This window comes from Panthera onca, chromosome B1 (genome assembly GCF_046562875.1).
Source record: "Panthera onca isolate mPanOnc1 chromosome B1, mPanOnc1 haplotype 2, whole genome shotgun sequence".
NCBI classification, from domain to species: Eukaryota; Metazoa; Chordata; class Mammalia; order Carnivora; family Felidae; genus Panthera; species Panthera onca.
The window spans coordinates 132,682,573-132,754,661 of NC_138342.1; the positions used below are offsets into that span (position 1 = coordinate 132,682,573).

A 72,089-nucleotide genomic window follows, 5' to 3' on the forward strand; every position below is an offset into this window, starting at 1 on the left:
ACAGACTGAGCCACCCAGGCGCCCCTTTCATACTCTGTTTTTAACTTGCCCTTTAATCAGCCAAGAAATATTCATCCAGACACCGCTGAAAAAGTAGAAATACCAAGATGTGTAAAATATAGTTCCGTCCTCCTAAAGCTCTCATTTAAGTTGGGGAATTACATATACATATATAAGTACAAAGGTGAGACCTTCAATAAGAGTTATTTCAGGCAGGGAAACAGTGTAGAAAAGAAAGTAACTGAGTTACTCTGGGTGTGTGTAGGATCACAGTGGATTTTCCCTAAAGGGAATCCATGAGCACCATAGAGTTCATTAATTTTGAGAGTTAAATGGCTCACATACAAAAATGTGAGTGAACATTAATCAGTCTCAGAAAAGGATTGTTTTCATTCTGTTTTTTTTCAAACCAATAGATTTTCCTACTCGTGCATGCTTATCGCAATTCTACCAATAATAATTTTGTTTTAAAAGCTTAGAAAGAACCCTAAAGCTTATCTCAAAAATGAAGTGGGCAAGAAGAATATCCAAGACAACATATCTGAAAGGAGTTATTAGAAGGTGTGGTGGAAATGTTGCTTTTCTACTCAGTGGTCAATCTCGGTTTAAGCCTAGCAGCTAGGACAGTCCTCAACACTGCAATTGAATCAAGGATGAGTAGTGTGGGATGAGTAGTCGATCTGATCAGGCCAAAAGAAAAGACATATCTGTAATGAGAAGTTTTCTCTATATCTCTATAGAGATATATCTCTAATCTCTATACCTCTATATCTCTATATATCTCTATATAGCTATATCTCTCTATATATATCTCTATATATCTCTATAGAGATATATATATCTATATATATCTCTATAGATATATATCTATATCTCTCTATATATATCTCTATCTCTATCTCTATCTCTATATCTATCTCTCTATATATATCTCTCTATATCTCTATAGAGATATATCTCTATATCTCTCTATATCTATATTCATATAGATATTCATATTCATATATCTATATTCATATAGATGAATGAGTCACTGTTTTGTTTTGCTGTGCAGTGTTTTAAAAATTGTAGTAAAATGGACACAAGATTTACCATCTTAACCATTTTTAAATGCACAGTTCAGTAGCATTAAGCACACTCGAATTGTCATGAAGCCAATTTCCAGAAGTCCTTTCACCTTGCAAAACTGAATTTCCATACCCATTAAGTAACTTCGTTCCATGTCTTGTAGTTCTGGCAATATAAAAAGGTTTCTAGTTTTATTTATGAAATTTCCTTTATTTATTGGTAATTTGATGGGATCTAAGTGATCCGTGACATCCTGAGATGTCATATGGACATATGTCATATGGAAATATGTTCATATGTTCATTATATATTGTTGAGCGGTAAATTCTGGTAACCAAATACACAGTTTGATCTCTATTTTAAGGAATAAAAAAAAAGTTTGTATATATGCATGTTATGTGTATGTGTTCTATTTCTATATGTAGAGAGAGAGAAAATATAGAAATACAACACATATAGGTAGCATGGGAGAGACAGAGACAGAGATAGAGAGACACGGAGGAAAATAGAGATAGAGGGAACTATATCTCTGCCTTCTTCATTCTCAGCTTAATTTCAACTACAAGAAAAAATGCACTGGAAATTAAAAGCTGGGAGAGTACAGAGTATGTTAACTATGAATGTTTCGGGGAGATGGGAATGTGGGTTATTTTTGCTATTTGCACTTATTATTATTATTTTAAGAGGGAGAGAGAGAGAGCGTGCACAAGTCAGGGGGCAGAGGGAAAAAGAGAGAGAATCCCAAACAGGCTCCACTCCACGCTCAGGGCAGAGCCCGATGTGGGGCTCAATCCCACCACCCCAGGATGATAACCTGAGCTGAAATCAAGAGTTAGATGCTCAACCGACTAAGCCACCCAGGTGATGCTGCACTTTCTAATTATTTGATAATTTTATAATTACATTACCTTTGTAATTTGTGTAGTATTTCAAGTAAAAAAAAGTTTATATCCAAATTTTTTTTTTCAAAATTTCAGTCATTTCTAATAAAAGGTACATCATCATAATATAATTATTTCATCTTAAAAAAAAACTTTTGTGTGGTTAACATAGTGTTATATTAATTTTAGGTGTACAATATAGTGATTCAACCATTCTATACATTACTCAGTGCTCATCATAAGTGTACTCTTAATCCCCCTCACCAATTTCCCCCATCCTTGCCCCTGCCCCCCACCTCCCTTCTGGTAACCATCTGTTTGATCTCTATAGTTAAGAGTCTGGTTTTTTGGTTTGTCTTTTTTTTTTTTTTTTCTTTCTTTTCTTTGTTCAATTCATTCTCTTTCTTAAATTCCACATATGAGTGAAATCATATGCTGTTTGTCTGTCTCTGGCTTATTACGCTTAGTATTATACTCTCTAGATCCATCCATGTTGCTGCAAATGACAATGATCATTTCACCTTTAGCCCACAAATAAAACTCACACCACATTTTTCAACGTTATGAAATGAAATTTGGCACAATCAATAAATAACAGGACCCAATAAAATAAATCTTTAATGATTAACTTTAATTAAGCAGAACATGAAGTATGCTACTAAAAAGCAGACATTAAATACATCTCCTCAAGTAATTCTTAAACATCCTAAATTTAATACCAATAATTTAATTAACATTATACAATTACATGTAACATGTTCCAAAATAATCAAATCACAAGAAATTTTAAAATAAAAAGAATTCAGGGACGTCTCTAGTTAAGCATTTACATAGCATTCATTATTCTGTCAGCCAATGTACCTAGGAAGCAGGACAATTGGTAATATCTTTGCTTTGTGTAGAATGGAAGCATATGGGTTTAAATGCCTTTTAATATAGCACTACTGAAATTAGAGCCAAGATTACATCAGGAAAATTTGTTTTCTGTACTAGTTTATTCTCGGGACCTACTTTGGCTAACATGCAGTTTCTCCCATTTTGAGAAATTCCTTTTTTTCCATTTTACTGTAGCCTGTGACCCAGAGCTTCAGAAACTTCAGTACTCCCCCTACCCATGAAATAGTGGTGGAGGTGCCCAAAGAGCTTTGATCTGGTGGAGTTATGGAGAAGGCACTGGAAGAATAAGGGACCATTGGAGAGAATCAAAACGAACTAAGTTGATAATGACCATGGCTACAAAAGTTAGTGTGAAAGTTTTATCAGATCTCAAAATTGTGGAATGGTGGGCTGATTACAACCGGAAAACTGGACACCTGATTTCTAACTTTGGATTCTTATGGTTAGTGATCTGAGCTTGGGCAAGTCAAAGTAGTCATTCAACTTAGAAATAGTGTTTGGGCCAACTTTATTAAATTATTAAAACCCTTCCAGATACATAGTTTTATCACTCCAAGGTATATACAACTGGGAACACTTAACTATTTTCAGCTACCGCTTTGGCAACAGTGAGACATCAGTTTCAATACTATTTAGAACAATAAATGAACTACTAACATTTTCAAAACAGGATGCAATACAAACCACTGGAAAATTGTTATCCCTGAATGGTTCTTATTTTCTTTAAGAAAACTGCCACTTCCTACTGATCTAAAATGCCATATAGTTTTTCTCTATTTATAGAACGCACTACTGTTTTCTTGCTTGTTATGGGGAAAATACATTCTGTATACAATTTTATTTTTGTATTAATCTGCCAATTTCTAGGGAAATTGTTTTCAGTCATATTACAAAATATTCATTAAATTCTTATTTTCTGTACTTTGAAGTGTTAGCATTCAAGTGATCAATACAGTTTACAAAAGTAGAATTTTAGTCTGAAAATCTATACGCTTTTAGTGTCTTTAATTTGAATTCCCTATTATAAATTAATGAAAACTTGATGAGCAAATGTATTGATATTTGATACTTTAAAGGATATATGGGAAAATCATACCCCTTAAATAGATAAATGCATTCAAGAGAATATTACCAGGTTGGATTCTCTCCTTTGGATCTCAGAAAGTCAACAGTACTTTACTTTCATCCAGCTCTTAAAACTCAGCTTTATTTTTGCTACGGGAAGAAGAGAGGATTTCATTCAACTAGATAACTGATCAGCAGGTGTTACTGTAAACAGGAAGTAATTTATTATTTATCGTAGTTAAGACAAAATTCCCCACTGAGGGAAATGAATTGCTGGGTCTTCGCAAACACCTCAATTTCCCATTTCATTCTACTTCACAAGCAGTGCTAAGATTTAGATTTCTTTAGATTTCTTTTTAGGAGGTCTCTAATCCAACTCACCTCCATATTCTCTTTTGATGGCCAGACTGGCCAGGAAAGTGGAGATTTCTTCTTGCATGCTAAGAACGTGTAAGTCAAATAACCATTATCAATCCCATCCGTGTTGACCTTCTCCTCACATACATGAAGTGGGGAAATGCAGGGCTTATGGAAGTAAGTAAGTGAAAATGAACATTTATTAAGTCCTTATTATGTGCCACATGCTTTACATTAATTGCTAACTTCATTCAGTGCTCCTGCAACTAAGAAGCGATGATAGCAAGCCACTAAATGATAATGAAGAAGAAAATAATTGGGAAGTGTAAACATTTAATGTGAAATTTATGACATATGCATTTATGATCTCATATCCCTGACCTTTTTTAACTTTCCTGGAATTTGCAAATACCTTCTTAGCTCTGAATAGCTAATTAGATACCATAAACAACGATTCATCCTGGTAGGCACTATATATATCTATTTGGTGAAAAACAGAGGAGCTAAATCCCATATTGATAATACACATTGGTGATAATAGTTTCAATTTCATGAAGTATTCTCCTGGTTCCTGGCAGTATAAAAAGGCTTCTAGTTTTGTTTATAATTTAAAAAAAAACAAAAAACAAAAAAAACACAACTACCTGTAGCACTGATGTGATCTAGTGATCCGTGATGTCTCTTATCTTGAACGCACTGCAGCCAGCCTAATCCTCAGAGTGGGACCTTCTGAGTGACTATCTCAAAAGCCTATGTTCCACTACCTGCTGGGTTTCCTGACATTCTAATACTACATACAAGGCATTTGACTAATTCTTTACATATTATGAAATCTTCTTTCATTTTATAGATCTAATAAAGTTCACCACCTCTGATAACAAACAGATATTTCTTAAAAGGAAATACAAGCTCTAAGTAACAATGCACGATTTTAGGATCTGAGAGGTAAAATGTGTTTATAAAGTTGATATAATACAGAGCATAAAAATGAGCCTATTGATTCTGGGGGGAGGAAGACTTACTCAATTCTAATCTCAAATGTCACATGCTAAATGTATGGCAAGTTACTTCTCTGAGTCTCAGCATTTTTAATCTGAAAAATAATACCTGCGTTGAATACTTGTTGCAAAGAATTAACATTTGTAAAGACCCAGAAGAGACCATACAATAGGTGCTTAATAAAAAGTAATTATATTCTCACCCATCATTGCATCCCATCATTGGCTAAAGTAGTATCACAACTCTGAGAGCATACATTTGGTCTGTGATAAATTAGCTGACCAGTTCAAGTATGAGTCCAATTAATATAAAGATATGCACAGATCAAATAAATAAATAAAGATTCTTTGGGCATTTTCTACAAGTTACCTTCCTATACAGCTGTCTTCTAAATATAAGCTATAAGACTCTAGAATAGGTTAAGAGGTCAAATATTGCCTTTATCACCTATATGGCTTAAATCTGGGAAATAATAATAGTGATAATGACCTTGAACTCGTGTGGAATTTCCATCTCAATTGTGTGAGTATTTCACTGCCAAAAAACGGATATCTTTTGATATCACCGAAATAATAAAGTGAGATAGAATTTAGAGGACAAATTTGAGAGGTCTACTCAAATGCCTATGTCTATGATTGTCATGGAAATCTGGGACAGATACACTCATATTAAAACATAAGGCATACTCCTTAAATAGAATGCCTGGAGGATTAGAGTTCTACTGAACTTCTGCCTCACCCGACCAAAACTGTAACTTGTACAGTGCAAGTACAACCACTCAAGTTAAAGATAAGTTTTGGAAAAAATAATACATGCGTACTGCCAGCAATGATTCCTTTTAAAACCTGAATCTACGTGGACAATCATTCACAGAATGATTCAATTATTTCTATGATTGTCATACCTAAATGGTTTCCTTTATTCTGGGGAATACACACACTTCAATACCGGGCACGGCTGAAAGTGGTCATGGGTCACCTGATTGTAACAACTGCAAAGACATGATAAAGGGTTCTTTTAACGGTAAGAGCGATCTAATTATTAGCTTCTCATTTGAGGCAGCTTATCTACGGTCCAAGAAAAATGCCTTCAATTATTTCATTGATTAAACTCCAAAGCATCTTATCCACAGTCAGTGGAAATGGCTGGCGTTTAATAACATAGAACTCTTCTAACTATAACTAACTGAATAAATAGTTTCAAACTCACGGCTAAAATTAGTGAATTGATAAATAACTACATCTCACGTAAGAATGAGAATTATCAAAACACTTTTGAGAACACAGTTCGACTTGGAGGGCTCCAGGGAGGAAGTGCCTCATTTTCAAGAAAGGAATGACGTTTCTTCTGTTTTCGTTCAATTCTTTCCTGCCTTTCTTTCTTTTCCTAAAGAGAAAACAGAACACTGTAAATTTACATACATATATGAACATTATTTTCAAATCAAGTTGCTCACTGAAGAACAAAATAATCCATTACAGGAGATTTAAATGTCATTTCCGATTTAATTGTTTATAAAGGAACAGTAGCTAGAGAATATTGCTTATAAAGAATACTACCAACAGGAACTAATACACCACTTAATCACTTATTTTTTAATATTAAAAGTGATAATATTTAAATAAAATTGTGAAAAATGGGAAAAAACCCTAAAATTCCATAACTCAAAGAGAATAATTATTAGAGGTCGGTGGATGACTTTCTGAGAACAGATTCTCAGAACTAAATTTACTGGGTGCAAAAGTTGAATCTGCCATAGCAGCAGGGATACTTCAAAATTTTCATAAATAGTTGAAAGCTAAGTCTCATGTTTCTTTGCTTATTATTGAGTTTGAGCACATTTTGATTTCTTTAGCACTTTTAAGTGAATTTTTTTCTCAATTATTTGGCTCATCGATATGGATATCATAAACACCTTTTTCAGAATTTATTTATTTATTTATCTTGAGAGACATAGAGCATGAGTTGGGGAGGGGCAGAGAGAGAGGGAGACAGAGAATCAGGCTCCGTGCTGCCAGCACAGAGCCCAATGCGGGGCTCGAACCCGTGAATGATGAAATCATGACCTGAGCTGAAATCAAGAGTTAGACACTTAACCGACTGAGTCATTCAGGCGCCCCCTGCAGAGTTTCATACAGTAAATATTATCTTTGCAGCAAACATTTTATCTATGTTACTTTTAGTCCTTTTTACCAAAATAAATAAATAAATAAAATAAAAAATAAGAAATATTTCAGCCGTGACAACTGTTTAAAGAGTAATACGGTCAAAACCTGTGAACCCGCTATCTGCCTTCTAAAAGAAAACATGACCAATACTTTTGAAGCTCTCGGTGTTCATTCCCTTATCACAGTCCTTCCTCTCCACCCCACTGAGGTATCCATTGCTCTGAATTCGATGCTTATCATTCCAGTGTATCTCTTAATTTTATTGTAATATTTTATTATAATATGTAATACTTTTATCATGTATGTATTAATCCCCCAATAAGTAACTTTTTTGCATGTTTTTACAATTTATAATAAAAGGGAACACACTATATATTTTTTGCAACATCCTCTTTTATTCATCTTAATATTTCTAAGATCCAGCTATATGAGGTATAACTCTAGTTCCTTGATATTCCATAGAATACTCATAGAATTCCAGCATAGCAACTTATCACAACTAATCAATTTTTGTTGTTGTTGTTGTGAAAGAATGATGTTCCTTTTTTTTTTTTTTTTTCCACGCAATGACCATGTTATAAACATCCTTGTTTGATTCCTTGTACTTATAAGTCAAGATTTTCTCTCCATGTACATGCTTGGAGTAAAATTGGTTTGTAGGGTTTGACTATGTTCAACTTTACTGGGAAATAATTTATTTTTCAAAGCTGCTGTAGGAATTCACCAAGCAGCACCTACACTGACTTTTTATGTTAATGCATTAATGATTTTAAATTTCATATCTGTTCATGTTTTCCTTTGTTATTTCCATAGCACTTATAGGTTTAGAAAAGCATCTTATCTTGTGAGACTTGATACTGTTTTATTTTCTTTTGGTTCTTCTATTTTTGGCATTTTATATTCATTGCTTTAGTTCTTTTGGAGTTTCTATTGTTGTAGGGTAATTTTCTGAAGGGATTTTATGTCCAAATGACACACAAATAACCAAATTATAATTTCCCTGCATGTATTAATTTGCGTTACTTTATTATATAGCATATCCTTACTTGTAACAGGTTCTGAGGGGTCCTGGGGGGTCTAATATTTGGTACTATACTGCTTTGATTTATGTTTACTCATTCACCTTTTAAGCACTGAGATCCTACTCTGGGTCAAGTAGCATAGTGAGGGCCATGCATAAAGTGATTCTAAAATCCAAACACACCGATTTGGTCCCTGTCCTTCAGGGGATTTTCAAAATAGGCAGTTAATAAACAATCAAATAAACCACAGATCATTTCGAGTTGTGAGAATTTCTATGGAACATCATGAAAAAATCGTTGTGATTGTTAAAGAGCAAAAGGGAGTACTTACTTGCAAAGAAAAGTGGACTCAGGAATGTCACTGTGAGTGAGACAAGATGGGTAAGAGAAGCCACTTGTGATACGCGATGGGGAGAGAGCATTTCAAGCAGAGGGAACAGTATATGTCAGGGCTCTGACAAGTCAGAGAACCTTGGGATGTGAGGTGAAACGAGAGAGCCAGCGTGACTCAAACTGGGAAGATGGGAAGGGGGTGCCAGGTGAGAATAAAAAGACAGGGGAGAGAGGGGCGGTGGGGCCCGCAGGCCACAGTAACAACTGGAACATATGTAAGAGAAGAGAAGTCAACAAGTGACGCTGGGAAGGGAGGCCGGGAAGTGAGAGAAACCAGGGGAACAGGGCACCCAGGGGAGAAGATGGCTGCAAGAAGGAGGATGCGACTATCTAGAATGTTTGAGAGGTCCGGGGAATGTGGCAGAAAACAACACATTGGATGGCTACATGGTCTGCAAAACTAACTGTCAAAGCGTAGTTTCTGTAACACAATGGCAAAAGAGACAAGCTCGGAGTGTGTGGAGGGTGAAAAGGGTATGGAGAACTAAGAAGTGTAAATAAACCTTTAGAAGTTTAGCTGTAGAAAAAGCAGTGAAATGTGGGACCACCTCTGGAGGCAAATGAGGGATTAAGGGCTACATATCCTGAAAAGTGGTGGGAATAATCCAGGCGAGAACGCTGGCTTCTGGGTGAATGGAATGGTAAGTTTTTATTTTACTGCTTGATGGGAACAGTTCTGACCCTCATCTTATTTGAAAATATTATCTTCCAGAATCTCACATTTTCATGAAAGCAGATGGATTTTCGAACCATTCTGTTTCCCCGTACACATACCCGTCAAAGAGATGACTGAGTATGTGGGAAGTACCATGAAATCTAGATATTAATCTAGGACTACCTGAAATGTTAACAGTTCTTGCTCCTTTCACCCTGCAGCTCAGATTGTCTTTCCATTTCTCCAAGTCTCTGCTAACACCTGAAAGTTGGGTGGTTTCCTCACCTTGGTGATTTTCTCAAGGAGCAGCAGTACCCAGGAACCCTTAAACAACACTGCCTCTGCAGACTGGGCAGCTTGGGAGGGACAGCATTTTTGGTAAATTATTAGGTGTCTATGGTTCTTTTACCCGTACCTGTGTGGAACTGATAGATGTCACAAGGAGAATACGATAACGCAAGGTTTCCATCGACATACAATTATTCACATAAAACGAAAAGAATAGAGAGGTATGAAATTATTTTAACACCCTGCTCCAGATCATGAAAATGTTTGCATGCCTACTAGTCCTACTAAAGCAAAGAGGGAATCTCCTTTCAGAATCTTAATTGAGAAAACAACAAAAAAAAACTATAATTGAGTCACGGTCAATCATTTTAGTATCTCAGAGGGAGGCAGACCCTCTTGCTAGGTAGCAGAAAAGCAAAGACTAGGCTGTGTCCACAGAAACTGACCAAACCTCTTTTTGTCTGTTCCATTTAACATGGGGAGAGAGAGGGAAACATGAAACAAGTTTGTTCTTACTGGTAGATACTAAGAAGGTCAGAATAGGAAATAAGCAACTATCAACCTTAATATCAATTCAGATGATCTGTAATGTTATCTTCAGTAATAATTAATTATTGGTAATATTACTCAAGCAATAATTAAAAATTAAAAGAACCTTGTTATAAAGTCCTTCTGACTGTTGTCTGTTGGAGACTGAACTTTTTATTCATTTTCTTATTAAAGGCAACTATTAATTAATCTGGGAACCAGCGTAAAGAAGAGAGTCTTACTGATCTTTGGCTATAACTTTCCCCTAAAAGAATAACTCATCCAATGCTCACTACTCAAATTAGATTTTATAACAAAATTTTGACACGTAACTTTACATTAAAATGAAAGTCCTTAGACTTCTAAATAGGGGTATTTTTCCAAACTATCTGCAAACAAATTTTAATAAGAGATTGGTAAAATGGAGGAGTAGTTCTGTAACATATTGTATATGGATGTTTTTATAAGTAGCATTACATTTGTTGAGGTTATACTGACATCAAAACAAGTCATTTTCATCGTACATCTTTGATTGATGAGTTTTTGTTCTCTAGAGGACTGATCAGGATGAGAAAGTGACTAAGTACTGTAATAAAACACAATGTACCTAACTGTGGCTTAGTCATTAAGGAGATTCTATTCCATTTTCAAGAATAAGTGAAAATGAAACTGAAAACTTAAACACGTACATTTAGTTGCTACAAGTGATACTAGCACACAGTGTATGTCTCCTTGATCTATGAAGAGTTTTCATTTTTCTTAGAACCAAGCACTATTTAAGAGTTTAAGGAAGGGGCGCCTGGGTGGCTCAGTCAGTTAAACGTCCAACTTCGGCTCAGGTCGTGGTCTCACAGTTCGTAGGTTTGAGCCCTGCATAGGGCTCTGTGCTGACAGCTCAGAGCCTGGAGCCTGCTTCGGATTCTGTGTCTCCTTCTCTCTCTGCCCTACCCACCCCCCTCTCTCTCTCAAAAATAAACATTAAAAATTTTTTTTAAAAAGTTTAAGAAAGCCATCACGAAACACTACCTTCCTCATTCAAACCATTAAACCAATTTTGATCACCTTATTCCTTACTGTTTTTCTGCCTGAAATTGGCATAAAGCTGCACGAAAGTCAACACATAAACAATAATAAATTCTGTTGCTATTTTTATTAGGATTGCATTAAATTTGTAAATTACTGCAGGGAGAACTGACATCTACAACATCATTATAAGACTGAGTGTTTCTATCCAAGAGCAGTTTTGATCCATGTTCTCAAGTCTTCATTTGTGTCCTTTAGGAGTGTTCTAAAATTTTCTTCATAGTTGTCTTTGTCTTGCACGTTTCTTAAGTTTATTCCTAAATGCTTCATGTTTTTATCTTATCTTTACATAGTTTGCCTTGTGTCCTGAATGTTTCTCTAGCTACTGTTGATTCTAAAGTTTATGTGAAAAAGTAAATAATAATAGATACTTGAAAGTGGAGCTATGAAGGAAGATTAAACAAAACAGATATGAAAACATATAAAGTCCTGACAATGAAACAGTATATGGAATATGTACAGTGAGATCTGAGATTGACCCATGGAACAGAAAGTCAAGAAACAGATCCTGGGGCACCCGGGTGGCTCAGTCAGTTGGGCGTCCAACGTCAGCTCAGGTCATGATCTCATGGTTTGTGAGTCTGAGCCCCGTGTCAGGCTCTGTGCTGACAGCTCGTAGTCTGGAGCCTGCTTCGGATTCTGTGTCTCCCTCTCTCTCTGTCCCTCCCCCACTTACATTCTGTTTCTCTCTCTCTCTCTCTCTCTCTCTCTCCCCCCCTCAGAAATAAATAAACATTAAAAAAAAAAGAAGAGAAGAAACAGATCCTAAGTTCTGGGAATGTATCAGATAACAAAGGCAGTACCTCAAATCATTGGGTAAAAGGCTTTTTTATAGGAGATGTGTTTGGAAAAAATAAAGTTGGAATCATATATCCCATCACGAGCAAGATAAATTATAAGCTGGTCAAATGTTAAAATGTCAAGATATTAAAATCATAAAGTTACTAGAAGAAAAATGAGAGTACTTTATTTAACTTCAAGTCATGAAGAAAGTCTTTTCAACTATGTCTGAAAATAGAACTCAAAAGACTGATAAATTTGACACCAGAAGATAAAACAAAATTGTTCATCGCATAAAATACTATATGCAAAGTTGAGAGATCAACAAAACCATGGGAAAAAGTGGTTGTAACTCCTACCAGAAATAGGCTTATTTCCCTAGTGTATAAAAAAGCTTCTGAAAATTAATATGAAAAAGACCAACAGAAAAATGTGCAAAGTCTATGGATTAACAGTTTACAAAAAAAAATGACAAGTGACCTTTCCACAAATGAAAAGATGCTAAAAGTCAGTCCTAACCAGAGAAATACAACCACAAAATACCCTGAACAGTATTTTTAACTAGCACATTGACATGAATTCAAAAAGTTTATAAGAAATCTTACTGGAGAGAGCCCGACCGGATGCTATGCCCCTGTAGAGCAACTTTTACACTTTGTGATTGCTGCAGCAGGCGGAGTGCTAACTACCCACATGAATGTGCCACCTATGGGGGTGCTAACTACCCGCGTGAATGTGCCACCTACCGATGTAAAGTGCTTTTCATATGAACACGTTACCTAGTCAAAAATTGATAAACACGTATATATATGATGATATTTTAAAACGGAAAACAGTATTTTGCTTAACATCAATGAAAAGGAACTATAAACATAAGTAGACTAAAACAGAAGAAAAATATTTAAAAAACAGAAACGTTAAGTCCAGCTAGACATTTTCCTCCCGAACTTCTTATTTGCTTTCTTTCGTTAAAAAGCACCAAAATGAGACTTTCTCCTTGAGGTCATTGGAAAGAGCAAAAGAGAATTTAAAAAGTGGAATAACTTTCTCACCGTTCAATTCAGTATTACTATGTGTCATGACAAGTCCCACCTAAAAGCTGACAAGTCCTTCAGCAGTGCACTTGTCAGCTTTCCATGATTTGACACCTAAGAGTCATTGCAAAGGAAGACTAGGCACGACTGGTAAGTGACTAATCCTGGGAATGCGGGTAAGGAAGAGTATCATGCCTGAAGGCTTACGCCTGAGTGCTTGAAGGAATAGTAGAAGCGTTAACAGAAATGAGTAAATCAAAGACAATATGATAGACATAGGGAGAGAACAGATTCAACAAGGCAGCTTTGAGTAGAAATGGCCAGCAGGCAGGGGCAAAAAGAACTGGAATTAGGCACAGAACAGTCATGAATAAAGTACATGAATAAGACACAGGTGCATTAACAAACAATACCTACCAGCCATTTTTCATATTCATCAATAGCTTGCTTGTCTTTATCTTTCTTCTCTGCTTTTTTCAGTTCTTCTCTTCTTTTCTCATTTATTCTCTCTTTCTCCTTTTCTTTGAAAAAGGCGTCCTTCTTTTCATTCCTATGTAGGACAGTACAAAACACTGGGTGGTTAAAGGAGAGGCTATAATAAAGATTTCCTAATACATCTTTGTGGTAATGAGATGCCGATACATTAGTAAATTTCAAGCAAACAATGTTTTAAAAGCCTAGAGCGTTATTCATTTGAAATGGAGCAAAACAGTTCTCATTTGGGATTACCATTTCTCTACAGCTGTTAAGTTATCTTTCCTTTTCTCAGCAATAGTTTCCTCCTCTTTCTGCTTCTTCGCTCTTTCATATTCTTTCTCCTTTTTATTTTTCTCTCTAAGATACTCCATCTTTTTCTCTTTCCATCGTTCAAATGCCTGAAAGAGTTCACAACGAGTTTCTTACTGACCGTGGATGTGACCAGGTAAGGAGAAGCCCAGTCAATCAGTCCCACAGGTGCTGAGCGAGGGAGGATAAGGAAGGCAGATGTCCGAAGCCCCTGCATACCTGTAGCGCCTCTCCTTTTCTCACAGCATTTTCTTCCTCGGTTTTTTTCTTGTTTTTTTCCTCAAGTCTTTTTTTGGCGGCGATTTTCTTTGCTTCCTTTTCTTTCATAGCCTTCCAGGCCTCAAATGATGCTAATGCTTCTTCTCTCTTAGCAGCTCTTTTCTATTTCAGAAAAATAAGAGACAGTTAGATGTGTGCGGGTAAATAGATGGCCAAGTATCGGGAGATGCCGATACACACATACAGATTGCATTTCGTTCCCTACATAGTCATCGTTTCTAGAAATTGTTTTTCAAAGAAGATAATTTATTTAGGATAGGTTAGACAAGTTGATTTACAAAAAAAAAAAAAAAGTCATCTGATTTTTTCATTGCATTTTAATTTTATTTTTACTCATTGCATTTTAAAATGTCCTTTTCTTAAACCATTTATCTGATATTGATCTGCTATTCATGGGAAAGAACTGTTTTTTGGAAATGTACTGAACAAATGTTGTCAAAACTAATAGGCCAAGTACTACTGCGAAATACTAATAATAAAACATTCTATTAAGGGGCACCAGGGTGGCTCAGTCGGTTGAGCAACCTACTCTTGATTTCGGCTCAGGTCACGATCTCAGGGTCATGAGATACAGCCCCGCCGTTGGGCTCTGTGCTGACAGCCTGCTTGGGATTTTCTCCTTCCCTCTCTCTCTGCCCTTTCCCTCCTCTCTCTCTCTCAAAATAAATAAATAAACTTCAAAAAAACACACATTCCATTAAAAGAAAGATATCAGGAAAGTTACAGGCTTATAAAGTAAGTCAGAGTGAGGTAGATTGGCCAAGTCACACAGATTTTTGCTTTGAACCGGAGTTCTGACTGACATCAAAGCATAAAATTGTTACTAAACAACAGAGCCCACATGTTGAAACTATGTGCAGACGGGAAAATGTGTGGGTGAGTGTATGGTAAGTATGTTATGACTTTACTTACCTCCATCTAATCCCATATTCTTGGCTTGCTCTAAAATATTGCTTACCATTAAACGACAGAAAGCCTTAGAGAAAACATGATTCAGAAGGGAAGGCACGACGTACCTCCCCGAGTTGCGCAGATCACACGAGAAGGTGTCTGGCACTGAGCACAGCAGAGAAACGCTGCAAAAGTGGTGACGGGGATGTGGCACACCCCTGCAGGGCTGCTCCATGCTGTACCCTGCACTTGGGAAATAGGTTCCTCTCTGAATCCATTGAAGTATTGCACAGCACAGTAGAGGGCTTTTAGTTTAGAAGATGCGAAGGAACTAAGCATGTCGGAGACTACCAGGCAGGAGTTAGAGGCAGAGACTCAAGTACTGAAATAAGAGCCTACCTCTGGACAGCGGGAAGGATATGGCTCAAGAGTTCACGTAGGGGTTGGTCCTGAAGACACGTATAAAATTCAAGGTGGAAAAGAGGAAAACTAGAGGTCAATGTCTGATGACCCTTTACATTCTTGGCTAAGTCGTAAGATTGAAGTCAATTTTTCACAGGGAAAAGTGAAGTAAGAGTGAACAGGTGTCCACAAGCAACAATAAGTTCACAATGAGTACGGTCAAATGAGTACGAAAAACAGAAATCTCTGTGTATCTGTTTTCATGTAAAACGGTTATATTCATATCAAACTAAAAATGTATAAAGTACCAGAGAAATAAAATCAGAAATCAATTCTCTTATGCATGTTATTTTGCCATTTAAACAACAGTAGATTTAGCAATGTTAAATATTTAGAGATATTTTACTGACTTAAAAATCCACAGTATTTTCCACTTCTGTATTTCAGAATACCTGTTCGTTTTGGATCCTTAGGTTTTCACTTTCAATCCTTTTAATTCTGTGCATTTCATGTAAATACACATTTTTCTTTTCTAACCACTCCTGTGAGAATAAGAAAGAAACTATATGATATTCAAAGTTTCCCAAATGAATTAGAATTCTTACCCATTTCTGAAATATTTGATTAAAATTTTAAAAAGGCAAAACACAAAATTTAGAAATTCTATATACACTAGTATCATTTTTCTTTTTCTAATAATATTGTAATATATAAAGATAAGTATGAATAAAAAATATGTCTGTCATCTTTCTTAGATTTAACAACAGAATTCAAAGATTGAATATAATGGCTACATGAAAGTTCACATTTTTCTCCAAATTTCTCAAGTACAATTTTCTAAAGTGTACTATGTAGTGTAATAAACAAGACAAGAAAAAAAAAAAAGGACCTTTTTGGAAATGAGGAAAAATCAGGAAAGTCTTTTGCTATGCAAGCTTACTTCAAATACAAATTCTTAGGAAAGAAAAAAATTAAAACTTTTTGTTCATAAATTTGTTCATACATTTGTTCATTTGTTCATACATTTTAAGAAGAAAAAGCATAAAAACATATATAGACCTTAACCATATTTTTGCTTTGGCTGGAATTTTATAAATTTTCATGGCATATTCTCTTTCTTTAAAAACAGCTATGGGGGCGCCTGGGTGGCTCAATCGGTTGAGCGTCCGACTTAGGCTCGGGTCGTGATCTCACAGTTTGTGGGTTCGAGCCCCATATCAGGCTCTGTGCTGACCGCTTGCTTAGAGCCTGGAGGCTGCTTCGGATTCTGTGTCTCCTTCTCTCTCTGCCCCTCCCCTGCTCATGCTTTGTCTCACTCTGCTTCTCAAAAATAAATGAATGTAAAAAAAAAATGAAAAGAAACTTACAAAATAAAAAATAAAAAAACAAAACAAAACAGCTATGATTGGTTAAGCAAAGCTTAGAAAGAAATAATTTAGTAAAAAAAAAACAAAAAAAACTTTGGGTTGCTCAGGTATTACAAAGAAACATTCTTCCCAATAAATTAAGTATTAAACCACCATTTCTGACAGGGTCATTTTATTCCTTGATAAACGGGTAACCTTATTAGGTGACTCTTCATTTTTAAAAAATGTTTTCCTTTTTACCTGATAAACAGCTGCCCTTATGTTATCTGCTCGTTCAGGTTCTAGGTTCTGTTTCTGTGAGGGCTTTTGGTCCAAGACTTTCAAAGTCCCTAAATAGTGAGAAGAGGTAGATGCTGACGGTGGTCTCCTTATAGAACTAGATTTCTTTAAAAAGTCAGAGGTCATTAATCTGAAAAGATCCAAAGAAATCAACACAGTTACTACAATTGCACTTGGTAGAAGAAAAATACATTAGAATTTACAGCTACTATATTTGAAATTACATTATAAATTAATAAGTTATAAGTATTTTGAAAATGTAAAAAAAGACAACGATGATAGTCTTTTCTTACTTAGAGCTTCAAAGTGCTTGCTCTTTCTAGAAAATTGTAATTAGAACATTTTTAAGAAACATGGATTACATCTCAAGTTACATGGAGAAAATAATATAAATAAAGTAGATTTTAAGTCTCTTGTATCATTTTGTTACAAAAAAACAATTCTAAATAGTTAGAATAGCATTTTCTACTTCAGGGGTTGGCAGGAAAATATGGCCCACTACCCAGTTTTGTACAGTTTACTTATTTTGTAAGTTTACTGCACCACAGCTACGATCATTCATTTACATGTTGCCTAAGGCTGTTTTCCTGCTATAACAGCAGAACTGAGTAGTTACAAGAAAGAGAATATGGCCCATAAATCCTAATCCATGTACTAACTGGCATTTTACAGTTAAGGTTTGCTGACCCTTGCTTTATTTGATTAATGGTAATTTATTTTTTTTTTTAATGTTTATTTATTTTTGAGACAGTGAGAGACAGAGTGCAAGTGGGGGAGGGGCAGAGAGAGAGGGAGACACAGAATCTGAAACAGGCTCCAGGCCCTGAGCTGTCAGCACAGAGCCCGATGTGGGGCTCGAACCCACGAACCGTGAGATCATGACCTGAGCCGAAGTCGGACGCTTAACCGACTGAGCCACCCAGGCGCCCCTGATTAACGGTAATTTAAAAGACAGAAGCTTTTGATTAGCATTTATGAGTTAGACATTCATTATCATCGGCGTGAATGAAGCAATATAGAATCTTGTCATTTTAATAAACCACCTTAGTCCACAGATCCTCAAGGTTTTAAGTATAATTGTCATGTGTTAGACAAAGACACTTAATAGAGAAGTCTAATGCTGGACTTTAGCTTTATTACCATACAGCAAAGAAACTCTAACCCACGAATAATGTAGAGTATAGAGAATCCCTAATAAATTCCTCATCAAAAAAGAACATGATCAACTGAGGAGTCTTATCATGAAATAACTACTTCATTCATTTCATGAGATGGGAATTTAAAGAAAATCAAGTAATACCAAATGAAATTCACTTTACAGAAGTTAAGCTAAAATTAGGTCTGTTGGAAATAAACTCATAAATTTGGGATAATAATAACTTTATTACCTGCCAGATGCACTGGACGCTCTATTATTTGTTGATTTTTTATTCTTCATATTTCTGTCTTCAATTGTTTTCTATTAAATAGAAAATACCATAGATGGATTACTCCCCATAACTATCACAGTTAGATTTAGGGGCCAAGCTGCAAGGAAATCAATGTTTTTGAAACATCTACTATGTGTCAAGTACAGCAGTCCCTGGGAACTAATAAGGATACTACACTTTAGGGAGGGCTGATGGACATGAAACACAAAAACAAATGTGAGTCAAGAAGGGGTTAAGCTAGGGCCCTGTGACAATGACTAGAGTGAGGGATTATGTTAATGACAGTGATCAGGAAAGGCCTCCCTGAGGTCTTGACATCAGTGCTAAGATAAATGACGAGAAGAAAGGGGCCACATGAAGGAAGGTCTACGGAAAGAAAGAAGTAGTAAGGGCTAAGAACTCGAGAAGGGAAAGAACTTGATAATGTTGAGAAACAGAAAAAGGTGAATGATGCTGAAGCACAGTGAATGACAGGGAGAGTGGAGGAACAGATGGTCAGAGAAGAATGTGTGAGGTCCTGAGAAAGTGGTAAAATGTTTGCATTTTATTTTATTTTTTTTTTAAGTTGATTTATTTATTTTGAGGGAGGGAGGGAGGGAGGGATGGAGAGGGAGAGAGAGAGAGAGAGAGAGAGAGAGAGAGAGAGAGAGAGAATCCAAAGCAGGTTCTGCGCTGTTAGCACAGAGCCAGACCTGGGGCTCAAACTTATGAACGGTGAGATCATGACCTGAGCAGAAATCAAGAGTCAGACGCTTAACCAACTGAGCCACCCAGGTGCCCCTCTGCATTTTATTCTTATGATGACAATCCAACAAAGAGACCTTAGCAGGGGAATGATGTGATTCAGACTTAAGGAAGGTCCTTTAAGGGGAGTAAGGATAAAGCCAAGGATTCAGTCAAAAGAAATGTCATGGTCTTACTTATTATACATAAATTGCCTGTTGTAATTTAGAACTGCCTCTGTTTGACATTTCTAGGATCCCATCTATAAATTCCAAATACCCTTCTTCTTTTTAAGGAGTAACTTCTCTCCTTTACACAGAAGGCTGCTAGCATTCAAATGAGAACACAGATAGAAACCTACATGGCTTACTTGGCATGAGTGATTTTTCCTAAGGAAAGTGGTTACGAACAATATACCTGGAACATGGTTTAATGAACCTTCTCTGTAAATTTTAATACAAAGCATTAGTGTTCTGTATTATAAAAGTCCTATTCAACCACAAGTCTTCAACTAGCACTGTTACCTTCCCCAATAGTAAATACACATAGTCACCAGCTGACTATAGCTATAAGAAATAAAGACTAGCTTCAAGAGAAATAAAGACTAAAAATGCTATACCATAAATTTTAAAAGTATACTACTCTGGCATAGTTTCAAGTAATCCTACACACCATAAATCTGGTTCTCAAGGTTATAATAATAATAATGTTTCTAATAATGATACTGTCCATCCATTTAAACAAGAAAGATGTTGGTAAACATTTCTTAAAGATTTCCTTTAAAATGTATAAAATGTTTAAAAATGATATCCAAAATGTTTAAAAATTCACTAATTCAAAACCTTAGAAATTGTTCCAGATAGATGCATTTTTGTAACACGAAGACCTATAGAAACCTACCCACTTATGGGTTTATATTTCTAGATATTTAAAAGTATACTATGATCATATACCTTTGATAATTTTTAATGAAATATTGACTTTTATTATATTCACTGCAAATCTTCCCTGAAGTAAAACAGTATTGAATTAAATAAGAACCACTTGATAATATACCAGTATCAAAAGATGAGTTTTCTACAGATAATTCAAGAGTACATAATACGGCAGGTAAAATATTTAACAGATCTATTTTGAGTTTTGCTGTAGTATAAAAGGTATAATTTTATATAAATACCTTTGAAGATGCAGTTGTATCAGCGGATATTACGATACTCTGAGATTTCAATAGCGGTGGATCAGCTGTCAACTCATTCATGATCAGTTCAGCTTTCTCCTTTTCTTCTTCAAGGTCATCAGTAATCACTTGACTTTCCTTGGATTTCTCATGTGGAGTAGTAACAAAGTCTATCAAAAATGAATTCTCTTCATTTTCATTTGATTTCAAGGAATTGTGGTTTTCAGTAAGTTCTTCATTCTGATCTATTTTGAGACAGAGTCACAAAACTAAAACTCTCTTCTGAACTAATAAGGTAGATAACAGATTCATTTGCTTTCTACTAAATGAGGATTGCCATGCAAAATAAAATGTGAAGAGAGCTATTGTATTCAACTTGAATAAACTTTTCTCCAAAGTGATGTACAAAAGAGAAAGTGGCTACTTAATGTACTAAAGCATTTGACTTACCTAATACTTAGGAAAAAAAAAAAAATCATATTAGTAAGTAGAATGGAATAACTACCCTAAACCAAAGGCACACCAAAAGCTCCTGTTGATGATAAACCAAGTAAGTGAGAGGGCATTATCTATTCTATTTGAAAGCCTGTGTTTCTCAGCTGGAACAAGAAGCTGTGAGGGCAGGAGGTACACATCTCTATGCTACTATAGGTACAAGTGGTACGGGAGCAAAATTGCAGAGCTGCAGGAGAACCAAGAATTCATGAAATTTTAGAAGAGTCCACCACACAGAGAAGAAAGCTTTCTTCTAGACAGGTTGTTTTTTTTTTTTTTTAATTTTATTTTAATGTTTATTATTTATTTTTGAGAGAGAGAGAGACAGAGTGTGAGCAGGGGAGGGGCAGAGAGAGTAGGAGACACAGAATCTGAAGCAGGTTCCAGGTTCTGTCTGAGCTGTCAGCACAGAGCCCGATGCAGGGCTCGAACTCATGAACCGCGAGATCATGACCTGAGCTGAAGTCGGAAGCTTCACTGACTGAGCCACCCAGGTGCCCCCATCTAGACAGTTTTATTTCTGCCAAGATGCAGAAATGTTGTCTATGATACCAACAGGGCACTAAAAGCTGGCCTATTACTCATCTCCATGCTCTAAGGGACAGCCTCAAGCAGTGGCATGACAAGATTCTGTTTCATTATTACAGAACTTCTCCTATTATTCTGCCTGCCCCACTTTGGAATGTTCAACAGAAAGAAGTCCGTGATCACCAATTTTCAGTTCTACTAGGATCCACCTATTGGCCAACTTTGTATTTTTATTGTCAAAGTCTTAATTCTGCTGCTTTCATTATTACAGCCATTTTTTGGAACTGGTTTTGAACTAAGCCGGATTTAAAATAATTTTGTAATTATAGTTATACATTTTCATTTGGAGAGCACTCACGACTCCAAGTATCATTAATGAATTCTTTAGAACTGCTAATTAATGTATTCAGTAAAAAGAACAAGGACTTTGGAGCCAAAGATTCAAATTATGGTTTTATCACTGACTTTTGGGTATGTTTCCCAATATCTTTGCACTTCAGTTTTTCTCATTTGTAAAATGACAAAAATTATACTACATGGCAAGCACTTAATAAATGCACACATCCTGGTCCTAGAAATAGCTTTGCTTTTTAGCTCCCATCAAGCTATATGTCACAGGACTAAGGAAAGAAATGCATTAGTAAGTCACAGCTCACACTTACTTACGTGTTTACTGTGGCACTGTTCTAAGGGCTTTACAGGTATTATTAGTTCATTTAATTCTCACAGCCATGAGAGATGAGGTGGCTTGCTCTTAGATCCCCCTTTTCAAGATCAGTATACAGGGCCAGAGAGATTAGGTAACTTTGCTCTCGTAACCTTGTCTAGTTCTGCATCTAAAATCACATGGTTAGTAAATAGCACACGGGGGGTTAAAACTAAGGCAAATACAGACATGTATCATTCTGAAAAGTATGTCTTTTGCAAACAAGATTCTTAGCAATATGGAGTTCAAACATAAAATAAGATGTAACAATTTGACATAACTACCTTGTATGGATGCTTTTTCTCCAGATCCTGGTGATAAGGAATCTCCAAGACTTTCTTTAAGAGATGATGATGATAGACTTGTTAACCATGGATCCTGTTCGAAAAAAAAAAAAAAAGAAAAAGAGTATTTACTATGTAAGTTTAGTTCTTAAGATTTGTGGTGGGACAATAGCATTATTAAGACTATTTCATAACTCTGAAATCGGCCTTATGAGGAGTTTGCAGATGAAACACCAAAAGCATTAAGCCTGTGGAAGCTAATATGCCTTACTTTCAAACATTGATGTCTTGATCATTAACAGGGGTCACTAAAGAGTTTTTCTAGTTCTTTCATGGGCATCTCGATATTTGTTTTTAGCAATTTTCAAAACTCTTGCTCTCAAATCAGATCTCATAAATATTTGAGACAAAGATTTGATATCTTTTTCTCTAATTCTTATTTATAAGAAGGTATGAAGAGAGTAAAACAAAAATCCTTGGTCTCAAATGTCCAAATAAAAGCCATTTATAAAACCAAGTAGACAACTACTACCAAATATTTAGATAGAAAAAGTACATAGACTCCACGCACTTGAGTTTTCCTCACAATTCTGAAAATTATATCTGAAGTGAAATAATTAATATTTGTATGTCTGTGCCAAACATCTCTTTACAGAATAATAATCTAGCCTAAAGTTGATGGTATCATAATGTAAGAGTTTGACTTTACTGCATAAGTAACAAATTCTATTTTTCTTTCCCACAATATTTTATGGGAACAAAGACAACTATTTACCAAAAGCAAGAAGTAGAAACTATCTGAGAAAATGGCAGAAGGGCTGACACACAGCAATCTACTTTGAGAGGCAAAGCTCTGCCAGAGGAGACTGGCAAGTTAGTAGATTTTTGCCTGAGTTCATTCACCCATCCTTGCAGCCCAAGTGGTAGAAGGTTGCTGCCTCACCAGGCTGGCTTAAAGGGTCAGGGCATGGAGTTTGGGGCTATAAAGTCAGCCAGTAAATTTGAGGAAGAGCTGCAGTGGCACGAACCCCAACATTTGTTTATGAAATTCATCCCAAACCCTTGGTTCATCTATGCATGGCACAGGGAAGACATCAGAGAAGATCCTGTAAAATCAGAGCAGTTAGAAACCAAAAGAACTAAGCAGAGATTTCTGTTGATATCCACGGCAAGGGAGACAGACTTGGCAATTTGAGTCCAACCACAATATCTGTACACTAAAACACATGTTCAGAGGAACATAACAGACTCTAGAATCTCTATAACATATTGTTCATAATATACCGTATTCAATCAAAAAGTTTCTAGATAGGTGATGAAATGGAAAATGGTGACTCATATTTATGAAAACAAAAACAAAAATAATAAAAAACAGCCCTTGGGGGGCACCTGGGTATCTCATTCAGTTAAGCGTCCGACTTCAGCTTAGGTCATGATCTCATGGCTCATGAGTTAGAGCCACGCATGGGGTTCAGTGCTGACAGCTCAGAGCCTGGAACCTGCTTCAGATTCTGTGTCTCCCTCTCTCTGCCCCTCCCCTGCTCACACTCTGTCTCTCTCTGTCTTTAAAAAAAAAAAAAAAAAAACAAACATTAAAAACAAACAAACAAAACAGTACTTAGGAGCCAAGCTAGAGATGACCCAGATGTTGCAATGAACAAATGAGGACTTTAAATAGGTATTAAAAATATTTTCAAGCACTTAGAGGAAATACATGCATGGAAGTTGACTAGATGGGGATCTTATTAAATATATGAAAAATAAAAAAAATACCAATGGACACTATAGAGTTGGAAACTATAATACTAAAATAAAACATCTGCTGGGTAGACAACAGCAGATCAGGGATGGCAAAAATGGGCAGTGTACTCAACGACAGACCAATACATTGTTCAATCTGAATAACAAAGGGAAGAAAGACTGAAGAAACATGAACAGAATTTTAGAGACTGAATGAGACATATCAAAGATTTCAATACTAAAAGGAAGAAAAGAAAACTAGGGCAGGAAAAAAAATACATAAAAACTTTCCATTTTCAAAGAAAGTATCAGTTTATAGATCCTGAAAGCTCAGTGAAACCCAAACAGAATAAATATTAAAAAACAAAATACACATTGGGCACCTCAGTGGCTCAGTCGGTTAAGTGTCTGACTCTTGGTTTCAGCTCAAGTCATGATCTCACAGTTTCATGGGATTGAGCCCCACATCGGGCTTTGTGTTGGCAGTGCAGAGCCTGCTTGGAATTCTCTCTCTCCCTTTCTCTCTCTGCCCCTCCCTCACTTGTGCTGTCTCTCTCTCTCTTTCTCTCTCTCTGAAAGTAAATAAATGGATAAAAATTAAAAAAACAAACAAACACACATCTAGTTACCTTGCAGTCAAACTATTGTAATAAAGAACTTTTTAAAAAAAAATCTTGAAAACATTTTGCCAGAAAAAAGAAAACATACATGGGAAGACAACAAAATGAATTATTGCTGATTTCACACCGGAAATAATACCAGCCAGGAACAATGGAAACTAATAAAGAGCTGGGGGAATGGGATTGATGAGAAAGAAACTGTCATCAGCCTAGAAGTATATACTCAGCTAAGCTGACCCACAGTTCCCGGGTTTGAGCCCCACTTTGGGCTCTGTGCTGACAGCTAAACCTGGAGCCTGCTTTGGATTCTGTGGCTCCCTCTTTCTCTGCCCTCCCCTGCTCATGGTCTCTCTCTCTCAAAAATAAATATTAAATTTTTTTAAATGAAGATGAAATAAATATTTTTTAGATAAGTAGGATCGAGAGAACCCATCACTAGCAAACCTGCATTACAAGAAATATAAAAATAAGTTCTTAAAATTGAAGGGAAATAATACCAGAAAGTAATCTGGATCTATAGGAAGGAATAAAGATCCTTAGAAATGGTAGACATATTTAAGAAAACTATAAATATTTATTCTTTTTTTTTCTTTTAATTCCTTAAAAGTCAAAGACAAAAAAGTTTTTTTAAAGGAAAATTGTAACACTGTGTTGTGGGAATTATATGATATGTAAATGCAGTGTTCATGACAACAATAACAGGATGGATGAAGGAATACATGGAACTACACTATGACAAGATTTCTATATTAAATATGAAATAGTACATTATTGACACTAGGTAGATTGTAAGAATTTATATCTGCATCTTGTAATCCACAGAGCAACTACTAAAAATATAACACAAATAGGTACAGTTAAAAAGGCAATAGAGGAATCAAAATTGGAAACTATGTGATTAACTCTCAAGGAAAAAAAAAGAAAAAAAAGTCAGGGAAAATGTTACAGGGGAACGACAATGACAGCACTAACTTAAAAAACAAAACAAAACAGATAAATAGAAAACACACAGCAACAAATTGGTCCTAAATTAAAAGTAAACGGACTAAGCACTCCCAAATGGACAATAATTAAAAAGAAGACTGTCAGGTTTGATTAAAAAAAAAAAAAGTCACAGTTTTTTATAACCTAACAGTTATTATAAAAGAATTATTATAAAAATTATATAACAAAGAAAAAGTCACAAATAGTTTGCAGAGAATGATACAAGAAGATAAACCATGCAAACACCAGTAGTAAGAAAGCTGAAATATTAGACAAATCAAACTGCAAGATAAGGAGAAATACCAGAGGAAGAAACATTTCATAATGTAAATAGGGTCAAGACATAATATTGATAAATGTGTATGTGCCTAACAGAGTCATAAAATACTGATAGAACTAAAGGGAAGAACAGACAAATTCACAAACATAACTGGAGATTTTAACACTGTTGGTACTTGGTAAACCAGCCAGACAAAAAAATCAGTGAGGATGGAGAAGATCTCAGTGATACCACCAGCCACCTTGACCAAACAGAAATTATAGAACAGTATATCCAACAGCTGCAAAACTTACATCTTCTGTAAATGTAAATGGAATTTTCACAAGCCTAATTTTCACTTAGGCTGATCCATAAAAAAAAATCTAAAAAAATTTGTAAAACGTGAAATCATGTAAGATATAGTCCCTGGTCTTAACAAAACTAAATTACAAATCAATACAAAATTACGTATAGAGAAAATCCAGATATTTGAAACTAAAATCACTCACCACAAATTAACCAATCAGCCAAAAATGAAATCACAAAGGAAATTAGAAAATATATTTAAAAGAAATGATAATGAAAATAAAAGGCATTAAAAATTGGGTGCTGCTAAAGCAGTGCAGAGAGGGAAATTTATAGCATTCAAAGGTTTTAATAGAAAGGATGAAAGGCTTAAAATCAATGAATACATTTTCCAACTTACGGGTATGCAAATTAAACCAAAACAAAGTAAAAGAAAAAAAGGGAAGAAAAATAAATGAAGAGTGAAAATCAGTGAAATTGGAAACAAACAACAGAGAAAACTGACAAAGCCAAAGTTGGTTCTTAGAAAAGTTAATAAAACTGGATGATGCTTATCAAGATATTACACGAAAGACAGAAAACATAATCTATATATTAGAAATAAAAGATGGAATGTTATGATAATCTCACTGTCATCAAAAGAATAAAGGAATTATCACAACCTCATGTTTATAGATTCAACATCTCAGATGAAATGGACAAATTTCTTAATAGACCTAAATTACCAAATTGATGAAATAGAAAACCTGAATACCAAAATATCTATCAAAAAATACACTTTAGGGGCGCCTGGGTGGCTCAGTTGGTTAAGCGTCCGACTTCGGCTCAGGTCATGATCTCACGGTCCATGAGTTCGAGCCCCGCGTCGGGCTCTGTGCTGATAGCTCAGAGCCTGGAGCCCGTTTCAGAATCTGTGTCTCCCTCTCTCTCTGCCCCTCCCCTGTTCATGCTCTGTCTCTCTGTGTCTCAAAAATAAATAAACGTTAAAAAAAAAATTAAAAAAAAAATACACTTTACTATCAAATACCTCTCCACAAAGAAAATCCCAGACAATTTCACTAGTGAATTCTCTTAATTAAAAAAAAAAAAAGGGTACCAAACTTTTAGAAAATAAAAGAGGAAGAGATACTCCCCAACTCATAGGATACCCAAGCCTGATAATAACATTATAAGGAAAAAAATATAGACAAATAGCCTCTATAAGTACGAATGTGGAAATCTTAACAAAATATTAACAAATCAAATCCCACAATGAAATATTCTACTGTGATCAACCAGATCTTATCCCAGGAATGCTAAGTTTGACATATATACATACATACGTATCATCTCCACCTTTCTCTCTCTCTCTCTCTCTCTCTCTCTCTCTCTCTCTCACACACACACACACACACACACACACACACACACACACACACGAAAGGTAGGAGTTGAGGATGGTAAGAAAGTAAATGTCACCTTTCAAAATCTAGCTGAGACATTTGCAGGAAGGTAAGGTTGGGGGGGAAGAGGTGTGGTATCAGGCGAGAATGTATACACAATTAAAGAGACTTGAGCATAGTAGAATGCGGATAGACACAGACCCCTCCAGTCTTTGACTTCCAGTGAAGAGCCAAAGGTTATAGACATAGAAGAGAGAAGAGCTGAACAAAAAATAGATGAGAAATCCCTGAGGAGGTGGGCTTAAAGAAGATTCAGAGCATAGTCCGCAAGATCTTTATAATGAGAAATAGGGAACATTCGGATTATTAAAAATAGAAGTATCCAACGTACCCAGAAATAACATAAGAGTTTTATGTTATGGGCTATGTTATAATCAGTAAGGTGAATGTAGTCTTCTCAAGATCACCCAGCAATGTGGAAATACTTTATGACCCAATGCTAAGAGACAAAGAAAAAGTAGGATACAAATTATGTTATGACAAGTATGCTAAAACAGCCTAGAGGGGAATAAGAATGATGAACATAGTTGTTATTAAATGGTGCGATTATGGGTTGATATTTCATTTGATTAAATCTTGTCATAATATGATGTTAGTTTAAAAACTTTAGGAATACCTTCTTCTTCTTTTTTTTTTTTTTTTTAATCAAGGGATGCAGAAATGCTAGCAGGGAGCATCTAAAGTTAGGTGTCAGTACCACTTTGAAGAGTGTTCCCTCAAAATTTCATCCAGAACCTCAGAATGTGATCTTACTTGAAAACAAGGTGTTTGCAAAAGGAATTAGTGAAGATGAGAACATAGCGGATTAGGTGGGCCCTAAATCCAATGACTGGTGTCCTTTTAAGAGAAAAGAGAGGGAAACACTGAGACACAGGGAAGAAGAGAAGGCCACATGATGATGACGGCAGGGATGGAAGTGAGGCAGCTCTAAGCCAAGGAGCGCCAAAGACTGCTGGCAACCGACAGACGCTGGAAAAAACAAGGAAGAATTCTTCCCTGGAGCCTCCAGAGGGAACATGGCCCTGCCCATAACTTGATTTTGGACTTCTGACCTCCAGAACGGAGACAGTAAATTTCTGTTGTTTTAAGTCATCCAGTTCATGGCAATTTGTTACAGTAGCTACGGTAAACTGACACAAAACCCACGTGGGCAATTAGTTTTACCAAATATAAAAAAATAACAGTTCGATTACACCCTCTTTTCTTCTCCTGATTTCAGAACAAATTAGGAAATAGCACCTTGAGCTCAGATAGATTTATATCAAATTGTCGGCTTTACTGGTAAAGCTAAGCTACAAAGCCAGATTTGAGTCAGTAGCTTATTGTGCTCACACTTCCCCTCCGAATTGGAAGGATCCATCTGTTTAGTCCTAACATGAAGGAGGTCCTCCAGCTCCCTTTGTGCCACCTCGAAGGGACCGGATCCTTACACACACACCAGCACAGAGGAGTGAGGAGAAAAAGAAAGAAGCTCAACCAGGTACCATTTAGTTCTTTTCCCTGATCTGCTAAAGCAGATTATGGAGAGCAAACATTCTTCCCATACTTACTCCTTCTGAACTGTTATGTGTAAGTTCACTAACCATAGTGAAAGGTGAAGAGAGGGGCCCAAGTGTTCTCCCCTAATAACAATACCTAGTGTACTCTCTGATGAAATCCTGAAGGATCACATTTACTGTATCCCCTCCAGATGTGGGACATTGCCATGATCATTCAATACACACTTGCTGAGGGGTGCCTGGGTGGCTCAGTCGGTTAAGTACCTGACTCTTGATCTCGGCTCAGGTAGTATTCTCACAGTTTGTGAGATCAAGCTTTGCATTGGGGGCATTGTCAGTGCACAACCTGCTTCTGATTCTCTCTCTCTCCCTCTCTGCCTCTCCACCACATTCTCTCTCTCTCAAAATAAACAAATAAACATTTAAAAAATACACACACACACACACACACACACACACACATATTTGTTGAGTGAATAAAACCAAATGAGTAAAATGACACTGGCTATACTCTTCTTAGCCATATGTTGTATAATTCAAAGATATATGACTAAAACTATAAATTAAAAAAAAATTAATGTTTATTTATTTTTGCTAGAGAAAGACAGAGTGCAAGCAGGGGAGAAACAGAGACAGAGGGAGACAGAATCTGAAGCAGGCTCCAGGCTCTGAGCTGTCAGCATAAGCCCGACATGGGGCTCGAGCCCACAAACCATGAGAGCATGACCTGAGTTGAAGTCGGACACTTAACCGACTGAGCCACCCCAGGCACCCCTAAAACTATAAATTCTGAACAATTAAAGACAGACATTATTGCATAGACTCAAAAGGGCAACTTCTTTTTTTCACATTTACTTTCCCTGAAATTGGATGGTGCATCTTATAATTACTGGTGGATTACAGATTCATTGTCAGAGTTTTCTTCTTTCTTAGCAGTACATAAAATAATGTTATATACATCTTTGTTATATCTTACAGTTGGAGCTTTAGATTCAATGGGATCCTGTATATTAAAAACATCTTTAAATTATTTCCTTGTCAAAATAAATCAAAATAAGTAATTTCTCTATCAGTGCTGAAAAGAACATGTAACACACACACACACACACACACACACACACACATTCTCTTCTTCATAATCAGATGCAAAGACCTGAGTTCAAGAACAAATTCAGCAGTTGCACAGTAGCACTAACCTCAGGATCTAGGTTTTCCGAGAATGCTTTTTTCTCAGCTTCTAGTTGTCCGTCATTTAGCGCTGGGAGGGGGGAAGGTGCAGAATGTGGCTCTGATTCTTCACGGAGAGCAGTTGTTTTACCTTCTCCTGGCCCATCTTTCTCCTCCTTGTGGCTGTGTGTTTTCAACATGCTCCGTGGCCGAGGTGAAGGCCTGAAGTGGTTGTCTGCTTCAAGGCTGCTGTTGTTTTCTGCCAAAAAATAAAGTGTTTTAAGGTGAGCATACCAAAAAAATGACCATGACTTCAATTACACCCTAAGGTGCCGCCATACTTCCCTCCTGTGTCCATGCACCTTGGCTCTCTTCCCTGGACAGTCCAGAAGCCCACAACCCTTCTCTACACAGAGCTCCAGGAAGCACAAATGAGCCATAGTTCAAAGTCAATTTTTTTTTTTTTCAAAGTAGCTGCCATCCTGGAAGTAACTAGTTTAGTTTTGTGAGAAGTTGACTCTTCAAGTTTATGAACTCTCGTAGTCAAAAAAATAACAACTAAAAAACAAAACACCAACGGTGCCCCAGTTTCTGCCTCTATAACATGAGGGGGTTCATCCATAAACCTTGATTGAATGTCTGCTGTCAGGCCCTGAACACATTACTCACATTGCTGGACTTCATAATCAAGACAGTGACAAGGGCCCTGTCCAAGGATTTTACACGTTTGGAGGGGAGATGATTCTAAACAAAAGACATTGTAAGAGCCAGGTAAGTTGTGTTACAAGCATGAAGATGATGTGGGTACCGGGGACAGGAGTGTTACTCTCATTGGAGAGAGGAACGAAGAACTACATTTGTGAACTATGTTCTTTTGAGTCCATAAAACTTCTCCATGGTTATTAAAGTGTCTGAGTTACTATTTCCTTTACTTCCAAGTTTAAAACGACAATGTAATGCTGATATACTTCCAGCCCTCAAAGGTAAGAAAGCGTTTTACGTCAACTTCTTGCTTAAATGTTACCTGTTCTACATATTCGTTTCTCCATTGTTCTACCAGTGCTTTCTTCTGACAAACTTCAAAACTGAAGTAATCAACACCTTCCTCCTCGTTAGCTATAAATGGGCTTATGAATGCTGCTAGAAGATTCCGTCACCATACCAAGCTGGCACCACTATAAATGTTTTATTGCCAATTTTAGCTATGTTCTCAACTCGGGCCAAATGTTCAAGCCATCCTGGATTCCTCCTCATGTTCCCCTTATGTCCAAAGCATCAGGACCCCCTGTTGAGTCTTCTTGCTAAATCTCTCTTTTACCCCACTTTCCACATCCCCGCCATCAGCAACTCATTTGCTCTCTCCTAGATTACTGCCTCAGAGATATTTACAAAATGCAAATCAGATCACATCACTCTTCCCCACAAAATTCCCCAATGGCTCCCCAGCATCCAATCCTACCGAATAAAAGCCTAATTGCCTCTGAACGGTATAAAAGGTCTCATGGTCTTCTGCCTGGCTACCAGCGCTGCCTTGTCTCCTGGTACACCCACTTTGTAGTCTGTGTTCCTGAAATACTCGGCTCACTGCTCTCTTGGGGCTGCGCCACAGACCCTCCTGCTACCATACCTTTACCCAAGCTGATCCCTCTGCCTAGAATGTCCGCCTGCTGCTTCTTCTCCTGACAAATGCTTGCATGCCATTCGAGCCTCAGTGTGAGCGGAATATTATATAATGCCTGAAAGAAGGGGCTAAGTCAGTTTTTTTTACTGTGATAAGAACACTTAACAAGGGATCTTACCCTCTTAGCAAATTTTAAGTGCCTAATACAGTATTGTCAACTAAAGGATCCGTGTCGTACAGCAGCCCTCTAGAACGTTTCATCTTGCCTGAGGGAAACTTTACACCTGTTGAACAGCAAATGCCCTTTTCCTCTCCCCAAAGGCCGTGGCCACCACCATTCTACCTGCTCTCTGGATGAGTTTGTCTATTTAAGATATTTCATGTTTGAACCTTGGCTCTGACACTCATTGACACCATACTCTTACACAATCATATAACCTCCACATACCTCAGTTTTCCCGTCGGTAACATGAGTTAAGAATTCTTAAGGCACCTGTGGGACCTGAGTAAGAAAATACATATAAAGTGTATGGTACTCAGTGAACATTGATAACTCTGGTAAACTATTCCCTTCCTTTTTCTTTGTTTGTTTTTTGGTTTTGGTTTTGGTGTGTCCATCACTCCTGTTTTCTTTGGGGTAGTCTCTCCTCTTCTCCATCCTTGTGATTCTAGTGGATTAACAACTACCTCCTCTGTACCTCAGTAAGGAGGGGGGGGTCCGCAATGCACCCCACCCTCCCAGCATATCACAGAAACTTCATCTCCCCCGTCCACAGCAGGCGGTCAGGAGGTGAGTACTTTTCCATTTAGAGTTGGAGAATATACCTTTAAGATCACATGCATCTGTGAGGATACGATTTGGAGACTGCTAGTGGCATTCTTTCCTGCCAAGTGAAGGGATGGCTGAGACAAAGAGACCAAATGATTAAAAAACAAACAAACAGACAAAAAACGACTGGACCAAGGGATGGAGTAACTGGGCCAGTGACAGGGGTGGGAGGAGAGAGTGAGAAGGTCTCGGAGTCAGGGAGGGAAGACAGAAGTGGAGAGAATCCAGATGACATAAAAGGACACTCTCTAAACTTAATCACACCTAAAGAGAGGTCTTCTGACATCCATGCTCAATTAAGTGATAAATTCCTCTTTCCACTGAACTCTGAGCTGAGTCATTTGCAACCAAGACTTCTGACTATGGGTACTATTATTTGTCAGTTATTACTATTATTGCCATTTCCAGGAAGACTTCCCTGATGCCCTCAAGTAAACTTAGGTGCCTACTTTCCTTAGATACCTTTTATATACTTTGCCATTCAATTGTAAAGTCTTTGCTATGGCTTAAATGTTTGTGTCTCCACCCTCCCCTCAAATTCTTAGGTTGAAATCCTAACCACAGAGTTGATGGCATTAGGAGGTGGGGTCTTTGGGAGGTGATCAGACCATGAGAGCAGAACTTTCATGAATGGGATTAGTGCCCTTATAAAAGAGGCTCCAGAGAGCTCCCTCACCCCTTCTACCACACAGAGATACGATAAGAAGTCTGAGACCCAGAAGAGGGCTCTGTCTCATCTGACCATGCTGGTACTGTGATCTCAGACTGCTAGCTTCCAGAACTGTGAGAAATAGGCTTCTGTTGTTTAAAAGCCATCCAGTCTATGGTGCTTTGCTACAGTGGCCCAAACGGACTATGACAGTCTTGGAGGATTGGTATTAGGTCTTTATAATGTCGTATTCTCAGTTATCATCACAGCACTTGTAACATTATGGAAATAAAACTATATTCACAATAAGTATGTGTGGAGAAATAAATTGATCTGCTTATGAGCAAATGCTAAATAATAAAATAAATAATAAAAGCACTTAGAAAAGTGCTGAATTTCCACCAGATTGTTCTAAAGACTTCAAATATATAAACCCATTTAATTGTCTCAAACCTCTAGCGCAGGTTCAACTATTCTGCCCAATTCACAGACAAATAAATGAGGAACAAAGAGGTTGTACACCCATGATCATAAACTCTAGCTTGTGGGATTAAAGCAAGAGCACCCTGACTCTGAAGATCATGCCTTTAGTCATTTTAATGTTAAAATAAAAACAACATACCCTGTAAAAATTACTTTCTACAATCACTGTCCATGTGACATTTGCTTGAAGAAATGAGAGTCTACTTTTTCCAAAAGCCAAGCAAGAGCAAAGGAAACTTTCAGATTCTAATATTTTTATAAAGCATTAATTGCTACTCAGCAATGTCTCACCACATTAAAAATATTAAGCTCTAGGAGTGCTTGGGTGGCTCAGTCGGTTAAGTGTCCAATTTCAGCTCAGGTCATGATCTCGTGGTCCATGAGTTCAAGCCCCGAATCGGGCTCTGTGCTGACAGCTCAGAGCCTGGAGCCTCCTCTGGATTCTGTGTCTCCCGCTCTCTCTCTGTCCCTCCCCCACTCACACTCTGTCTCTCTCTGTTTCTCAAAAATGAAATGTTAAAATTTTTTTTTTAAATATCAAGTTCCAAATTTGTAAGAAAAAGAGTCTAAAAATTTAGAGAGGGATAAAGCTTAACCCGTGAACCACATTCTTTCTTTCAGGAATGAATCATTCATTTATTCATTAATACGTTAAAATACTTACTGAATTGTATATGCCAGGCACTGACCACTAGCCTCAATTTTTTTCTTCAATCTGAAGAGTCTAGGAATAATGACTTTAATATACTTTATACCACAATTCCACTTCTAGAAGTATTGTCAATTCAGAAAGAAAAAAATACTTCTATACATTTTCAAAGTGCTTTCTTTTATAATTAAATGTAAATGATTACCTGTTTTTGGTAACTAGTTTTACATTACATATAGCGAATTGCAAATGGCTAATGACTTTAAAAATAAGGTATTGCACATTTGTGTATAGTGTTTAGAATCCTGGTGCCATCTTGTGGTTTAAGAAAAGTATTTCTTTATTCATTTTAGCTTGTCACAGGTTTTTAAAAAAAAGGTATTAAATAGATGGATTATTGATGATTATCTACCATAAAGTTCTAATTATATGCTTCTATCTACATCAGACCAAATTTTAGCTTCTGTGTGTTTATACTTTCTTATTTACCTAATGAAAAGCTTTGCAGAGTCAAGACAAATAGGATAAATATAATCCATAAAAATAGACTTCCAAATTCACTAGGACTAGGAAACACTGTCTACTCAATCCTTCTTAAAGATCTCTCATGCATATTTCTTTCTGAACGGCTCTAACAAGTTCTCTCATAAAGAAATTACTTTAAAATTTCCATATTTCTGTGTTTTTCCAATGATACAAATGAACAAACTGTAGAATGTGTTTTGGGAAATGGTGAACTACAGGATATTTGCCAAGTTCCCTTATGTTCCCTTTCTCTTCATTTTTGATGCTATTCAGTACACTGGGAAGGTACATTTCAGCACTTTAATTCTGTTTCATTAGGCCTTGTGCTTATATTTTTGTAGACTTATATAGTTTCTCAGACACACTTCCATAGAGTCTCAAAATGATTCTGTAGAACAAGAAGAACAGGTTTCATCCTCCTCCTCATAAAGACAATAAGGCTTACCCTATTTGCCAAGGTCACCTGTAATTAACATACAGTGGCTTTTTTTCCTGCTCTGTTCATATCTTCTTATTTGAAGGTTAATGGGATATGTCTGAAATAAAGTTCTGTCTAATGTTACCAGTGATACCTAACAGGTGAAGTAGGAAGTATTTACCAGTACAGTATTTAATGATATAAAGGAAATAGACTTTTATGAAGGTAAGTATCAACGAATATTTTTTCTATAAAACAGGAAAAAAGGGCTAAATAACAGACACCAAAGCCTTAATCTTCTATGCCCATATTTTTGTGTGGTGGCTCGGGGGCCTCCGAGAGTCTGGTTCTTTTTTTTTAATTTTTTTTTTTAACGTTTTATTTTTGGGACAGAGAGAGACAGAGCATGAACGGGGGAGGGGCAGAGAGAGAGGGAGACACAGAATCGGAAGCAGGCTCCAGGCTCCGAGCCATCAGCCCAGAGCCCGACGCGGGGTTCGAACTCACGGAGCGTGAGATCATGACCTGAGCTGAAGTCAGACGCTTAACCGACTGAGCCACCCAGGCGCCCCAGAGAGTCTGCTTCTTGCTTCACATCATCTTCACTTCACTGTGCCTAGAGCTCAGTAGAATTGTGGAGAAACTACTATATTCCCAATCACACCAGGAACTTCCCTTCAGGAAACTGAGTTTCAGTGGATTTTCCCAGGGAACAGAGAAACTAAATAGAGATTCTCTTTTCTGAAGGAAAGTTGGAGGTTTAAATAACAACACCAACAACAAAACCCTCTCCCTTCAAATACTCAAATGTCAGAAAATCTTCTGGCAAATGATGGCATGGAAATGATTGTTCGAAGGATTAGTTCTAATGCTGCTGTAACACTAATTTCTGGAGTGTAAAATGGATTAGAAAGGACTGCATTGCAGTCCACCCTGAAAACAAACCTGAAGCCCAAAGGCCTCACAAGGCTCGAGAAGCTTCGGGAGCCACAGTTGTGAATGACAAGGTACTCTGTCTGACCTTCTAAAAGGCACCAGCATAGATGCAAGACTGACATACAACTGGATGCCAGAACTATATGTTTTATAAATCCATTACTTTGGTTTATAAGTCTAAAATTACAGGAGCGCCTGGGTGGCTCAGCCAGTTATGCAACCGACTTCGGCTCAGGTCATGATCCCACCGTTCAGTGAGTTCCAGGCCTGCGTTGGGCTCTGCGCTGACAGCTCAGAGCCTGGAGCCTGTTTTGGATTCTGTGTCTCCCTCTCTCTCTGTCCCTCCCCCGCTCATACTCTGTCTCTCTGTCTCTCAAGACTGAATGAAAGTTAAAAAAAAATCGAAATTACAAAGGTAAGTCTATTTCTTAAATATTTACTAGCTACCATATAAAGATATTTTGTGATTAGCTGAAAATAAGTTTATAAGAACTGCGATTACACCAACGTAACAAATTACCTGAAGATGTGCTTTTGACTGGGAGAATCCTGGGTTTAGGTTTCATTTTAATTTTGTCCTTTTCAATTTCCTGGTCTTCACTTTGAGATTCAGGTAAGGGAGCTCCAACCACATCTCCACAACCACCAGGTGCCATGTCCTCATCATTTTTGGCAGAGAAAGCTGGCTCTTCTTTTGTCATGTCAATGTTTGATTTCTTGGTTTTCAAAAAAGATAGTTTTGGGGAATTCTTTTCTTCATCATCTGATAAATGGAAATCATTCATTTTTTTCTTATCTGAATTTTCATCTACTGAGGTATCAGAAAAATCACCTAAGGAAACTGAAAAATGGGAGAGAAAAACTGTTTTCCACAGTCTTTTTTAAAGTTGTGAAGTTTACATTAATCAAAAAGACAACCTTAAAAACTAATCTTTAAGGTTGTAAAATGAACTTACAGCTAGAATGGATGCAAGTCTGCTTTACCAACAGGTCTGCAGTTCTAAGACACAGCTAACTTAGGGAGTTTTTGTCGGTATTGATGAAATAAAAATTTCAATTTCATTAATTTATTCAAAACATACTTACTGAGTGTGAAGAGTGTGCCAAGCCCTACACTCGCTCTGAGAATCATCCAAAGGTCCCGCAAAATAACAATGACATGGGATATTTAAGCTGGGTTTTGGACTGTAAAGCTTTTATCTGCAAATGACGTCATTATATAAAATCAAGAACATTGATAAGTGAAAGAATTTTACTGGTTATTTGCTAATTATATTTTTTTCCATAAAAATTTCAGAACTACAATTTCATGCATACCAGAGTATTAGCTTTTACTATGAGAAGGTTGATAAAGAATGCTAACTTAACTATATAGCAATGATTTAACTATTATTCTGATTATTTTTAAAGACAATATCAAGAGCTATTCACTGAATATTAAAGTATAATACACTGACTTGTGAGGTTGTAATTATGTGTCTTTACACTTGAAACCTAAAATGCTAATATTTTTACATAATCAAAGAACCAAATTAAAATACCAGTGCCGATATGCTAGGCTTTTAAAACAGAGCCCCTATTATAGCCAAAAAATCTGACTTATAAAAAGCATTACAAAAGTGATTCTGATGTGCACCAAAGTTTAGTTCCACAGGCCCTAGTTTTCAATTCGCTGGAGGGTCTCATAGGGTCAACACTCGTGTCCAACATGGTTTACAACTGACAGACATCCTTTCACTGCAAACCTATCAATTAATTTACATTTTCAGTATACACGCTCAGAAATAAACAAAGACAATCCTACAACTTCTTAAAAGTTCTGAATGGCTTTTTACTCATTAAAAAGTTGGAAATTTAAAACCAGTGTATTTATAGGTATTTTTTTAACGTAAGTGATTGTTTTTGTAGGGATGGGCTAAATGCAACTAAAGAAGCAAAAAAAGGACAAGTGGTTTACTTTTGCATATTCACACATACCAATCTCATCACTGTCAAAGTCATCAGAGTATTCAGAACTTCTTTGCCTGGCTGAGCGGGCTGTAATTGCTTTTATTAGCTCATCCTGAAACGAGACAATTAAGATTAATTTCCACCCAAACAGAGAAGTCTCATATTTAGAATTAGTTCTTTAAACAAATAATGCTTGATTAACTGCTTTCAAACCCAGGTTTCATTCATATAACACATAATCCTTATGCCATGCACCCAAACCCTCAGACTCCATTGTAACACCACCGACAAGATCCCTCTCCTCATGGAGCTTACAGTTAAATCGGAGGAAACAGGCAATATCAAATAAATGAATTACAGGTTGTAATCAGGGTGGGAGAATAATAAACAAGGCAGGACTCAATTTATACAGGATTTATTACACACTGGCATTTTGGAAGAAACTGGTCCTTTTTGTGATCTTTTGTTTTAGCATATTGTGGTAATACATGTAATCCATACGGCAAACTTAGAAGCTGAGTTCAAAATTGCAGTGACTAGACAGAGAAAACTGAAATGGTATTATGTCACAACAGAAAAAAAAAAAAAAACTTACATGCAAATTTAAAGTTGCTATATAACTTAACTTTTAAAAGCTGATTTAAAATTTCAAAAGATAGTATACTAGTCTGAAAGCCACACAGAAGAGTTGGTAACACTGGAGCCCACATATGATCTCCAAAGGAAATGCAAAATCTCCAAAGGAAGGTAGGATTTCCTCCTGCATTTTACAGGGTCATTCCTAGAATCATTTTGAGTCCATCGTTACAAATACAGAGTTAACCTTGTCAAGTCACTCAAAATAAAAAAGGTTTGAAATACTTTACCTGGAAAGTAGTCCTTTTCGTGACTTTTGGACTCTTTGTATAAGCCAAAGTTGTGCTAAAAACTTCATCAGACATAGTGTTTCTTTCTTTTTTTCTTTTTTAAATCTTTATAAAATGGCTAATAGGCAAGGGAAATAATTCAAATTCTGATGGTGCCTGAAATATACAAAAAGAAATCAGACTTTTTTGCACATTTGAGAATTTCTATTACTACCCGTTAGTGCAAAGAGAACAAAAGAGCCAACAAAAAACAATTGAGAAAAGCATCTCATATGAACATTAAGCTAATAATCACTTAAATATGTAGAGTTCTTCTAAAGAAATATAAAATTCTCACCAGTTTGTTATCAAAGTCAAATTGAAGTTATCCTAAAATTATTTTGCAATTATTTTAAGGATGATCAAATAAATGACTGCAACAGGTTAATATGATAAAATGTTGCCAATTAAAATACAATATCTTATTCACCTCTCTTCCATCCCCAAAGTATAACATTGTCCAAGAAAGAGCCATACCTTATTTAGAAAACTACCAAGGAGACTGGCAGCATAAAAGATACACCCAAGAGCGCTACCAAAAAAGCAAAACAAAACAAAAACAAAAACAAAAACAAAAACAAAAAAACCTTGCGTACAGTTCTAGTGAAAGACAAAGATCATAATGCTAAACTGCAATAGCGATATTTTTTTCCAGTCGCTCTTCCTTCCCATAAAAGTGCTAATAGGGCGAACTAAAAACAAAACGAAGCCTCCGTGATAGGCAGCATTAAAATCACTGCACAAGTGGGCCCGTGAACCTTTCTCGTGCTAGGAGTGGAGGTTCGGGCCTCCGTCACCCTGCCATCCACTGCAGCGCGCGGCCGGGAACCGCTCTTGCCAGGCCAGGTGGCACCCGGGTCCCCGCCGGCTCCGCACTGCACCGCGCCGACAGACAGCCCAGGTCCCAGCACTCGACCGGCCCGTGCACACCGAACGCTGTCCCAGTCCCCTTCCTCCGAGACCCCGGGACCCGTGTTCTGTACCCACCCAGCCGATCCTGCGGTGAGCTCCCCGCTACCCTAGGGACTGAGCGCCTGGCCTTGGGCAAGAGCCTCTCGCCAGGGCCTGGGCCTGCCGGCTCTTGGAGACTGTCACTGATCTGAGGAAAGAGGAGGGACTAAAAGCGGAGATGGGAGGAGGTTGCTAGGAAACAGCGTCTCTGGGAGGAAGTGACTTCCTCACCGCCAGGTCTCTCGGGTACCCGACACCGCTCTTCCGCCTGACGCGTCGCTGGGGCAACCGCCCAGACGGAGGAAATGACGTCACCCCTTTGGGTCCTGGGGAAAGGGTGCATTAAAGCCTACTGTGCTACTGCAGTTGCCTAGGAGACAGGACCCCCCCAGGCTCCCACCCGGGACCAAGCCATGCGCTTGCTAGAGGACTGAGAGCCCTTACCTCCACCTGTTTAAGTCAAAGCAGAATCACCGTTTTGTCAGAGTTAGGATTTGAAGTTTTGCGAATCGGAGTAGTGTACTGACAGATGGGACAGAATAGCTACAGAGAGACATTTGCAGACTGAGACCAACTGCCCCCATTGAATCCTGGCACTCCTTCTCTATACCCGTGAGATGTCATGCAAATTTTGCCGCCCCCCTACCCCGTTTCCTCTTCTGAAAAAGGAAAAAGCCACTTTAGAGGGTTGCTGTGAGTATTGAATGAAATAATGTAGGTGGAACACCTGCAAGAGTCCGGAGATGGCCTTCAGTCAATATTAGATACACTTTTTATGCAACAGACACAAAGTCCCTTGTCCACACAGCTGAAAACCCATTCCAAGTGTTTCTTTCATGGAAAGTGCCCCCCCCTCCTTTGTATACGAAGTGGATGGATAATCTGGTTACAATCAAGCCAGGCAATGAACAAAATAGTCTCATAGACTGGGGGACCACATTCTGCTGAAGTAACCAATATAGACATCACTTAGTACAGCAAATCCTTAAACAAACGAAAGACAGAAGCAGTTCTTTAAAGACTTCGAAATAACATGATTTCTACTATTTTTTATTTTTTTAAAAAATTTTAGTGTTTATTTATTTTTGAGAGAGACAGAATGTGAGTGGGGGTAGGGACAGAGAGTGTGGGAGACACAGAATCTGAAGCAGCAGCAAACAGCCTGACTTGGGCCTCCAACTCTTCCATTGAGATCATGACCTGAGCCAAAGTCAGCCAGTTAAGTGACTGATTGACCTAGGTGCCCCTCTACTATTTTTAACTTAAAAAAGACTTAGTCCTTGCTAAATTGTCCAAATGAATTCCCTGACTAGAAATTAAACTTGTTCCTGGTATTTTCCCCATATCTCTAAGGTTTATTAATTTTTTACTTATGCAACAATTATTTACAAATAAATCACATTGAGATTTTATTTATTTATTTATTTATTTATTTATTTATTTATTTATGTATTTATGTATTTATTTTAGATAGAATGGGGGAGAGGAGCAGAGGGAGAAAGAGAGAGAAAATCCCAAGCAGGCTCTACACTCAGTACAGACCATGACAGGGGTGGGCAGGGGTTGATCCCATGACCTTGGGACCATGACCTGAGCCGAAATCAAGAGTCAGGTGCTGAACCCACAGAACCACCCAGGTGCCCCCAGATATGTATTTAATAAATTAATGTATTGAAAGCTAAATGTACATCACAAGAACTAGGAAATTTAAAGACTATACTTTTAACAATATTTACAAGGCAACTTTAAAAATACTGTGCTCTGTTCATAGTCTACTTGTGTGGAAAACTCAGTTTGATCAATATTTCTTTAAGTTTGATGTTTTCAAACATTTTTGTGTCTTTGCATAAGAGAAATATTATCCATTCTTACCAGTGACTGTTAACTTTCTATTTCATATAAGTTATGGATAAACAAATATGATTCCATCATGGTACCCGTGCCCACAGTAAGAACACAGCATGCACATTGTCCCACTATGTGAAGTCCTTATTTTTCATGTTATATATTTATATTCATTCAAAAAAACTCTGCTCATTTTTTATCCATTGAGCTAATATATAGTTTTCACTTAGATGTAATTTAAGAAAACAAAATTCATGTGGCACCTGGGTGGCTCAGTCAGTTAAGTATCTGACTCTTGATTTCTGCTCAGGTCATGATCTCACTGTTTGTGGGATCAGAGCCCTGCATCAGGCTCTGTGCACAGAGTCTGCCTGGGATTCTCTCTCTCCCTCTCTCTCTGTCCCTTCCCCTCCCCTCAAAAATAAATAAATAAACTTAAAAAAAGAAAAAGAAAACAAAATTCATGAAAAATATTAGTGAAAATAACCTTTAAGAAAAGATCATTGGGGCTACTGGGTGGCTCAGTCAGTTATGCATTTGGCTTTGGCTCGGGTCATGATCTTGCAGTTCGTGAGTTCGAGCCCCGCATCGGGCTCTGTGCTGACAGCTCAGAGCCTGGAACCTGTTTCAGAATCTGTGAGTCCCTCTTTCTCTGCCCCTCACCCGCTAACACTGTCTCCTCTGTCTCTCAAAAAATAAATAAATGTTTAAAAAAATTAAAAAAAAAGAAAAGATCCTGTCCTTTCCACAGTACCCACTAGATTTTTATTTTCAACTTAGTACAAAATAATTAATAAACAATATTAAGCTATCCTTTACAAAGCTACAGCAAACAAAGACAGTTAACCTGAACTTATTGTACACAAGACGTAAAGCACAGTATTTTTCTATTACCTTAAGCTGCAGAATATTATGTACTTTATCAATATTTTCAGGTAGCTTCAGTATAATATGTTAATAACAACATATGATACCTGAATTAATACTATTATTTTTATCTAACACAGTTTGCAATAAATACACAATTGTTTAATGAACTCATGAATAAACACATAGCATTTTAAACTGAAAAATAATTTTTGAAGCATTCCAAAACAAGATCACATATATTCAATTAAAAAAAAAATAAATACAACACTGCAACACACAAAACTTCCATAGCTCATGTAACATTTTTTTTTCATTTTCCAAAATACATTTGATCTCAGATATATTTGCTTTGCAAATATTTTTTGAGTTTATGCCCTTTTCATTGTTCAGCCTTGCCTTCACTCATCCATTCATGTATTCAGTAGGTACACCCATGTCAATAACATTCTTGGTCAGATTTTGGAAGTTCAAATGTAAACCAGACTAGAGCTCTGCCTAGGGATCTTACAGACCAGAGATAGCTGGAAGGTTTGATTTTACATCATGCTAATTTCTCTGTAGAAGTACAAAGAGAGATGCTGTCCGGAAAGAGCAAAGAATTCTTCCTGGAGACACAAAGTTTTCAAAGAGAAATTAAGCGTGAGTTGATTAATGAGTTTAGGAGAAAAGGAAGGATCAGAAGTATATTTTAAGCAGAAGAAATGGTCATTGAATGTGGAGTCTATCTCATTGTAGATTCCAGCGTTTGAACAAAGTGATAGTGTGCCCCCTTTTGGGTGACAAAGAGAATGAGATCTATTTTCAATCAAGAAGCATCTGAGGAGTGACTCTTTTTTCAAAAGTTCCCTGCCCTCTCCTCAGCAGGCAAATTATTTATTGTCTTGGAACTGGCAGCACAAGTTAGAAAGAGACAAAGGATCTTGTACTCACAGCTGGCCCCGGGTGAATAAATGAAGCACCTGTCTGGCATTCTGAGAAGCGTGCTACAAAAAGCAAATCCCCTTCCATGTCAATTGATAAAAGACTATATTTACATTAAACACTGAGTGCGCAGGGCAGAAGAGAATGAGAGTAAGCACCCAGATACAGGTGCATTTCTCAAAATGCATCTTGTGGGGTGAGAACTTAACAGAAGGGAAGTATTCGAATCTTGATGAAAGACAGCCATGACCAGCCAAGAATTTTACGCTGATTAAAAGTGATTTTAAGTGATTAAAATTGATTAAAAGTGCTTACCAGCTTCTGATGAGTGAGGGAAGCTGGCCATTTTTAGTCAAATATACCAGCATTATACATGCCTACGATGTTATTTATACATCTTACTTACTTATACATCTTACGATGTTCCTGAAGTTTTAAGAAGTCTTCAGTTTTGGTAACGTTTCAAAGACAGAACTCAATTATTCCTACTTCCGAAGTTGAGCTAGTGTGTTCTTTCTTTCCTGATCTGTTAGCCCACAAGGTGTAAGGTAGTTTTACATGTCATCTTCCAACTGTAGCTCCCTTTTCATCTACGTTTTCGGAACTGCTCAAAACCTTCCTGCTTTGTGCACCTTCTCTCTAAGACAAATCTGGTTTAGGGGTAGAAAAGACAAAAAAAATTTTTTTTGCACAAAAATTTTGTGAGTTTTTGTAGAATTAAGACGCAGCATTGAGGAAAGCCCAGGCATTGCTCGGTCAGAGTCTCCTTGTAAAAGATCACCCCTTTCAGGATTTTCAAAGAGAGGCCAGAATCCAGCTGGGGATAACGTAAGACAAATTCTTCACACTATACAGAAAAGCTAATTTTGCTTTAGCGTTGCACTCCTGCAAGAATGTAATTTTTCTTTGTTTTTCTCCTTTGGGAAGTCTTTTCCAGAAGGGAAGAGAAATCCCATGGCATGCATTAGTAACCTACTTCCAAAAGATGGCAGCAAAGGATTTAGCACCAGGGAATACAACAGGAACATAACCGTTAATATTTTGGAGCTATTTTATTATGCTTAGAGTGATTAAAAATTACATTGAAAAATAAACCACTTTTAAAATAATTTTCATGAGGCTTATTGAATGATCAGCTTTTTCCTTATGTTGGAATGTTAGAAATGTAGTAGTTTAATGTGACAAGAAAATATAATTTTAATAAATATTTTTAAAAGACTTTGCATAACTGCTCCTCATACCCCAAACTATTCCTGACTCTCCCAAACTCAGCCATGGTCATTGTTAATAGTTAGCCTTCTTTTCCATACTGTTTTTTCTATTCACATGAAAATGTCCAGGTTACATGTATGCTTCTAGAACCTGATCTTTTCACTTGAAAATCCTTTCATGTTAATTACAATTTGAATTGTGCATTACTTTATAGTTATACAATTATGTATATTCTAAAATTATTATTGATAGTCCTTTAGACTGTTCCCAATTTTTATGAGCAACTTTGAATAAACATTGGGTCTTATTTCTTTCTTTATTTATTTATGTTAGAGAGAGAGCGAGAGCACGAGCGGGAGAGAGGGGCAGGGAGAGACAGAAAGAGTCTTAAGCAGACCCCACACTCAGCACAGAGCCTGACACAGGGCTCCATCCCTCTACTTTAGGAGCATGAACTGAGCTGAAATCGAGAGTTGGCTGCTCAGCCAACTGAGTCACCTAGGCGCCCCCTTAGTTATTTACTTTGGGTAAACTCGGTGGAATCACTGGTTCAAAGTATATGTACATTAACTGGCTTTGTAGTTATTGCCAAAATGCCTTCCAGAAAAGTTTTTACAGCATATGTATAAAAACATACAGGCATAAGAACAGTTTTCACCTAGATTTATTCATTAGTTGGATACCCTTATTTCTCCTATATAAGATGCGATTTGGCTTGCTAAATTTTGCTTCTCATTTTATTCGGTGCAACTTTATTGTATCTTTTTTTTTAATAAATTTCAGATATTGGCACAAACTTAAAAACTACATATCAAGTAAAAACATGAACATAAAATATTTTCTTCAGTGTTTAAAAAGAAACATTAAGGGTTAAAGAAAGGAGAAATTGTTTTAAAATGTAAAAGGAAAAATATTCTTATGTGAGTCAAAGTAAAACATTTCAAATTTCCTTAATTCTATAACTATTATTCCTAGCACTAGGAAGGCACTATTTAATATAGTGCCCTTAAGGAAATCCATTAGGTCACAGGCACTAAAAATAACATAAGTTAAAGCTCTTCATGTTTAAAACAGGCAATGATGAATGCTAAGGTATTACTAAATAGTTTATGTAACTTCAAAGGCACTACATTTGCCCAATCAAGGATTCAGTTTTAGGCATTTTATATACATATGCTGTAGCCAAACTTAGAATAAACTTTCATAAAAACTTTCTACTATGCAAGTTTCTTAACCTTAAAATGAACTTTTGTGATTCCTGAGTAAATATATAAGGTGATGCTTTTATACCTTGGGCTGGATCCAGATGTCAACCTTTTGTTTTAAACAGCATGTCCATGCAACCCATAATCAACTGATTTTTTTTTTCTATTATGGAGAAAGAATAAAGAATGTACTCTATAAAAATCTGGTGCAGGCTTCTTTTTTATAAAATGTTTATTTATTTAATAACAGAGAGAGCAAGCAAGCAAGGGAGGCACAGAGAGAGGGAGAGAGAGAATCCCAAGCAGGCTCCACACTGTCAGCATGGAGCCTGATGCCAGGCTCGGTCTCATGAACCATGAGATCATGACCTGAGTGGAAACCAAGAGTCAGATGCTTAACCAAATGAGCCACCCAGGCACCCCTGGGGCATTTTCTTATTTTAAGTGTGCCTAAAGTCCGGGTGCCCCCAGACTTCTTTTTTTCTGCATTATATATTACAATGTCGCTTTTCTTTCTATAATTAAGGCCCACAAAATTTTCCCTTTAGAAAAGCCAGTATTATACTTGTTAATAAGAACAATTTTCTGTATTAGCTTGTCAGTGAATCTGTTTTTTTTTCTTTCTGTTTTTATTGTGTTTGTTTTATTTTACGTTTTTAAAAATTTGTATTCATTTTTGAGAGACAGAGAGAGACAGAGCATGAGTTGGGGAGGGGCAGAGAGAGAGGGAGACACAGAATCCAAAGCAGGCTCCAGGCTCTGAGCTGTCAGCACAGAGCCTGATGCAGGGCTCAAACTCCTAAACTGTGAGCTCATGACCTGAAGCTTAACTGACTGAGCCATCCAGGCACCCCTCTGTTTTGCATTTTCAAGTGTTGTGTGCTTGGGGTTGGTAAAATTTTGTGATGTCTGAAAAGATACAGATAGTACAGACTCTGGATTCTTTTTTTCCCGTTCTTTTTATTTCTCTTTTATTTTTCCTTTCTTTCTTTCCTTCTTTATTTCTTTTTTCTTTCTTTCTTTCTTTCTTTCTTTCTTTCTTTCTTTCTTTCTTTCTTGTTTGGGTGCTTATGTTGCAAAATCTAAATCTTTTGCAAATTTGGGCTCACCTTTTTAAAAAGGAAATCTTGCTGTATTAGATGGAGTGAGACAATGAAGTAATCAGACATGATTTTGCATATGGTTATATGAACATCAGTTTTAAAGTTTATATTTGAGTATGTTTTAGATTCTTTTAGACAAAGCAATTCAAGAACATTACGTCTCACTTAGAGAGTTCTCGTCTCTAAATGAAGCTGTGCTATCCTGCAAGACTGGAACTTGAATCCTAGAATGCCATAGAAATAATAAAATAATTTTTGCTATATGAATGCCTTTGACAATATTAAGGGAAAACAGCTGCTGGAACACTCCCAATGACATAGGTGAAATACATCAACATATGATACATGTTTTCCATTGTTGGGCAGCTTTGTCACAGTTTTATTCTTCATACTTAATCAAAATGTGCTTCCCCACTTTCTTTACATTGATTCTAGTCCTATTCTGCAGAGTTTCAGGGAATAAATACAATCCTTCATTCATATGATAAAACTTCCATGTTGGAAAGATTTAGCATACTCCCCCCCCACCCCCTTCTCCATTTCCCTTTACTGCTATTTCCCGTAGTTGCATCCCATTACCATCCTGGTTGTTCTTTTCTGGGCAATATAATTCAATTTTGTCCATTAAGAGTTGTGCCCAGGTGCTCCTGGGTGACTTAGTCAGTTAAGTGTCCGACTTTGGCTCGGGTCATAATCTCATGGTTCATGAGTTCAAGTGCCACGTTGGGCTTTTTGCCAACAGCTCAAAGCCTGGAGCATGCTTCAGAGTCTGTCTCTCTCTCTCTGTCTGCCACTCCCCTGCTAGTGTGCTCTCTCTCTTTCTCAAAAATAATTTAAAAAAATTAATTCTTTTTTTAAAAAAGAGTTGTGTCTAAAGATAAACAGAATAACATAGATGTGGCTTAACCTATGCAAAGAAATGATTCCTTTTTAAGGTCTGAACATTGCATAACAGTCTGAGCTTAAGTTAACATCTTTCTAGGGCTCCACATTGGTACATGTTATAGACTTGTATTCAACCAGATGCTGTGGTTTTCTAGATACCATATGATTCAAAAGATTCTTTGAACCTAAATGTGGGATTTGATATTTTAATGTGTTAAATAACATTGTCTGGTTTGGGGCATATTTTTTCAATCGTTCAATCTATAGCAAATTTCTTGAGTTCTTATTTTGTCACCCAGCATACAAGTTTTCACTTCTGTATTATCTTTCAGTTTAATAAGGATATGTACATGTCATGTGTCCATACAAGTCATTATTAAAAATATCATTGGAACATTTAATTTATCCATATTCATGGATGTCTTTTTAATCAGGGCTTAATGCAAGTTGGTTTTACTATTTCCCATTTGGCAGTGGTTTAGAGAAATGGAATTTACTTCTGAGCCACAATCTTCTTTCTCATTCCCAAGGCAGCAATAGCAACATCAGGGCTCTCTTACATTTGGTTCTCTTGTCCTTCAGTAGTATTACAGTATTTATGTGATAGTCTGTTAATAGGTTCAGTAGTCAACCAATGTGATTGAAACCTAAAACATTATATAGAAAATCATAAATGTCCAATAAATGTTTAACTGAATGAAGCCCCAGTAGAAATTAATGCCCCATGTATTTACTATAATACGTAGGTTATTATTTCTTTGTGTTGTGATTTCTTGAGAATTGCTTTTCCTCTCTAAAAACTCAACACTATCTAGTAAGAAGTTGCTATGGCTGATGTCAAAGAGGTTACTGCCTGTGTTGTCCTCCAGGATTTTGATGGTTTTCTGTCGCACATTTAGATTTTTCATACATTCTGAATTTATTTTTGTGTATGGTGTAAAAGAGTGGTTCAGTTTCATTCTTTTGGATGTTGCTGTCCAGTTTTCCCAACACTATTTGTTGGAGACCGCCTTTTTTCCATTGGATGTTCTTTTTTGCTTTGTCTCCTGAGACAAGCGAAACGAAAGCAAAAATAAACTATCGGGATTTTCTCAAGATACAAAGCTTCTACACAGCGAAGGAAACAATCAACAAAACTAAAAGGCAACCTTCAGAATGGGAGAAGATATTTGTCAGTGACATATCTGATAAAGGGTTAGTATCCAAAATCTATAAAGAACTTATCAAAGTCAGCACTAAAAAACCAAATAATCCAGTTCAAAAGGGGGCAGAAGACATGAATAGATATTTTTCCAAAGAAGACATACAGATGGCAAACAGACATATAAAAAAGATGCTCAACATCATTAATCTTCAAGGAAATACAAATCAAAACCAAAGTGAGATATCACCTTGTACTTGTCAGAATGGCTAAAAATAACAACACAGGAAACCATTGTTGGCAAGGATGCCGAGAAAGGGAGACCCTCTTGCATTGTTGGTGGGAATGCAAACTGGTGAAGCCACTGTGGAAAACAGTATGGAGGTTCCTCAAAAAGTTAAAAATAGAACTACCCTCAGATCCAGCAATTACCACCCAAAGGATACAAAAGTACTGGTTCAAAGGGGCACATGCACCCCAATATTTATAGCAGTCTTACAAACAATAGCCAAAATATGGAAAGAGTCCAAATGTCCATCAACTGATGAATGGACAAAGAAGATGTGGTATATACATTTATACAATGGAATATTACTCAGCGATCAAAAAAGGAATGAAATCTTGCTATTTGCAATGACATGGATTGAGGTAGGGAGTATTATCTAAGCAAAATAAGTCTGTCAGAGAAAGACAAACACATATGATTTCACTTATATGTGGAATTTAAGAAACGAAACAGATAACGTGGAGGAAACAAAATGAGGGAGAGAAAGGCAAACCATAAAACGGACTCTCAACTATAGAGAACAAACTGAGGGTTGCTGGAGGAGAGGTAGGCTGGGACATGGGTTAAATGGCTGATGGGAACTAAGGAGGGCATTTGTCGGGATGAGCAGTGGATATTGTATGGAAGTGTTGAATCACTATACTGTATACCTGAAACTAATATTATGCTTATGTTAACTAACTGGAATATAAATAAAAGCTTGAAGAAAAAAACCTCCTCAACACTATTATATTTAATATATTTAATAAATAATAATAGTTATATAATTATACATTATATATAAATATATAAGTAATTAATAATTAATTTAATATGCATAATTAAATTATATTTAATTTAAGATGGTTTTGGGGGGCATAATTACACTATAAAAATTACTATTATCAGACACTTCAAGTATTGAAATATTAAAAGAGATATTATGGGGCACCTGAGTGGCTCAGTTGATTAAGCATTTGACTTTTCATTTTAGCTCAGGTCATGATCTCATGGGTCCTGAGTTCCAGCCCCATGTTGGGATCTTCACTGACAGCCCAGAGCTGCTTGGGATTCTCTCTCTCTCCCCCTCTCTCTGCACCTCCCCTGCTTGTGCTCTCTCTCTCAAAATAAATAAATAAACATTAAAAAAACCCAAAAGAGATATTAATAATTTTCTTTTTTTTTTTGGCAAATAAAGAATTCAAGCATAAAGTCAAAGTGAAAAGAGAAATAGTCTTAATTAGGAGACTTTGATAGACTAGGCTGACTAAATTTAAAAAATGGAAGAATTTCTTCTTTTATTTTATTTTTATTTTTTTTGAGTATTACATATGAAGTACCCAAAATCCTAGGATAAGCTACATTTCTATTACAGGAAACATTAATAGACATACTTCCATTTATTTTATTTTTTTTTAATTTCAGACATTGAATTATTGATGAGAATATTTCTGGTTGATTTTATGGTTGGACTTTTGTTGCATACACACGTAAAAACATTCAGGCTTTCATAGTTTTGGAATAGGATTCAAATGATTTTTGAATAAGGTCTTTTGTCACTTTGGGCATTGCTTTTATGTTTTGGAGGTAGATTTTGCCCTCTTCCTTCCTTCCTTTTCTCTTGTTCTTTCTTTCTCTTTCTTTCTTTCTTTCTTTCTTTCTTTCTTTCTTTCTTTCTTTCATGTTTATTTATTTTGAGAGAGACAGAGCGTGAGAGGGGGAGGGGCAGAGAGAGAGGAAGACACAGAATCCCAAGCAGGCTCCAGGCTCTGAGCTGTCAGCACATTGCCCAACTCGAGGTTCAAACTCAGGAACTTGAGCCCAGTCAGACGCTCAACCCACTGAGCCACCCAAGCGACATTTTGCCCTATTTCTATCACACCACTCTCACCTTAGTTATTTCTATGAAATTTCAATCCTACTTCCTGTATCCATGTCAGTATAAGGGTAAATCTTGAAAATGGGGGACTGCAGTGGTGCTTTCATTATTATTATTATTATTGTGATGTTACCATTTTCAGTGTGCATAGAGTCGAGGGGCGTGCAAGGAGCACTCCAGGGCGGTTGCCGCCACAGCTCTCCAGAAGTTCACAGAGAACTGGTGGAACCCGCAGGGCGGTGAGAGCCCGCCCAGGGAACAATACACAGGAACGGATAATTACCTCCCCGGTTCAACAAAGGAGTTGGAAATCAGATACCGAATTTGTGTCCATTTCTAAATTGGAGGTGCTAGGAATATATGTGGAGTGAAAGAACATGAAAACCAGGGAACGCTGCACAGGACGGGACGAAGGAGTGGGTGGTGTGCCCGGGGCAGGAACTGCTTCAAGCTATATCCCTGAGTGTGTGCGAGGAGGGGCCGCATTTTCCAAACTGTGAGTGTGACCCACTTAATGAGTCATCGCATTAATTTGACTGTGATCAAGATTACAAAGAAATTCCTGACATAAACTAGACTAGAATGGTACAAAAATACACAGACATTACAAACTGAAAAAGTATGTGCTATTTCAGAAAGTCTGTATTCCCATATACATAATGAGTAATTATATATGGGAAATACATCACACATATGTGTAATATATTACATAAGATATAAATATATTTATATTGTAAACACACATATGTTGAGATTATGGAATAAAATATCTTTTTTAGAGTAGGTAGTGGCAAAAATTTCTGACAGCCACTGAAGTGTTGAATATAGACTTCTATTTTAAGAAAGAGAACGGGAGGAGAAAGATAAGAATCTCCTAGTTCTTGTGCAACCTGAAAACCAGTTTCCCAAACCATAATACTTAATTTATCCACCATTACTGGAAGACAGCTCCAATTTGTCTGACAGCTTTACAATTGGAAATGGACTAAGCCCTCTAAATAATCTTGCAGGGGTCGATACAATGAATAGCAACAAAAATGTGAACAAAAGTTAGAGAAATATAGAATGCCATGATTGCACACCTGCCTCCAAGCCTGCCTTCTCACTCTATTCAGGCAAACCTATGTTTTATTGTTACATACACACTGTGTTTTGAAACCACCTTTTAAATAGAAATGTCCTTTCTTCTGATCCTCTCACATACAGTCATTCTAAACTCTTTCCCACATTTACATCCTCCACAAAAACTTTCATAATTAAGCAAATGCAATGTGATCATTTCTCGCTGTGTATTCACCTTTATTCCTCACTGGCCAGATGTTAAAATAGAGAGATTCCATCATTTAATCTCTGTTATATGTGGGCAGTTACAGAATAAAGTAAAAATGATTCTTGTACGTAACTTACAGACATGCAAAGTTAGGGATATTGTGTGCTCTGTGTGTGTAGATATGATATGGATCTTATATAATTATAAGGTTTTTTTTGAGTTAAATATTACATCAGGTAAGAGTTGCATGAATTTCCATTTTTGTATTTTTTAGTGGAGAGGGATGAAATTTGCTTAACAGTCTTTTGAAAGGACAGTGCAATAAACATAACAGCTTATCTACTTTTGGATTCTGGTAATGATAGTAATGATGCTAATTTTGTCCTGAAGAATATATTGTTTCGTGAATCAGCTGCCACAATATGCTCCTCAAATACTGCAAACTTAGACAGCTTTGTAATATATTAAAAGTGCATGCAAAAATTATATTCAAAAACAGTACAGAGGACTGTTTCAACAATTGCGTACGTGTGTGTTAGAATAAATCTGTGAACTCACCTCTGCTTATTTCTTATACCTGGCTTTTTCTTATTGACTTATGGTGGAATATTACTCTTTCAGGAGGCCAAGAGGTTTTACAAGACTAAATTGAACATTTATGATTCAGTGATGGGGTTAATTGCTGATGTTTCCTTTAAGTTTAGAATATTCTTGTTATTGGATATGTATAAATGGCAGGTAAATAGAGGAAAATAAATCTTTGAAAAACGGAATCAAAATATATTTTAGACAGGAAAATATCAGAAACAAGGTAATAGGCAAGGTTGAAAATCAATTCAGTGGGGCAAGAATGTTGATTAATTAACAAGAATAATGCTGTACAGAACCACACTTGCACCTGTGACTGTGCTCATCAACTCTTGTATATCAATGGGCAGTCAATTTATCAATGGGTATATCAATTTATCAATCTTATAAATATTCTCCATGCCTGTTAACACTAGATATAAACCTATCATGTTTTAGTCATTCATATGAGTACCTCTTAGATTTATGTGCCATTTTTGTGTCGTTATTCATTAATTTCCTCCATTTGCTTATTAAATTTGAATCTGTATTCTTTGTTTTCTCTTTTTATGATTTTTTAGTTAAACATTTTTTTCATGCTTTTACTTTCCTTTACATCTTCAATTTCAGTGGAAATGTTGAAAGATGTTGCAAGTGGGCACTACATTCATGTGTCTTGCATAGTGGCATTTTGCTTGTTTTAATGTGTCAATTAAGTTTGGGCTTCGGAATCATAACTCTGTGTTAAAATCTTGCCTCTTCCACTCAATAACTTTGTGACTTTGGGTAAATTACTCAACGTTTCTAAGTCTCAGTGTCCTCTGCAAACAGAGAAAAAAATGGAAATACCTATCTCTGACTGCTATTGAGAAGATTAATAAAGATAAACATGTAATACTTTTATCCTAATGTTAGCACATGGTAAAAAGTCAATAACGGAGCTGTGAATATATGTTTGTATGTGATAATCCTTCCATGTTTTATATTACATATTCCATCACATATTAATTATTGTATAATACATGCTATATGTTCCATATAAACTCCTCCTGTCCCTATTTTATAGACACAACCCAACTGCCCCTTAATAATCAAGATCAATTACTCTCATGTTTGCGTGGTGGCAAAAGAAGCCACAAATGGCCAGGCCACAGTCTCAACTTCTAAATGAGACCATTGTTTTATCTCCTGATGGAAGCATTCATCTTTTGGGAAACAACACCTTCACAACGAAAAGAACCTACCATTTCAGGGATGAGAAACACAGAGTCTTCAGGTAATTCATTAGGAATAATAGTAAGACAAGGCTTTTTTACTTCATCTCTTGGTTCTCGAAACTGGGTACCTATGGGAGAGCCAGTCATAGTATCTATACCGGTTTGATGTATGTACTGCATCATGTGGGAGAGTATCCTATTCTGACCAGTACAATAACTGAGGCTTCAATAATCCTTTCAAGTATACTATGAGGCCAGTCGCTTTTGAGTAAGGGCGGGGGGTGGGGAGACATGATACAATCAGTGGTCCCATGGGATCAGCCTAGCACATCACATCTGTCTTCTGTAAAAAGTGTTCTTCAGTCAAATGTAGTGCTCTGATGGATACTATGATGGTAAATATGGCATTCCATAAACCTCTGGGTGGTGTCTCTGGCAGGGCAAGCTAAACAGAGAAAACAAAGCCATATACAGAGTAACTATGTATATTTTAGTGATCACAGATCTCAACCTCCTCCATGATAGGTACAGTCTAATAGAATCAAACTGTATAAAAATGGCTGGTTGGTCCTCTCTGCCTATGGTGCCCTAGCAGGGGCTTGAGTTGGTGTTGCCTGTTGGAAGGTTAGGCATTCAACATTAACAGTAGTCAAATCAGCTTGGGTGAGGATAAATTTAATTCGATGAGCTCGTGTATAACCTCCATCATTGTGTGGATGCCACTTTGAGTGAGCACTGGGATAGCTGAAGAAAGCTGACTAACATTCACAGGACATCAGCTATTCTTGTCCACCTGGTTATTAATATAGTCCTCCTGGCTTTATATGTAGCATTCTGTTAGAAGAACAATATACTAAAAATTGGGTCTCATTCCAATGGTCTATCCACAAACCTTCTTGTCATCAATTCTCTATTTTTTTTATTTCCAAGAAATCATCAGGCATTTCATTAGCTCCTTGTAGAGGAATTGCCGTCCCCCCTTTATTGCACCAAAAGTGAATAAGCGGATTGACTGCCCAAGTTCTGCCCACTGGAGGATTTTTTTCCTCTCACTCTCCTTCAGGAGCTGTAATGCTGCAGGGCTACTGCTGACCAACATCGGCATATTGCCTGGTTATTTTCTCTCAGTAACTGGTCGTAGGGAATTCCCCAAGTGGTTTTTGTTTAGGTTGAGGACGAGGTTAAATGCAGTTGGAGTAGATGCCACAAAAATATGAAGCTTATGTAAATTTACTTCTGCCTTCAGGGCTTGCGTGAGCCCCAATCTTGCACGAACTGCTTCCGCTTGATAATTGAGTGTTGTTATGTCGCTTCGACTTCATAACTTGGCAGTTTTGACAACAATTCATGTTTTCTAAGATGGTAAGTTTTGATCAGCAGCCAGGTCAAGGGCTCTTTCTCAAAGAGATTAATTATTTGCAGAAGTAAGCATGGTTATGGGGTCTTTGCCATGGGTTCTTTATCAAGAAATAGAAATAGATCATATATCCTTAAGTTAAAACAGAGAAGGCATGGTGTGCTCTCTGCCATGTGCAAATTAGTGTTTCCCAGTGGTTTTTGCTAAACAATATGTATTTTTAAAAAGGTTCTTAATGTGGGGCAGCTGGGTAACTCAGTCATTTGAGAGACTGACCCTTGATTTCGGCTCAAGTCATGATGCTGGGGTCGTGGGATCGAGCCCCATGGTGGACTCTGCTAAGCATGGATTCCGCTTAGGATTCTCTCCCCCCACCTTCTCCTCCCCCACTCACACATGCGCTTTATTTTTCTCTTTCCCTTTCAAAAACAAAAAAAAGGTTCTAGGGGCATCTGGGTGGGTCAGTTGGTTAAGGGTCCGGTCATGTTTGGCTCATGATCTCTCAGTTTGTGGGTTTGAGCCTTGCATCAGGCTCTGTGCTGTCAGCCGGAGCTGGGAGCCTGCTTCATAATTTGTCTCTCTTTCTCTCTGCCCCTTCCTTTGCTAGTGCTCCATTTCTCTCTCCCTCAAAAATAAATAAACATTTAAAAAAATCTTTAAAACAAGGTTCTTAATACTCAGTAGCTTCAAACAATGCCTCATGAGCTCTGTGGACTTCTGTCTGTAATGAGATCACATCTGAAACAGAAGCCGCAGTTGGAGTCACCACTTGATATAGCTATAATAGACCACCGTTGTTGTTATTATTATTATTGTTATTATTATTTTGCGATAAATCTGTCTTCCACACAGACTTAATAGGTGAGTTAACTGAGGACTCAACAGGACTCACTACTCCTGTACCCTTCTAGTCTTGGGTGGATGCCATGATATTTATAATCACCTCAGATAGGCGGTACTTTTTTAAAAATTTATTATTTGAAAAGGAAGATCCGTTCCAGGGTTTCCTCTTAACCCTTCCTACCACAATCACCCACAAGCTAGTTTCAGTGAGCCAAGGTGGCTTCTAAAAGTTGCAGGGAATGCCTATGTCAATTGCCAATTCACAAATTAGCAGAGGGTTGATTCTCAAGCCAAATGGACCAAAGTAAAACTGACCTGGGTAAAACATTCATTTATTTTGAGCTCATGTATAACCTCCATCCTTGCTGTAGATGCCGCTTTGAGTATACACTGGGGTAGCTAAAGAAAGGCTGACAAATATTCACAGAGCAAACCTCTCTTACTGATGGAACACCATGACATTTTGGATCCCCAGATTTTAACTTTACCTCAGAGCCAGTGTTCTGTGTTTATCTTCCCCCAGTGCCTCATAAAATGGCTATAGATCCCTTAAAGTTAAAGGGAAATTTAGAGCTCATACTTGTGACCCTTTTGCCTGATCCACAATGATATTCATCTTCCCCTCAAGTGAATTTGAATCCGTGAACTGAGTCAGGTCTGGGAATTGATTTAGGGGATATTGTGGCACCACATATCTTCGAAAACCTGGAGGTCTGCATGTTTACGGTTTTTTTGTAATTGTAGAGATCAAGTGAGACTTCTGTAGGCTGCCCAACTGTCTAATTGGCATCATCAATTAGCTGCCTCTAAAGATCTCTACAGGTTACTTCATTCTCATTACTGCTCCAGCGTTCCTACTTATTACAGAATCAGCCCCACCTCATTACTAGAAATTAAGTGCTGTTACTTGGCCTCTAGCATTCTCAGATCTTACTTCCTCCCCAGTAAAACTAAGGAATATGTTTCCTGGTATAATATCTACCATCAACTCTGGCCCACAAAGAACTGCATTAGAGCTCTTCAAGGATGCTGGAGGTCCCCTCACCGACATATGTCAATGCTTCAGAGGAGTGTCCTTCAGGGTTCTTCAAGGCATCTGGTAGAGACTGGTTGAATCAGCTACACATAATAAAGCTACTCCAACATTTCCATCTTCTTATTCTTTAGATTTCTTCTTGGGATTACACAAAAAAAGTTCTGGAATCTCAAGTTCATTAAATATACAATACCACCGAGTCTAGATTTCCATCAGACAACCAACAATTAAAGCTACTCCTAGGGTTTGAGCCAGCACATTAAATAAAGACCCTCTGATAAATATGCAATCAAAAAATTACATCTGTGTTAGTCTAGTCCCTCCCTGGTTTAACACCTATAGAATCTATTTTAATAAATATTCTCCAGGTTTGTGCTGAAATACATTGAAAGATATTGTGATTATTTTGGTCTTCATGCTCCCTTTCCCTTTTCCATACTTTTTATTTGTTCACATAGAGCATGTAAGACTCAACTCTAGTTATGGATCTAAAGCTATTAAGAAGTATGGAGAACACATTTTGAGGAATAAGAAAAATACCTCAAATAAAGGCAATAAAGGATTTCCAAGAAAGAATATCTAATGCCCTGAGACTAAGAAAATCAAGCTCTTGCTCCTGAACAGACCCAGTGGAATTTAAAGGAGAAACGTCGCTAGATTATTCCGAATCTCCCCATATTTCTCAAGTCCAGCCTTTAGGACTCATACTTTCTCAACCATGTCCTGACTTATAAAGAAGACCTTCTCAGACTATGAATTCAAGTAGCACTATAATTCAGCTTGAGCTGTCATTATAAGTAGAAGGATAAAATTTAGATTTGCTTTAGTCAGATCGTGGCCTGGGGTCTAGGAGGGAGAAGATATTCTTGGGTAGTCATGGAAGCTCTCTGATGCGCCCAGAACGCTATCTGGTAGCAAAAATTGCATCAGCCAGAGTGCAGTAAGAGGAGTAGAAACCGTTTCAAGTATTTAAAGCCAGAAGGGATGGAATATAGACCATTAGGGGTTAAAAACTACAGAAAGACCTTTGTTCCAGAAAAGCAGGGAAGCTACCATAAATGTTAAGGAAATCGAGTGGTGTGAGAATCATCAGGAACAACTGCGAATGCTCTGTGCTGCCCACAGCTTGATAATGGCTGATTCACTGGAGGTTCCCAAAAGCATGTCAGGCAGGCAGTGTTCTTTTCCACGTACTGTCTGGTACTTCAAATAATATGCTCTAAAGGAATTACTTCAACCATGAAATGTCTCTGCTTGACTCCCTTTAATGGGGTAATCAAGACTATTGTATGCTTCCAGAAACAAACACATAATTTATTTTGACTGACAAAGTAAACAAGAAAACTAAAAATAAAAAAGAATTCAAGAACACAAAACCAAATACAATATAAACATTTTCTATTGTGGTCTGTTTTTATTTTTAGTCCCTTAACTGTCACAATCCTCTTATAAACATTTAATCTGATAGTCGATGTCATACTCGTTTTAGGAATGCAATCTAAAACACAAAATGAGAAGGACTGTGGAAAAAAAATCACCTCGATATTTAGTAAATGTCAAGTTTACGTTGTTAAAATAAGCAAGTGATTTTAAAATTAAAATACTTTTGTTCTGGTGGTTCAAATAGGGAGATGATTCTTCCCCACTTTCTGGTTCCTAGGAGGAAGAATTTTCCTTACTAAGGAATTGTGGCCTCTTAACCCATGCTTTACTCGTCTCCACGGAAGTGGGATGAGTTACTTCATCAAAGCCATTGATCCATATTTTTCATGTGGTTAGAGCTAACCATTTTAAAAGCTGAAAGTAAGATATCTCTTTCGCCTCACTCCATTCAAAACAATATGAGGCAGGTACGCCTGGATGGCTCCAAAGGTTGAGGGCCCAACTTTGGCTGAGGTCATGATTTCACGGCTCAAGTGTTCGAGCCCCTCATTGGGCTCTCTGCTGTCAGTGGGAAGGCTGCTTCTGATCCCCCCCCCGCCCCCCGCCCTGCCCCTCTGCACTTCCTGGCTGGCTCTCTTTCTCTCAAAAGTAAATAAACATTTAAAAACAACCACCACAACATGAGGCAGCAATCCTGGATAAAATCCTGGAGGCAACAATCCTGTGTTGGGAGAGCTAGTGCAGGATCTGGACTGGAGAAGGAGGTAGAATCACTCTACTTAACTCTCCCATTTCAGCTGTTGCCTCTGTTATGGCTTCATCAATAATAAGGCAGATCTGACTTCCTCCAACATCTATCTCCCAGGTGGTTCTGAAATCAGATTTGGAATGGGTGTGCAAATGAACTCAACAGCAAAAAGACAAAATGTCCAGTTTTTAAAAATGGGGGAGGGGCGCCTGGGTGGTTCAGTCAGTTAAGCTTCAGACTTCAGCTCAGGTCATGATCTCCTGATTTGTGGGTTTAAGCCCTGCCTGGGGTTCTGCCCTAACAGCTTAGAGCCTGGAACCTGCTTTGGATTCTGTCTCTCTCTCTCTCTCTCTCTCTCTCTCTCTCTGCCCCTCCCCCACTTATGCTTTCTCTCTCTCTCAAAAGTAAAATAAATAAATGAACATTTAAAAAATGGGGGAGTGTAATGTGCAACATGGTGACTTTAGTTAATAATATTGTGTTATATATTTGAAAGTTGCTAAGAGAGTAGATCTTAAAAGTTCTCATCACAAAAATATAATGTGTAACTATGTGTGGCGATGGATGTTAACTAGACTTACTGTGATGATCATTTTTGTAATATATACACATATTGAATCATTATATTGTACACTTGCAATTAATATAACGTTTAATGTCAGTTATATTTCCATTAACAAAAATGGGCCAAAGATTTGTTAAGATACATTTTCAAAGAAGATAATCAAGTGAGGAATAAGCACATGAAAAGATGCCCAACACCGTTAGTCATTAGGAAAATGCAAACCGAAACCACAAGATACCAAGTAATTCCACTTCTTGGTATATACCCAAGTGAACTAGAAATAGGTATTTAATCAAAAACTTATACACAAATTTCTTAGAAACATTTACAATAGCTCAAATTGGAAACAACCTAAATGCCCAGCAACTGATGAATGCATAAACAAAGTGGTATATCCACACAACAGAAGGTCATTGAGCCATAAAAAGAATGAAATCTCGTATCGATATATGCTACAATATGGATGAAGCTCAAAAACACTATGCAAAGTGAAAGGAACCAGGTACAAAGGAGCATGAACTGTATGATTTTATCCATGCGAAATGTCCAGAGTATGTAAATCAATAAAGAAAGCCAATCATAGTTGCCGTGGCCTGGACAAAGGGGAAAGAGGAGAGACTGTTAAAGCATGTATGAAGTTTCTTCTTGTGGCAATGAAAAGTGTTTCGGGATTGTATAGAGGTGATGGTTGCACAGAATTGTGAACATACTAAATGCCACTGAATTGTACATTTTAAAATATTTAATTAAAAAAATGTTTTAATGTTTATTTATTTTTTGAGAGAGAGAAACAGAGTGTGAACAGGGGAGGGGCAGAGAGAGAAAGGCACAGAATCTGAGACAGGCTCCAGGCTTCGAGCTGTCAACACAGAGCCCGCTGCAGGGCTTGAACTCACGGACCGTAAGATCATGACCTGAGCTGAAATCGGAGGCTTAACCGACTGAGCCATCCAGGGACCCCTTAAAATGTTTAATTTTATGTTATTTAAAGAAAAAGAAAATCCTGCATGTGGTTCATTTAAATGTGAACCTTGAGAAACAAACTAGGTAAATTTTATGAAACAAAATAACACATGGAGGCCTTGTGGCACCAGGATATATAGCTTTAGACCTTAGGCTTTGGCGAGGGGATATTGTGGGATTTATAAAAGGCCTATGCTGGCCTTAAGCAAATACACATGAGCCTAGTGAGCCTTAGTAAGCATGCAGTTGAGGCAAGGACTCTCTTAATCTCTGCACAGCAGCCTGTTAGCTTCTGGGAGTACATACGTAAGGGGGTTCCCTGTGCATTTGACCAGAGGTTTTCCACTTGCAAATCCCTTCAGCCGCTGGTTAAAATGTAGATTCTCATTCAGCAGGTATGGGTGTAGAATCTGAGCTTCTGAATTTCTAACAGGCTCCTGGTTGACACGGACACCGTTGGCCCACAGATTTCATTTCTTGAGTGGGATTAACCAGCCTATGTGGATCTTTCATTTTTAGAAGGCTGGGGCCAAACAGTGACTGCAGTGAAAGATGAATGGATTGGTCAGGCTCCATTTGGCCGACTTTGTCTCTATAGACTCCCTCTTTCTTATCTAGCTATAATGGATTCTCATTAAAACTGTCAGGGTGGTGTCATTCAATAATCTTAGGAATTGAAATGATAAAATCATGGAAGAGCAATGCCTACATGCATGTTTCTTTCTAGACTTGCCACGGATTTCTCTTTTTCATCTTCTCTTTGTCTACCTATCCCCTTGTCTTTCTTCTCTTTCTCTCTAGCCCGCAATCTGACCAACTCCACCTGCACCTCTGTTGCACACTCTTATAATGAAGGCATTAAGAAAGAGTAGACCAAAGTTCAGAGACAGACTCTTGGGCTGTCCAGGAGCAATTGGCTGATAGACACAGAGATAGAACCCAAATTTCCGGATATATATCTATATATCTATATCTATATCTATATCTATATCTATATCTATATCTATACACACACACATATATATATATAGATAGATACACACATACATATATATAGATAGATATAGATGATATAGATATACAGATATAGATATAGATATAGATATAGATGATATAGATATAGATAGATATAGATATTTTTTAATTGCACTTTTGGAGCGCCTAGGTGGCTCAGTCAGTTAAGCATCCAAATTCGGCTCAGGTCATGATCTCATGGTTCATGAGTTGAAGCCCCGTGTTGGGCTCTGTGCTGATGGCTCAGAGCCTGGAGACTGCTTCAAATTCTGTGTCTCCTTCTCTCTCTGCGCCTCCCCCACTCACAGTCTTGTCTGTCTCTCTCTCTCAAAAATAAATAAACATTAAAAAAATATTTTTAGATTGCACTTTCTCAGATATATATTTTAAAAGACATTTATTTGGAATCGTCTGTTTAAAAAATATGACAATTAATTCACTGCTCCTCTTTCACTTCTATCAGAATGACTTAATGTCCCTGGTATGTTTTGCTGATCTGGACGACAGAGGTAGGGTAGAACAGGAAAGATGAGCGAAGAAAAGCAAACTTCATGGCTATTTCTGCCCTATTATTTATGTAACTGCAGAAATGACCCCAATTCTTCATCCTTCCCTATATTCATGCCCTTTGCTAGACGACTTCTTTATTTCTCTCAGTAAAGGCCAAGTTTATTTGGGGCATCCGGGTGGCTTAGTCAGTTATGTGTCCAACTTCAGCTCAGATCATGATCTTGCGGTTCATGAGTTCAAGCCCTGCAATAGTGCCAAGGCTGCTTGGGATTCTCTCTCTCTCTCTCTCTCTCTCTCTCTCCCACACACACACCCTGATGCCTGTCAAAATGAGTAAATAAACCTAAAAAAAAAACCCCAGAGTTTATTTACTTTTTTCTTAATTTTGGATATAACTTGTTTTGACCATTGGGGCTGTTAACAGATGTAACACCATATATAATGGTTAATTTAGATTTACAAAATGCAAACAAGTTTGGAAATCTACTGTCAGCAGTGCACTTACTAAAATTATCAGCATACATTTGGTAACCTTAAAAATTAACAGTAGACTAATATCATTTCTTTTTTCTGATATTTATTTCAATAAAGACCATTATATTATACTCTTCCAAAGCAGAATATCTCTAAGGGTTTTGGGCAAAATGTTACCAAAATCTTACCTATGACAAATTGTCCTTGAACTTTAGAAAATTAGTATAATGTAATTAGGATAAGACCTTTTTCTCAGATGCTGATTTGATAATGTTCTAATTCTGTCAAGTGCATAATTGTAATATACTTAGATTCTATTGGATGCATTGGATAGATACTTTAATAATTTCACGATATCAATATTTACAAAAATCTGGAAATTGTATCTCATTGAAATTAATCAAATTATTGAATGTCAACTTAGAAGTATTTGTGAAACATAATTTATAAGTATTCATTTAGGAGATTATGAGCAAAATGTTTAAAGACCACTAAATTGACCTAATTCAACTTGGTTCATATGACTGTTAGCTTATTTGTAATAGGACTCAGAACCCACCCATAGTTAAATGTGGATTACGGTCACCTACTTTCCTATAATCTTGTCATGAAGTTATAATTAAATCAAGTCTTATAACACATTCTGTGACCAATGAATATTTATCAATAAGCAAGAACAAAACAATAATCTTTTCTGTAAGCTCAATGAATTCTTAGCTTTCTGTATTTCTTTGGTGCTTCAAAAATGCCTTGTATGAAAACTTTACTTCAGAAAAATAAGACAATATTCCAATGACAGGATGTGGCCTATCATCCATTGAACTCAAGAAACTAGAAATCCTTGGGGTGCCTGGGTGGCTCAGTGGCTAAGCATCTGACTTTGGTTCAGGTCATGATCTTGCAGTTCATAAGTTCAAGCCCCACATCAGGCTCTGTGCTGCCAGCTTGGAACCTGGAGTCTGCTTCAGATTCTGTCTCCCTTTTGCTCTCTGCTCCTACCTGGCTGTCTCTTGCACATGCTCTCTCTCTCTCTCTCTCTCTTTCTAAAAATAAATAAGCATTAAAAAACAAAAAAACAAAAAACACTTCTTGTAAAAAGAAACTAGGAATCCTCTGAGAACCAGTGGCAGGATACAGACATTTTAGGGCACCAACTCTTAGCATACAGTCTCCTTGACTAAAGAAACTCTTAATCCTATTTATGCAAGAATGAAAAGCCTCCTGAATACTATTAATTTTACTAATGAAAATCCACTCCCAACATGTATTAATCTTAGTAAATCCTCTAGTGTTAATGGAAGGTAAAAATCTTTGAAGATTTTGTAGTAGCTGACTCTAGAGCATGGCTTCCTGATTAGAATTCTAACTGACCACTAACATTACCAATTAAAATTAGAATCTCACTTAGAATCTGCATTCCTAATCAGGGCAACTGATCCCACCTACAGTATAATATAACTTGACATATGTGTAAATACATACTTTCTGTGTTGAGGTATGCTTAACTTAATTGCACACATTGGAAGTCATTGGGTGTAAGAATATATATGACAACTAAATCCTACCAGATTGTTTTCCAAAATGACCATGCCAGTTTACATTTGCAGTGACAAAGAATGAGAATCTTAAAACCTCACAATTTTTCTAATAATTATTGTCTAACTTTTGAAATTTTAACACTCTTATGAATTTTAATGTGTATCTTTCTGATTAATAGTGATTTGGGGCATTCTTCAGACCATATTTTCAAAAGGATATGAGCCTTTTGGCTTTTCTTTCTGTGAATTGTATATCCATATCTTTCAATCATATGTGTAGATAGATAGATAGATAGATAGGTAGATAGATATGACTGAATTTATTTAAACCAAAAAAGTTACCCATTTCTCCCACCCACCACCTCTGACAACCACCCACTTGTTCTCTGTACCTATGAGCTTGGTTATTTATTTATTTATTTATTCATTTATTTATTTATTTATTTATTTAGATTCCACATATAAAAGCGATCATATGGTATTTATCTTTCTCTGACTTATTTCACTTAACATAATGCTCTTGAGGTCTATTTATATTGTTGCAAATGGCAATATTTTGTTCTTTTTTGTGGCTAAATAATATTCCATCAGATTAGACAGATAGATAGATAGATCTCACCATTTCTTCTGTTGTGTTAAGAGAAAAATACATATGAAAATAAAGAAGGCAAGCATGTTTGGAACACAGTCTCTTGGGAATCTAGAAACAGTGAGATCTTACTTGAATCTATTACTGGAATCTATTTTTATAACTAGAAAACTCTTTTAGGTCAAATAGCTCTGGGGGTAGATTTTCTGCTTGTCTCTTAGGGAATTGATCCACCTAGATTCCCTTGTTTTGTGTGTCACCTTCACCTCCTCTGGAAGATTTTTCACATCAAACAGCCAGAACTTGCAATTATTTCTCAGATGACTATTTTGAGCAACTGGCTCCTTCTATGGTCAGATGCTAGAAGCCCAAAGTCCCCAGAAATACACGTTCTTTCAAGTTATCCCTTAAAAAGTGACCGACTGGCCTGTGATTAGGAGAGCCATACCTCCCTTGACTAACATCAGATGAGTCTGAGGTCTAATCTATACTCCTGAGTTCCCTTGCAAGAGCAGTCTGAGGCAGGGGGACCAATTCATCCCAGTTTGCTGATGTTTTCAATGTTAGCACTGAAAACCCTGTATCTAGGAGCTGCCTTTGGTCCTGGGCAAGCCTACTTGGGACTTTGTCTGAGTTCACATTTTTGCTTCTGGTCCTTTCTTCTGCTCAGCTTCCTGCATGTCTCACTTAGTTTCTACTCTGAGTAATTCCTTAGCAAGGACTTGTACACAGAGTTGTTTTGGAGACTGCTTCTAGAAAAAGTGACAAAAGACACTTTCTTAAATGGAGTTGGCCAATCTATACTCTAATGGCTTATGTTATTATGACCCAGCTGGTTTTTCTGACCTTTTGGCTCTTATTCTTGCTTTTTACTAATGTGTATCTCCAAGGCCCAGATTTTCACTTCTATGAAGACAACCCTGACCTGCTTGGTTCGGTAAGTTAGCATGATCATGTTGGGAAGAATTCAGATACCAAAAGATTCGTAACATATTTGTCACCTTTTACATATTATTAACTTTATGGCTCTTGGTCATAAAATACCTTCTATGGAAGTAAACCACCCAAACCTCTTTATTATTTTTATTATTATTTTAATATTATTTCATTAAATGCTAAGTATCTTTTGAATTTAGGAGTCTTTTTTTTAAGTTTATTTATTTATTTTGAGAAATGTGAGAGGGAGCATGCAAGCGAGCATGGGGGAGGGGCAGAGAGAGAGGGAGAGAGAGAGAATCCCAAGTAGGCTCCATGCTGTCAGCACAGAGCCCGACGCAGGGCTCCATCTCATGAACCATGAGATCATGATCTGAACCAAAATGAAGAGTCGGGCACTTAACTGATTGAACCACCTAGGCACCCCTAGAAGTCTTTTAAAGTGCTACCTAAGAGAAATTTTTTATGTAAAAGTAATCACAATAGATACAAGCTAAAAGACCAAGGCAAAAAGTAGTGGCATAGGAGGCATACGGTAAAAGATTTGAAAAACCTCATCTAATTATTCTATAAAAGAAAATACAATAAGAAGAATGTAGAAGTGGCAACATTTTCTAAAAATTGCATTTCATTCATTAATATATATTTTATAACTTCACTTTAAGCAGTTCCTTATAGTGTACAGCTTATGAATACATAAACATTAAATATTTTATCTACATGCATGCTCTTAGGCAAATCTCCTTAAAACATTTGTGGTTTTGATGTGAGATTTTGCAGCTCTGAAGCTTGATTTCCTTTTCAAGCTCTGCAATTTGCTTGAAGTTATTTATATAAGGAACACCAAATTAGCTTGTTATACTTAGAGTCACTCAAGTATGCCCAACTTGCGTTTCCAGGTTTGAACCCCATGCTTTCAATTTAATTTTTCCCATTGCTCTCTCTGGCTTCTTTAAAGATTAAAAATGACATATATTTTTAGATGTTTCCTAGCTATACTCAGAAAATTTACCTAATTCAGAAGATTTTACCTCTGATTCTAAACCCGTTTCTTTTTTCCTGGAAGACGGTGAGATTCTGAAGATTTAAACATCTCTCAGGATTTTGCATCTATTCCAAAACTGCATACTTACAGGAGCAACTCTTACAGTGTCTATTCTTTTAATACTGGATTATACCCAGGCCTTTAGTATGGGTATTAGAGGTACTCTTAGGAGATTTTTTTGTATTCTTATGCCTTTTTTTGGACATTAATCTGGTTCCTGAGTAGCTCTTCATGTTCTTCTGTAGGCAGCTCTTTGTATTGTCAGAAACATTCTCTTCATTTTACTTGATAATTGCTCAGACATTTACTCTTCTCTGTAAAAGTCCTGGTAATTTTCAGCTGGAAACAACAGAACTTCTGCTCTTTGAAGTATAACTTGGACAATAGAAAATTTATTATTTATTTATTTATTTATTTATTTATTTTTAGATGTTTTATTTATTTTTGAGACACAGAGAGACAGAGCGTGAGCAGGGGAGGGGCAGAGAGAGAGGGAGACACAGAATCTGAAGCAGGCTCCACGCTCTGAGCTGTCAGCACAGAGCCCAACGTGGGGCTTGAACTCACAGAGTGTGAGATCATGACCTGAGCTGGAGTTGGACGCTTAACTGACTGAGCCACGCAGGCGCCTCTGAGGACAATAGAAAATTTAAAGTAGGAAACAGTGTGCCTTTAGACAGTATTTTCCAATAAAAAGCCCATGCCCCCCCCTTTTTTTTTACCTCAATTTTTAAATCAAAGTAACTAATATATACTATAAAAATAAAATAGTACTGAAAAGCTTCTACTAAAATGAAATGATTCCCTCATTCTTCCAACCTACCACTCCTGGCCCTCAGCCTTTCTAAAGTCCACAATGTTTAACTGAGGATTGATTTGTAATGATTTCCCATAAAAGTCATCTCTAAAAAATATAATTCAACTACTGTACTTGGTTTATAATTTTAAACATCTGTGTACTTCCTGGTAAAACAGCTTACCTCACTGGCATCCTGCCACACATATAAAGTTGTCACTTTTGGATTTGGATTTTGTCAGTTTTTGGTGTCCTGTCCATGGAATCATTGCCAAGACTAATGTCATAAAGATTTTTTCCTATGTTTTCTTCTAGAAGTTTTACAGTTTCAGGACTTATATTTAAGTCTTTAATCCATTTAGAGGTGATTGTTATGTATGGTATAAATAAAGATTCAGTTGTGTTCTTTGGATGTGGCTATCCACTTTTCCCACCACCATTTGTTGAAGAGGCTATCCTTTCTCCATTGTGTATTCTTAATACTTTTGTTGAACATCCATTGACTGCACACACATGGATTTATTTCTGGACTCTAATCTGTTCCGTTGGACTATATTTCTGTCTTTATACCAGGATTATAATATTTTAATTACTGTAGCTGCATAATTTATGAAATCAGGAAGTGTGATGCCTCTAGCTTTATTCTTCTTTCTTAAGGTTGGTTTGGCTATCTTTTGTGATTCCACGTGAATTTTAGAATAGTTTTTCCTATTTCTACAGAAAAATACCTTTGAGATTTCGATACTGCATTGACTCTGTAGATCATTTTGTATCCTATAGACATTTTAACAATGTGAAAATTTTTAATTCTTGAATATAGGTATCCTTCCAGTTTTTTGTGTCTTTCTACATTTCTTTCATCAATAATTTGTGGTGCTCAGGGTATAAGTTTTTCACTTTCTCTTATTGTTGAAAGGTTTCCATAAATAGGTAATACATTTTACCAAATACTTTTTCTCCATCTATTGAGATGATCATGTGATTTTTATCTTTCATTGTGCTAATGTACTGTGTCACATTTTGATTTGCATATGTTGAATCATTCTTGCAGCCCAAGGATAAATCCTATTTGGTTTATTTAATGATCTTTTTAATGTGATTCTGATTTGGTTTGCTAGTATTTTGTTGAGGATTTTTGCATCTATGTTCACCAAGGACATTGGTCTGTAGTTTTTGTTTGTTTGTTTATTTGTTTTGTTTTGTTTTTGTAGTGTCTTTGTCTAACTTTGATATCAGCATAATGCTGGCCTCATAGAAAGAGTTTGGAAGTGTTCTTTCTCCAATCTTTTGGAAGAGTATGATAATAATTGAAATTAATTAATTATTCCTTTAAGTGTTTGGTAGAATCCATCGTGAAACCATCTTGTCCTTGACTTTTCTTTATTGGGACAATTTTGGCTACGATTGAGTCTCCTTTGTAGATATAAGTGTGTTTAGACTTACTATTTCTTCATGATTGAGTCCTATAGGTTGTATTTTTGAGGAATTTGTCTATTTCTTCTAAGTTATCCAGTTTCTTGCTATATAATTGTTCGTTATAATTTCTTATGATCCTTTTTATTTCTAAGGTATCAGTTGTAATGAGTCCTCTTTAATTTCTGATTTTATTTATTTAATATTTTGTCTTTTTTCTTAGTCTAGTTCAAAGTTGTCAATTTTATCTTTTCAAAATCCCAACTCTTAGTTTTGGTAATTTTTTTCCTACTGTTTTTCTATTTTGTATTTAATTGATTTCTCCTCTAACATTTATTGTTTCCTTCCTTGTAACATTGGACTGAATTTGTTCTTTAACTAGTTTCTTGAGATGCCAAGTTAGGTTGTTTATTTGAGATCTTTCTTCTTTTTTAATGTAGAATATTTATTGTTATAAATTTCCCTCTTAGTCTGCTTTTGCTGCATTCTTTAAGTTTTGGTATTTTGTGTTTTTGTTTTCACTGGCCTCAAGATATTTTTTAATTTCTCTTTTGATATTTTTTCTTTGACCCATTGATTGGTGAAAGTGTGCTGTTTATTTTTCACACATGTGTGAATTATCCAGTTTTTCTTCTGTTATTGATTTACAATTTCTTTCCATTATGATTAAATTTGCTAAGACTTGTCTTTTTTCTAACATGCGATCTATCCTGGAGAATGTGCTTTATACTCTTGAATGTATTCTGCTGCTGTTGAGTGGAATGTTCTGTAAATGCCCTTTATGTCTACTTAGTCTATAGTGCTGTTCAAGTCTGCTGTTTCTTTGTTGATTTTTCTCTCCAGTTGTTTTATCCATTATTGAAAGTAGAGTATTAAAGTCTCCTAATTTTACTATATTGCCGTCTATTTCTCTCTTCAATTCTGTCAATGTTTGCATTAAGTACTCTGATGTTAGGTGCAAATATACTTAAAATTGTAGCATTTTTCTGATGAATTGAGCTTTTGTCATTATACAATGTCCTTCTTTGTTTTTATGACAGTTTGTGACTTTAAGTCTATTTTGTTTGATATGAGTGTAGTCACTTCTGCTCCATTTTGATTGCCATTTTCATAGGGTATCTTTTTCCATCTTTTTACTTTCAGCCTATGTATGTCCTTAGATCAAAGTGAGTCTTTAATAGATGGCATATACAGTACTTGATTTTTTTTTTTAATCTACGCAACCACTCTGTCATTTAGCTGGGGGGATTTAATCCATTTACATTTAAATAAATTATTGATATGGAAAAATTTACTCTCATCATTTTGTTGTTTTCTGTTTGTCTTGTAGTTGTTTTTTTTTTTTCTTGTTACCATGGGGCATATATCATAATATCTTACAGTTATAATAGTCTATCTTAAGCTGATAACAACCTAACTTCAATAGCATATAAAAATTCTACACTTTTACTCATCCTCCCACTTTGTTATTTAAAAAAACATTTTTTTAAATGTTTATTTATTTATTTATTTTTTTGGAGGGGGGGAGCAGGGGAGGGGCAGAGAGAAAGGGAAACACAGAAATGGAAGCAGACTCCAGGCTCTGTGCTGACCGCTCTGAGCCGTCAGCACAGAGCCCAATGAGGGGCTGGAAATCAAGAACTGCAAGATCGTGACTTGAGCAGAAATCAGAGGCTCGGCCAACTGAGCCACCCAGGTACCCCTCCCACTTTGTTATTGATGTCACAATTTAAATTTATTTGTATTGTGTATCTATTGATATATATTTTAGTGATGGTTATTTTTAATAACTTTGTCTTTTAAAGTTCGTACAAGAATTAAAAGTAATTTATCCTCCACCATTACATTAATAGAATATTCTGTATTTGTTTATATATATACCTTTACCAACAAGTTTTATACATTCTTGTGCTGTCATGTTACTTTTGTTTCAAACTGAAGAACTCCCATTAGCATTTCCATAAGGCAGATCTGGTGGTAAACTTTTTCAGCTTTTGTTTG

At 36.7% G+C, this 72,089-nt stretch overlaps 1 protein-coding gene across 3 annotated transcripts; it reads right to left on the reverse strand.

The window, feature by feature from the left end:
• Nucleotides 1-3,337: 3,337 nt before the first annotated feature.
• Nucleotides 3,338-40,673, reverse strand: MAP9 (microtubule associated protein 9). 3 transcript variants are annotated; one of them, XM_060653928.3, is made up of 14 exons: nt 40,535-40,673; nt 39,509-39,664; nt 38,670-38,754; nt 37,213-37,455; nt 30,612-30,841; nt 22,566-22,659; nt 20,553-20,797; nt 18,611-18,681; nt 17,184-17,352; nt 16,029-16,118; nt 14,224-14,385; nt 13,948-14,093; nt 13,636-13,768; nt 3,338-6,653 (listed from the first exon to the last, which is right to left on the reverse strand). In XM_060653928.3, exons 2-14 carry the CDS (start codon nt 39,581-39,583, stop codon nt 6,531-6,533), a joined length of 1,866 nt encoding a protein of 621 aa, XP_060509911.3. In that variant the 5' UTR covers nt 39,584-39,664; nt 40,535-40,673; the 3' UTR covers nt 3,338-6,530. The 3 variants fall into 3 exon arrangements, with proteins under 3 accessions (XP_060509911.3, XP_060509910.3, XP_060509909.3); XM_060653927.3 differs by having other exon boundaries at nt 20,553-20,722; nt 37,213-37,533; XM_060653926.3 differs by having other exon boundaries at nt 37,213-37,533.
• Between the last annotated feature and the right edge of the window lie 31,416 nt (nt 40,674-72,089).

Bases quoted from the DNA above. Each gene is read 5' to 3' on its own strand.
- MAP9 (XM_060653926.3), bottom strand. From the start codon at position 39,583: ATGTCTGATGAAGTTTTTAGCACAACTTTGGCTTATACAAAGAGTCCA. The intron at 38,755-39,508 runs GTAAAGTATTTC...GTCTCGTTTCAG, and splicing joins CGAAAAGGACTACTTTCCAG to GATGAGCTAATAAAAGCAAT. The intron at 6,654-13,635 runs GTAGGTATTGTT...TTTTCTCTTTAG, and splicing joins ATGAATATGAAAAATGGCTG to GAAAAGAAAGAAAGGCAGGA.